The sequence below is a fragment of the Schistocerca cancellata genome, chromosome 3 (assembly GCF_023864275.1).
Source record: "Schistocerca cancellata isolate TAMUIC-IGC-003103 chromosome 3, iqSchCanc2.1, whole genome shotgun sequence".
NCBI classification, from domain to species: Eukaryota; Metazoa; Arthropoda; class Insecta; order Orthoptera; family Acrididae; genus Schistocerca; species Schistocerca cancellata.
In genome coordinates, this window is record NC_064628.1 from 93,186,495 (window position 1) to 93,258,583 (window position 72,089).

Sequence of the window (72,089 nt, forward strand, 5' to 3'; positions counted from 1 at the left end):
GAACATTGTCTCAGGAGATCATCAGTATGAAACCAGAGTGAAACCTACTGTACTTTGACGTGAACCAGGCTGCAATTAAAGTCACTAATCTACGTTTCGGGAGAAACACGAAATGAAAGGTTGGAAATTTTGTCCTCAACTAATATATTCTGAAACTTAGGTGAACAAGTATCACTGCCAAGCCTGTGTTAGTCTTAACACAGTCACTCATAATCCCTTTCACTCACGTTAGCAAGTTTATGGTGTTGCATTTCCCGAAAACGTAATATCTACAAAAATACTGATTGGCTTAGATCGATAACGCTCGCCAAATACACTCCTGGAAATTGAAATAAGAACACCGTGAATTCATTGTCCCAGAAAGGGGAAACTTCATTGACACATTCCTGGGGTCAGATACATCACATGATCACACTGACAGAACCACAGGCACATAGACACAGGCAACAGAGCATGCACAATGTCGGCACTAGTACAGTGTATATCCACCTTTCGCAGCAATGCAGGCTGCTATTCGCCCATGGAGACGATCGTAGAGATGCTGGATGTAGTCCTGTGGAACGGCTTGCCATGCCATTTCCACCTGGCGTCTCAGTTGGACCAGCGTTCGTGCTGGACGTGCAGACCGCGTGAGACGACGCTTCATCCAGTCCCAAACATGCTCAATGGGGGACAGATCCGGAGATCTTGCTGGCCAGGGTAGTTGACTTACACCTTCTAGAGCCCGTTGGGTGGCACGGGATACATGCGGACGTGCATTGTCCTGTTGGAACAGCAAGTTCCCTTGCCGGTCTAGGAATGGTAGAACGATGGGTTCGATGACGGTTTGGATGTACCGTGCACTATTCAGTGTCCCCTCGACGATCACCAGTGGTGTACGGCCAGTGTAGGAGATCGCTCCCCACACCATGATGCCGGGTGTTGGCCCTGTGTGCCTCGGTCGTATGCAGTCCTGATTGTGGTGCTCACCTGCACGGCGCCAAACACGCATACGACCATCATTGGCACCAAGGCAGAAGCGACTCTCATCGCTGAAGACGACACGTCTCCATTCGTCCCTCCATTCACGCCTGTCGCGACACCACTGGAGGCGGGCTGCACGATGTTGGGGCGTGAGCGGAAGACGGCCTAACGGTATGCGGGACCGTAGCCCAGCTTCATGGAGACGGTTGCGAATGGTCCTCGCCGATACCCCAGGAGCAACAGTGTCCCAAATTTGCTGGAAAGTGGCGGTGCGGTCCCCTACGGCACTGCGTAGGATCCTACGGTCTTGGCGTGCATCCGTGCGTCGCTGCGGTCCGGTCCCAGGTCGACGGGCACGTGCACCTTCCGCCGACCACTGGCGACAACATCGATGTACTGTGGAGACCTCACGCCCCACGTGTTGAGCAATTCGGCGGTACGTCCACCCGGCCTCCCGCATGCCCACTATACGCCCTCGCTCAAAGTCCGTCAACTGCACATACGGTTCACGTCCACGCTGTCGCGGCATGCTACCAGTGTTAAAGACTGCGATGGAGCTCCGTATGCCACGGCAAACTGGCTGACACTGACGGCGGCGGTGCACAAATGCTGCGCAGCTAGCGCCATTCGACGGCCAACACCGCGGTTCCTGGTGTGTCCGGTGTGCCGTGCGTGTGATCATTGCTTGTGCAGCCCTCTCGCAGTGTCCGGAGCAAGTATGGTGGGTCTGACACACCGGTGTCAATGTGTTCTTTTTTCCGTTTCCAGGAGTGTATTAAGTCTGTCGGTACTAAATGCAGTCAAAGTTTTTAGCCAGCGACCTGCTCAATACGCCACGCGGAATATAAGTCTTATCTCGTCACAAAATTCACTTAAAAATTCCGAAATTTCTACACACACATAGGAATAATTATGCCGTCACTTTCCAACACTTTTGATGTATGAAACACTGCTAGACCCAGCAACTTATTTCCATCGGAACTACTACTGCACACGTCCGATCTCTTTCATGGATAGGCTTCGACTCCTCTCTAGAATACTCTAAGTCTTCTTTACCAGCAGAGAAAGGCGCGGGAAGAATATTGCTTTACCATTGATCAGTTGACTCAACAGCCAATAGCAAAACAACATTCTCCGGCGTCAGTCCGAGCTTTTCATCAATAACCAATCGCAAAATAGTAAACCTAATGACTGCACCTTTTACCGACGTTATTATGTAATATGCTGAAGTTTTGCTTATGCATAAAGTTATTTACTATTGTTATTTATACCTGAATTAACTTTCCCTTCACCATAAACTTACTTTACAAATCTATTCTAAAAAAAATCACCTTTGTCCATATCCATACTTCTTCGAAATGTTCCCACACTAAATTCCACTACATAACTCGTTAAACAGTTATCTTCATATTAACCTTAAACCACACTCACGCATCATTCATAGTGCTAAACCACATTTATAACATTTTTCATACACAAAAAGACACAATAACACTTTATGAAAATACTAGAACAGTTTATGAAAAACATTCTATTACTTTAATGCACTCTAGTGGGCACAATCGAAACTAAAATCACTGTTCCCCTATCCAATATTGTCCTCTATCGGCCGATACATAAACTACGAGCGCGTCCAGTCTCGCGTCACCATCTGCCACTATCCAGCTCTGAGACACATCTCCCACTTACTTAACCGCCTCCAAGGCAGGATCGTTATACTGCGCTACGCCTCAACGTGAGCAACGATCGACCCCCAAATGTGATGGTGATCTGTGGTCTCTCTGTCGGAAGATCACAATGCTGGTGCTCTTACACCGTTTCGGAGCACACCGTTCATCGTACATTGTTGAACATGGAGCTCCGCAGCAGACTATCCGTACGTGTTCGCACGTTCATCCAATGGCATTGTCAGTTAAGATTGCAGTGGACTCGGGACCATCAGGATTCGACCGTCCAACAATGGAAACGTGTCAGCTCTTCTAGTGCATCACAGTTTTTCTACACTAGGTCGATGATATATCCACAAACCCTGTCATCGAGATGAACGGCAGCTCGTAACGTGCAGCGCACCACGGACGCAGGCTGATGAAGGCAGTATCATGTCATGGGAGACATTCTCGTACTCTTGTATGGGACCTGTGGTAGTAATCGAAGACACTCTGACAGCTGTGAACCACCTGCATTCGTTCATGCTTGGTGTCTTCCACGATGGTGATCACATGCTTCAGCAGTGCAATTATCCGTGTCCCGGAGCCACGACCGTGGTTTGAGGAGCATTACAGTGAAATTAAGTTGATGTCTCGGCGACCGAATTCGTGCGTAGACATCTAATGCCACGTGCCTCCACAAACCTACCAAAAAACTGTCGGATCCTTGCTACGCCGAATCAGTGATGTATTTCGTTCCAAAGACACACAGAAAAAAGCTACTAAGCAGATGGTCATAATGTTTCGGCTCACCAGTGTAGACGCCATGTGTATTAAGATGAACATACAGATACTGCTCATATGGAAAACGGAAAAAGTTATGGACCATAAGTTCTCAGAACGCAGTATGGACTCGTGTCTGCACCTGTCCTACTCAAGTCGTATGTGTGGAAAAGTGCACAGATTGGATATTTGAAAAGAATATTTGTAATTCAGATAAGAGCAGTGAGATTTATAGCAAAAATACCACTCTGACAGTCTTGCAGACGAACTTTGATATATCACAATGTAAATGTACATACATAATTTGTTACCGAAGACAGCCAGATTGCGAACTGGCAACTAGTGCTCCAGATGAAGCTGCCAAGCTATTCAAGTCAGTTAAGGAAAAATAGGAAATTAATTTTTTTAACTTCTCACACCGAGAAAATTCTAACAGTACGAGTGCGTATTTAAAATTTCGGTAGTTACATCGGAACAGAAAATATGTGATAATCTTGTACACGTCTGTTATGTTTAATCTCGCTATCTTTTACTGTGTATACGTTGTAACTAAGCCTTGATGTAATGTAACATGGTAAACGCATCTGTTTGCATACAAAACGCTATGATGCACCCAATACTCTCAGCTGAAAATTATCAGATAGTGTTTACGGGCAAATGAAAATAAACTCATAAACATTTTATCACGGGCAAGAACAAGTTTAAAATGGAAAGAGAATAGATAAACAGACACTTTAAATGACAGTCCAGCTTTCCCTACAAATGCGCATTGGCCTATTTACGTAGGAAAAGACTATGAGGGCTTCAGAAAGGTGCGTGAATAACTGGGAACGAAAAACAGTGTGTTGGTCCTGTAGTGTCTCGGTCGTGTTCACACTTATAAAGTACTTTCTGGGAAGTGTGTAGCCTCTCGGAGATTTTAACGACACGGTGCTAGAAATACCTATTTGACTCACCAGTTTTGTAGGGTAGGATCAGCAGACACCTGGAAGCAGATCGGCAGTGCTCAGCGTGCAAAGAAATATCACCACGAGACCTTGGTGACGTAGTACAAGGTCGACCCAGATTAACCACTCCACAAAAGCACCGATAACTGACCTTAACCGCATGACGAAATCGAACGATACCTGCATAACAACACCAGCAAAAAAATGCACCTATCGGAGCACAAACAATTCGAATGTGTTCCCGTTCGCTTAAAAGACACTGACTGGAAAGTGGGGTACCATCTATCCCATTCTACCTTCCCTTCCCAAAAATTTTGGCGTGCTTTCCTTTAACATGCAACTCATCTCGAAGCCCCACGAGCTCTTGTAACTGCAGCTCACTGACACCCACTAGTCCATCGCTGTAAATCACTCGTACCCATTTATTCAAAGCTGTCTTTTATCATTTACTCATTTAGGCCACCTTATTGTCATTATTACTTCGTGCCTCTCTGTCATTGTCTCCTGCGTCACAGCCAAAGTCCTCTTAGTTGTTCTACTACTACAGTCTCTTCTCACGGTTACTGTTTCCCTTTCACTCTCTCTTACTGTTAATGTCTCACTCCTTCCTGCCTGTTGCTGCTGTCTCTTCTCTCTCACTACCTCTGTTCGTCGTTGTTATTGTCATATATTCTGTCTCTCAGTATCACTGGCTCTCTCGCACTTCCACTTTCTCTTTCTCTTTATTCTCCCTCCTGCCCCCCACGCCCCTTCCTGTGGCTCTGTCTCTTTCACTCTTTACCTAACACAGTTCTGTCACTGCCTACTATGTTCCACTGCCTCTGTGTCCCTCTCGTCCTCTCACACTGCCATTGTCTCCTTCGCTCTTTCGGTGAAACAAACACTGTCTGTTGTCTTCTAGTATTTATTACTTTTCTGTCTCTTTGCCACCGACACTCTCTCTCTCAGCATAAAAGAGCGCAATTATGTTCTCATACCAAAATTTTTGGGAAAATTTTTAAAGTTGCTGAGGACAGTAGAATGAGGCAGCTAGTACCCCACCTTTCAGTCAGTCTTTTAATAAACAGGAACATATTTGCACTTTTTGTGCTTCGATATTATCATTTTGCCACTGGTTTCCTTCTTTCCGCTACTGATGCAGGGCTTGTAACTCATATGAAAAGAAACGTATTGGTTAGTAAAATTTACTCATCTGAAATTGAAATAATGCAAAAATAATTTTATATCTAACAAGGAATTTTTGTATGTAAAAAAAAAAAAAGTAATGCTAGTTCTTCAGTACTTGATCACGCGAATCCCATATGATAACGGAGACGCTTTGCAGCAAATGTCTCTGCGTCTGCGCCAATTTATAAACTACGACTTCTCCTCAAATCGGATTTTACGCGCGTATTTCATGTGTTGAAGTTGGGTAACTTTGAACCTCTGTATCTCGGAAACGTATAAAGATATGAAGCAAATTTTCAGTGTTGCTCGAGATCGTTGTCTTAGGAATAAACCGTAAAAATTAAAGCAGTTTTCTGTGCATAGCAGTGTCGGAATCCGCGGATGGGTTTTAGTATTCAGAAAACAAGTTCCTGAAGTGCTTCATGATAACGGACAAAGATTTTTGAAAACAAGGAGATAACTCTCTAGACAAAGGCCTAGAGGCTGGTTCAAATGGCTCTGAGCACTATGGGACTTAGCATCTATGGTCATCAGTCCCCTAGAACTTAGAACTACTTAAACCTAACTAACCTAAGGACAGCACACAACACCCAGCCATCACGAGGCAGAGAAAATCCCTGACCCCGCCGGGAATCGAACCCGGGAACCCGGGCGTGGGAAGCGAGAACGCTACCGCACGACCACGAGATGCGGGCAAAGGCCTAGAGAACATGCCGTTAAAATCTGAGCAATTTTCTGCGTTTATTTCTTATTTATATTTCGTCTCATGCCGGGTTTTACTTGTATAAGTAGAGCAACTTTATATGTCTGTGTCTTGGAAATGGGTAAAGAGATGAAGAAAATTTTTAACATTGTTCGAAAGCAGGATCTTAGGAACATAAGGTTAAACTTTCAGCTATTTTCTCTGCTTAGCCATTTTGGAATCGAAGGCTGGGTTTTGGTCCGCTGGTAACGGGGAAAATTTACTATAAATCACATTTTTGATATTTTCCTAGGAATTACCCATGAACTAATCCTGCATTTCTAAGTCCCACCAAGCTCACCGTAGACCACATGAAAAGAATCAACTGGTTTGTTCCATTTGCCTGAGCAGGAGGAAGTGTTTAATACTCATACGTTGACCCAGTACTGTCGATAGTGACACAAAGACAATCCTTCTGTTGGTCGGCCAAATAATGCATAGCCCAGGGGCTTGTAACGCCGGAAACGCACATCCTCCTATTTCCATCTATAGCACTATAATTTTTTTCCTTGCTTTGTTACCTCAAGATATGACATTTCTGTGTCTTTATATATTGTAATTGTTTTACTATTTGTATATATATATTTATGCATTTATGTCGATGTATAATTGGTTTGTTTTGTAAATACTATTTGTATTTTTACGCTGGGTCTTGCCTAGGGAAAACTATGCTATCGAACGAATACGTCGATAGGTCGTGTGGAGAATCAAAGTGTTTAGGATCTTTGGTAGTGTGAACTCGGCCGCGTGGAGCGCGGGCAGAGGGGGTCTGGCTGGAGTAGTGCAGTGGAGCAGGTGTGTTGTGTGACGCTCCCGCGAGTTGCCGCGCTTTAGGGGTTTGGCAGCATGTAATTGCGCTCGACTTGCTATGTTAGTTCCTGACATGGTGTCGCGGACGGGAAGCGTTAGCTGGCGAACATCAAGAGCCCGTTTCGCCTGGTGACCGTGTCGAGAAGAAGGCGCGCCACCATCCAGCTTCTGCAACAGCGACGGCCGACAATGAGTGACTGTCGCCACCTCATCGATCGACGACTTCAGACCTTCAACCAACAAGGAAGACTGGAAGCACGTAAAGTTTTAGAACTATATGGCAGACCTCAGCTTTTCAAACTGTTCCATCGCATAACTAAAATTACAGCAACTTAGCATGAACATTTGTTGCTCATTGTCCCAATTGCATTACCAAGCAAGGTCCCTTCCTTTTACCGGAATGAACTCGAGTGTCGTTGAAATTCAAACGCCAGCATTAAAGTAAAATCATTCCATTTCACTGCTTTAATTTCAAAGTTCAGTTAAAGTATTCATAGCTGGCTACAATATTTAGATTACACAAGCACAAATTAAGAGGGCGAGTTTTGTTACCATATTTTAGCTCACCTGTGACTGCAGCTCAGCTTGGTACGTACTACGTTTTACTATTGTTAATTGTTCAGAATCATTTGATTTAAGTTCAAAGTTAAATCTCTTATTTCTAAATTGCGTTGATTCAAGTAGCTTTTGAAATGATTGTTGAGGTAGCCCAAGACTAACCTTATTTTATTGAATTTCGTAGTGCTTCAGAAACAAATCTCACTATAATTTCAGTCACTAAATTAACTTTCAATTTTCCGGTTTTATTAATTCTTTTGCTAAATTAAGTCAGAGTGTAGCAAAATTTATTACTTCTGACAAACATTCAGTTTTCACACAACATGTGTCAACCTTCAGTTGCCACGGTTTCAGTGCTAATTATATGTGCATTAATTTTTCATTTTCAGTTATTATAGTAGTTGTCCATAGGACTGGCGACTGTAATTTTCCCCAAATCTCAAATATCTAATTAACGCCAATTAATTGTTAACGTAACGACCGCACATTTACTTTCTTTATTAATTTTACCCTTTTCTCAAAATTAATTTCCAGCAATTTCATTTGAATTGTTCCTTTCATTTAGATGTAACTCTTTCCTCCCTCTTTACCGACAAATTAACTTCGGTGACGATTGCTTTTCCCAAATTTTCATTAGGTGCACGCGGTTTAATTTTTCACTGTCTTTAATGTCGATAAGTGAGGGTTACAGGCTATCCAGCACACTTTGACCTTACCTTTTTTTTATCACCAACGGAACGCGAGATACGAGCACCGGAAAATCCCGTATATACATGCGGCGTTTTGGAACATACGGTATGTTCTTACTGTAAATAATATGTGTCTGGAGTATTTTAGAGTATCTCATATTTTGCAACGATACATGTAATTAAATTAAAATTGCATATTGTTGAAGTATACTCCTAACAAATTTGGAAGGATGTTAGGACTATAACGCAAGTTTTTTTTCTCTGCGGATGTTTAGTCATCTTTCGATCCCTATCAGTGCTCGCCTCGCAAACCTATCGAAACAATAACAATAGACCGATGCGTTGAATAGCGCTGGCGCGGGGAATTTAGAGCTATTTATCAGGTAATTCCAATCCCGGAAAACATGCGAAAACTTTCATGATACATGCAGGGTGGTTGTAATTAAACTTTCGCTACTTTAGAGGGCTTCCCTGAAAATTTAGTGATGGCAGCATACTGAAACTTTGCGGAAACATTTGTAAGGAAATGCGGAAAATAAATAACGAATAAATACTGAAAGAAACACATTATAATTTCCCGATGAGACGGTAAAATATGTTTGTTGCCTACTACGTTACGCACGTTGCTGAGTATGACGACCATACGCATCCATGACAGCCTGGAACCGCCTAGAGATATCATTTCACAATTTTTCGCAGCACTTTTCGAACGGTGGACCAATGAATTTTCAGCTGTCGCTACAAAACTCGTGCACTGCTCGAAGATCGCGCACTGCGTCCAGCAATATTAGCCGTGTCAACAGTAACTTCTTCAGCAATTGATGGCCCAATTAACCGTCGCCTCTCCCAGAAGAATTATACAAAAAGCCAGTTAGAATTAACTTCCGAATCATGTTCTTGCAACACAGTGCAGAAAGAGGACATCTCCGTATTCCTTTAAGGGGCTCCGGAAAGGCTCAAAATCATGAAAAGTTCAATTTTTACTTTTTTGCGTTTTCTGAATCTGCAGACTATTACCTTTTAATAGATATATAATTTATTCAATTCCGAAGACTACAACTATTTTTAATTTTTTTTTGAAATGTGTTCTACATGGGCGTGACCCACTGTGGCGCTGTGCGATATGTTAATTACCTTGGTGACGGTGATTCTAAAAGTTTCAAACATGTTCAAGGACTGAAGCCCTATGGTGATGATGTTGTAGTGCAGAAATTTGAGTGTATTGGACACGTACAGAAGCGAATGGGAACAAGACTTCGGCGACTAAAGCTTCGTACAAAAACAAAAACTCAGTGATGGTAAAGGGTTGGATGGGAAGGGAAGGTTAACTCACAGTGCAATTGACAAAATACAGAACTATTATGGAATGGCTATTAGGCAAAATACACAAAGTGTCGACGAAATGAAGAAGGCTGTTTGGGCTCTTTTTTTTCATACTTCTTCAACCGATGAAAATCCCCAACATAGCTAGTGTCCCAAAGAAGAAGACAGTTGGTGTAAATATAACAAAGGATTGCTAACTGGTGAAGTGTACACTCATAAGCATAGTCTGCCTCATGCAATAATGGAGGTGATAAAACCTATTTTCAGAGACTTAGCAGCACCTGAACTGTTGAAAAAGAGTATTCACGGAAAAACTCAAAACCCCAATGAAAGTGTAAATAGTGTTATATGGTCGAGAATCCCCAAGACTTTATTTGTTGGAATAGAAACACTTCACTTTGGTGTGTATGACGCTGTTGCGACTTTCAATGATGGCAACATTGTAAGGTGCAAGGTATTTAGAAATATGGGAATGAAGATAGGTTCTAACATGGTACGAGCGATGCTTGCTTTAGACAAGGAACGCCTTCGGGCTGCAGACAGGGCTGTAAAGTGTCTAGAAATATAAGCAAGAGTAAACAGGAGGAGGAACAAGAGGAAGCTGGAGGAGGAGTTTGCAGAGGATGAAGATAATCCATCCTATGGACCTGGAATGCACTAAAAAGTTAATCCAATCTCTGTCGCTCGATTCCCAAAACTTTTATTTTCTCATACTAATTACATGTTTTCTAAGGATCTTCCAAACATATTTGTTTCAAACTTTCAGTAAATGTTACACAGTACCTTCTGCATAATTTAACACAGCCTTTTTCCAAAAAACTGTATATTTTTGAATATATAAATAAAAAATTGCAAAAAAATGTGAATTTTCATTACAATTGAAAAAAAATCATCTTTAATAACTGAACTAAAATTTTGTAAAATCCCTGTGTTAAGTTGTAGCCCATATTCCAATAAATAATCTGTAAAAAGTTCAACTTCCTACCTCAAATACTTTGTGAGGAAAGATGTAATTTATAAGCGTTATTTCAACATTGCAAGTATAGGGCGTTCCGGAGCCCCTTAAGTCGTCATTTCTCTCGAGGAGCAACAGCGCTATTGCTGTTGGTTTGATAAAACAGCTTTGCGTGTAAAGCCCTGCTCACCTTGACCAGACGCATGTTGACTGTATGCAGCTGTGACGCACACTGATGCTTGTGTTTCAAACATCGCTCGCCGTACGAGTAGCGGTGCCTAACGGCAGTCATGACACTAACACTACTAAAAATGCAAATCCTCTGGTCTGAACATTATTCCCTTAAAGTTGGGAAGTTTTCATTCTGTAGTGGCTTAAGCAGCGAAAGCTTATTCACAACCACCCCGTACTTCACTGATGTCCAGTTCGCGAAGGCAGCTAAAATTCCACTATGGAGTTCTATAGAGCTTACCTAGCAGTGGAAAGTGAAGAAAACAGGTTACGACGTACGTTATTGGAAAAACAAACATTTCTCGGCTATGCCGGCCGGGGTGGCCGTGCGGTTCTAGGCGCTACAGTCTGGAGCCGAGCGACCGCTCCGGTCGCAGGTTCTAATCCTGCCTCGGGCATGGATGTGTGTGATGTCCTTAGGTTAGTTAGGTTTAATTAGTTCTAAGTTCTAGGCGACTGATGACCTCAGAAGTTAAGTCGCATAGTGCTCAGAGCCATTTCTCGGCTATAGCACTCAAATTCCTCTCACGAAATACCATTTAGCGTCATATTACGATAAGATTTACTTCAACAGATCAGACATTTTTAGGCGCCAATCTACCAGTGAGTATATTTCAGGAAATGCATGTTAACTTTCCTGTATTGAATTTTACACATTTATTCTGAGGCTTTTCGGTTTTCAGCTATCATCCAGGAACTGTATCACATAGACAGAAACGAACAATGAGTGTTACTGACGAAAAGTACACAGTCCATAGTCATTAAGTACTTAACATTACACATAAAGATAATCGAAAAGTAGGCTGACTTCGTACAAAGCAAAAAAAAATACGATTTTTACATTTCCTGTATCGTGCTACAGACGAATGCCGTACTATAGGGCATATTATGACATACATCAACAGCTATCAGCGAAATAAGGTGCCTTAATAACTGAGATAGAGAGCCTGACCGTCAAGGAGACCTGTAGAACCACAGTAAACGTGTGGTGCCGCAGCAAAGAGTGTGACTATCAAAGATGTTACAAACCAAGAAACAAACTTCACTTGCAGTCGATCATTATGAAAATATGCAACGTATAACATCAGTAGCATCAGACTAATATAAGGAACTACTAGCCTGAGAATTACCCCATATCGATGTGGAAACCCTACTGTATTAAGCACTTGTGATGAAAGTTCAAAAAAATGGTTCAAATGGCTCTAACCACTATGGGACTCAACATCTGATGTCATCAGTCCCCTAGACTTAGAACTATTTAAACCTGACTAACCTAAGGACACCAAATCACCTGCCCCAGGCAGTATTCGAACCTGCAACCGTAGCAGAAGCGCGGTTCCGAACTGAAGCGCATAGAACCACTCGGCCACAGCGGCCGGCTTGTGATGAAAGTCTGATGCTCACAATATTATACATAGGAACTAAGTAACGACAGTTGATTTCGAATAATGAGAGACATTCATAAATAAATATACCAGCAGGTTTATAATTACACCGATTCTCTAACATGTACAACATCTAAGCCCCGTATTCTCAGAAGAGAGAAAGTAACACGTTGTGAATATCGAAGAGTGAAACGTGAAATATTGTCATGTCAAGTAGCTAGACATATTTCCAGGAGTGACCATCATATAGGATAGTCCATCTATAACTCTCATAAGTTCAGAATACCAGGTAAAAAACAGTAATTTCACCTCATTAATAGAAATTATATAAGAAAGTGAATACTGTTTTCATGGGAACATTATAACAATTCCGTGACAAGGTACATCCTCATATACCTAAAAAGTAAAGTGTTATTGTTAGACAAACGTAACTAAATTGTGTGTGAGCCACTTGAGCCACATGGATCTTTAACTGTTATTATATATAGACCAACACATATAAAACAAACATGTAACTAGAGTAAACAGCTTAGAAATCATCAAGAAGACCCACCAGCATAGAGTCAGTAAAGACATCCGTATGCTATGAATCACTACAGTAACTGTCCAACATTAACAAGAGGTTAACAATTATGAAGAGTAAAAAAAAAAATTAATGCACACCAGATTTAGAAGGTTAGATGAATAGATCATATAACTAATGATGAGGTATGAATAGGATTGGGGAGAAGAGAAGTTTGTCGCGTAACTTGACTAGAAGAAGGCATCGGATGGTAGGACATGTTCTGAGGCATCAAGGGATCACCAATTTAGTACTGGAGGGCAGCGTGGAGGGTAAAAATAGTAGAGGGAGACCATGAGATGAATACAAGAAGCAGATTCAGAAGGATATAGGTTGCATTAGGTACTGGGAGATGAAGAAGCTTGCAGAGGATAGATTAGCATGGAGAGCTGCGTCAAACCAGTCTCTGGACTGAAGACCACCACAATAACAACAACAACAATAGCTACGTATGATTAAACTATGGGGAAACATCAGTATCAAAACAATAAAAATAAAGTACGGCCCTACAAGACCCATGGCAGGCCAGAAGCTGCCATAAGCATAAGCGATCTAGAAAACAGTTTTTATATTTCAGACCCGACTCTACTTGAGGTGTAGCAGTTTTATTATTTTTTCAAACTTAAGATATTCAGTTACATCCAGGAGATTCAAAAGACTGGTTTTAAAAATTTTAACAAGCATTACTGTGACTACTAGGAGGGTCGTTATCTCCAAGGACAGTTGTTTTACAAACCATTGAAGTACATTCAAGCCAGATCAGAGTTACCTTTCATGGACCATGGGTCTTTTCTTGTCTTCTATAAATAAGCTGAGGCAAGTAATCATAATGTTAAAAGCAACGATGTTGAAATACACTCCTGGAAATGGAAAAAAGAACACATTGACACCGGTGTGTCAGACCCACCATACTTGCTCCGGACACTGCGAGAGGGCTGTACAAGCAATGATCACACGCACGGCACAGCGGACACACCAGGAACCGCGGTGTTGGCCGTCGAATGGCGCTAGCTGCGCAGCATTTGTGCACCGCCGCCGTCAGTGTCAGCCAGTTTGCCGTGGCCATCGCAGTCTTTAACACTGGTAGCATGCCGCGACAGCGTGGACGTGAACCGTATGTGCAGTTGACGGACTTTGAGCGAGGGCGTATAGTGGGCATGCGGGAGGCCGGGTGGACGTACCGCCGAATTGCTCAACACGTGGGGCGTGAGGTCTCCACAGTACATCGATGTTGTCGCCAGTGGTCGGCGGAAGGTGCACGTGCCCGTCGACCTGGGACCGCACCGCAGCGACGCACGGATGCACGCCAAGACCGTAGGATCCTACGCAGTGCCGTAGGGGACCGCACCGCCACTTCCCAGCAAATTAGGGACACTGTTGCTCCTGGGGTATCGGCGAGGACCATTCGCAACCGTCTCCATGAAGCTGGGCTACGGTCCCGCACACCGTTAGGCCGTCTTCCGCTCACGCCCCAACATCGTGCAGCCCGCCTCCAGTGGTGTCGCGACAGGCGTGAATGGAGGGACGAATGGAGACGTGTCGTCTTCAGCGATGAGAGTCGCTTCTGCCTTGGTGCCAATGATGGTCGTATGCGTGTTTGGCGCCGTGCAGGTGAGCGCCACAATCAGGACTGCATACGACCGAGGCACACAGGGCCAACACCCGGCATCATGGTGTGGGGAGCGATCTCCTACACTGGCCGTACACCACTGGTGATCGTCGAGGGGACACTGAATAGTGCACGGTACATCCAAACCGTCATCGAACCCATCGTTCTACCATTCCTGGACCGGCAAGGGAACTTGCTGTTCCAACAGGACAATGCACGTCCGCATGTATCCCGTGCCACCCAACGTGCTCTGGAAGGTGTAAGTCAACTACCCTGGCCAGCAAGATCTCCGGATCTGTCCCCCATTGAGCATGTTTGGGACTGGATGAAGCGTCGTCTCACGCGGTCTGCACGTCCAGCACGAACGCTGGTCCAACTGAGGTGCCAGGTGGAAATGGCATGGCAAGCCGTTCCACAGGACTACATCCAGCATCTCTACGATCGTCTCCATGGGAATATAGCAGCCTGCATTGCTGCGAAAGGTGGATATACACTGTACTAGTGCCGACATTGTGCATGCTCTGTTGCCTGTGTCTATGTGCCTGTGGTTCTGTCAGTGTGATCATGTGATGTATCTGACCCCAGGAATTTGTCAATAAAGTTTCCCCTTCCTGGGACAATGAATTCACGGTGTTCTTATTTCAATTTCCAGGAGTGTATATTGTACTTAAGAAGACCCAACGTGAAGAAATATCTTCGACAGGTTTACTCTTTGCTGTGGCACCATATGTTTACTGTGGTTCTACAAGTACCCTTGAGGGTCAGTCTCTGTACCTCAGTTGAATGAGTCACAATATTTCGATGACTGCTGTTGATGTGTGTCATGATATGCCCTGTAGTATGGCTTTCGTCTGTAGCATGATATACGAAATGTAAAAGTCGTAATGCTTTTTTATTTTTGGATGTAGGCCCACTTTTTTCGATTCTCTTTATGTATGTAGTCCAGTATTTAATGACTATGAATTGTTCGTTTCTGTTTATTTGGTATAGTCCCTGGATGATAGTTGAAAATAGAAACAGGTCGGAATAAGTATGTTAAATTCAATGCAACAAATTTAACACATATATTTTTTAAGCGAATCAGTTGTGCACTGGGTGGAAGAGAAATCTACATCTACCGTCTTGGAGAACCGGAAGCAATACCTATCAAAACTATCGATAGATACGGGAGGGCTAATTTTTCTGGAATAGGCAGCTGAATCGGCCAATCAAAACGCACCTTACCCCAAGCCTATCACATGTAAGTTCATCTGTACAACCATCACTTCAGAGTATTCCAGTTACACATTCCAGTGGAACAGTGGGAGTAAATATCAAAGATTCCATTTTCTTGTTGTTATCACCACCCTGAAGACTAGTTTGTTGCAACTCACCACGGTACCCCATCTTGTGTGAGTATTTCATCTCCGAAAAACTCCTTCACGCCACATACACTTAAACCTGCTAACTATAGTCAAGCTTTAGTCACCCTCTACCATTTAACATCTCTCCAGCCCCCCTCCTCCCCTTCCCCAAATACTCTTCCCGTCCGTTATCGTGATGCCTGAGGACGTGATTTACAAACTTATAGGGGGTACACAGTTTCTGTCCCAGGGTGAGTGTAGGGGGGGGGGGGAGGGGGGAGGCGTGAGGAATTACGGCATCTGGCCACCAACTGTCGCTAATATTGCCTCAATCCGTGTAACTACGCTGACGTAGATAAACGGAAAGGAGCGAAAGAGGAGGAGGAGGAGAAGAAGAAAGAGAAGAAGGAGAAGAAAAAGAACAACAAGCGGTGCGTTTTCAGACAGCGAGGTGAGGCGGCATGGCTGTAGTCGGCCGCAGAACCCGCTGACCAGCCTACTTCCCGCAGCACAGTGTAGCATAGCAAAGTATGGCGCGTTGGGTCTCCGCCGTCCAGTGCCTGGCAGGTTCGCGGCTCGACCCGATAGCGGCTGCCTCGCCGCACCAGGCCCGCCTATCTTATCAGCCGGTTCAACAAGGCCCACCGGGGTCACGTATCTGGCCCGGTACACTCACGTGCCACGGCCACGTACTCGCACTGGCAGGTGCGGCCAGCCAGTGTTCCCTATCCAGCACCGGCTCCAGCTTGAGGGACGATTAATGACACTGAGGTGGCAAAAGTCATGGGATAGCGAAATTCACGTACACATATAGCGATAGTGTCGCGTACACATGATATAAAAGGGCAGTGCACTGGCTGAGTTGACATTTATACTCTGGTGATTCATGCGAAAAGGTTTCCAACGTGATTATGGTCGCACAACGTGGGTTAACAGACTTTGAACGCGAAATGTTAGTTGGAGATGGGTATGGAATATTCCATTTCGGAAATCGTTAGAGAATTCAGTATTCCGAGATCCACAGTGTCATACAACATTTCGAGCATTACCTCTCGCTACGGACACCACAGTGGCCGGCAGCTTTCACTTCAAGCCAGAGAGCAGCGTCGTTCACAGAGAGAAGTCCATACTAACAGACAAGTAAGACTGCATCAGATAGCCACAGACATCAATGTGGGACATATGACGTACGTCTCCGTTAGGACAATGTGGCGAAAATGGCGTTAATTCGCTATGGCAGCAGGCGACTGACAGACCAGCGGGAGTGCCTTTGCTAAGAGCATGACATCGCCTGCAGCACCTCTGCTGGGCTCGTGAATGTAGCGGTTAGATCCTTGATGACTGGAAAGCTGGGGCCTGGTCAGATGAGTCCAGATTTCAGTTGCTAAGAGCTGATGGTATGGTCTGAGTCTGGTGCACAGCTCATGGGTCCGTGCAAGTTGCCGACTTGGGTCCGTGCAAGTTGCCGACTTGGGTCCGTGCAAGTTGCCGACTTGGTCCCGTGCAAGTTGCCGACTTGGTCCCGTGCAAGTTGCCGACTTGGGCCCGTGTAAGTTGCCGACTTGGGCCCGTGCAAGTTGCCGACTTGGGCCCGTGCAAGTTGCCGACTTGGGCCCGTGCAAGTTGCCGACTTGGGCCCATGCAAGTTGCCGACTTGGGCCCGTGCAAGTTGCCGACTTGGTCTGGGCTGTGTTTAAATGGAATGCATTGGATCCTCTGGTTATTCGGCTACTTGGAGACCATTTGCAGAGTTTCATGGAACTCATGTCCTCAAAAAATGATGGAATTTTTGTGGATGACAATGTGCCTTGTTACCAGGCCACATATGTTCACTATTGATTTGAAGGACATTCTGGAAAAATCAGCTGAATTGTTTGGCCTCCCAGGTCGCCTGACATGAATCCCATCCAACATTTATGATACATGTTCGAGGGTTCAGTTTGAACACAAAATCATGCATCGGCAACACTTTCGCTATTAATGACTGCTATAGCGACAGCATGTCACAATATTTCTGCAGGGGACCTGCAACGACTTTTTTTAGTCTATATCACCTCGACTTGCTGAACTAAGATGGGAAAAAAAGGCACGACTCTATATTAGCAGGTATCCCATGACTTTTGCACCTCAGTGTACTGTACTATGTAAATTAATTGGGACAAGTTCATATTTTACAAGGAGTTGAAGCAACTAGTTTTATCCACCAAATTGTTGGAGTCTTGACAAACAGTTGTTACGTTCACTATGAGTGTCGTTGAGAGTTGGAGATGCAACTGCATATAGAGCACGTCCGTTTACTTCCAGCTGCGTCCTGAAGTAGTGGTTCCTTTCATGTAGTACAGCGAACCAAGTACTATAAGAAATCCCCCTAGAACAGGTTGCGTTGTTGCAGTGGAATAACATCGTTAATCGTAGATACGCCTGCTGGCTGCTCAATACAGATAAAGTCAAGTTGATCTTTAGCTCTCCATCTTAAATCTGACTACTCAGACCAATTAAAGACACAGCAGGTTTTAAAAACCAGGGATTTTATAAAATACCCTGCATGTGCAGAGATTATTACGTCAGAAAAAACATTCCACACTGTAGAACAACGCAGGAAGGAACATGTGGCTTTTCAGCACCCAAAAAAACTGGTTTAACCGAACACGCTCTAGATATAAAACGGCAGTTGGTTCAAATCTATTGACATCTCTGTTATGGCTTACTCTAACGGCCACTGAGACAGTGTAATTAAAAAGTCATTGGAATTAAATCACTGAGAACACCTTAAATAGGGACGGCGACCCACAGCTCAGTGCAGTGAGGAATTCAGGGATCGGACAGTTGTAAAAGTTCCATCCAAAGCGGAGTCAAAGTGTGCGTAAACAGGTGGTAGACAAAAACAGGGAAACACTACAAACATAACACAGTACTATTCCTAATACGGAGTAGCAAAAACTGTTGGCACTCAAAACAGCTTCCAGTCGTCACAGAACGGATAAATACAGGTTCTGTATGGTTTTCAAGGGAATCTTCTACCACTCTTCATGCAAAACAGTGGCAATTTCAGACAACGGCGACGGAGTTGGATAGCGATCACCCACCCTTCGCTCAAAAGGAAACCACACCACTCAATAACATTGAGATCTAATTACTGTGGTGGCTTCGTGCTTATAAAACCAGTTCTGGACGATACGAGCTGTGTGAACAGGGACCCTGTCTTCTTGGAACACAGAACTACCATTGAGGAACAAACATTGTACCATGGGATGGACATGATCAGACTCAACGAAACATCATCGATATGGGCTTTCAGAGCCGAAGGCCCACTCGTGTACCCTCGATGACTGCACGACACAAAGCTTTACGCCTCGCCTGGGCCCGTCAACACCGACACTGGACTGTTGATGACTGGAAACATGTTGCCTGGTCGGACGAGTCTCGTTTCAAATTGTATCGAGCGGACCGGCGTGTGCGGTGTATGGAGAAAACCTCATGGATCCATGGACCCTGCATATCAGCAGTGGACTTTTCAACCTAGTGGAGGCTTTGTAATGATACGGGTTGGTGCAGTTGGAGTGATATGGGACCCTGATACGTCTAGATACGGTCCTGACAGGTGACACGTACGTAAGCACCCTTTCTGATAACCTGCTTCCGCACATGTCCATTGTGCATTCCGACGGACTTGGGCAATACCAGCAGGACAGTGCGACACTCCACACGTCCAGAAGTGCTACAGAGTGTCTCCATAAACAGTCTTCTGCGTTTAAACACTTTCGCTGGCCACAAGAATCCCCAGGCGTGAACATTATTGAGCATTTTTGGGATGCCTTGGAACGAGCTGTTCGGAAGTGATCTCCATCTCCTCTTACTCTTACGGATTTATGGACATGATTCATGCTGTCGGTTTCCTTTATCACTACTTCAGACATTAGTCGAGTCCGTGCCACGTCGTGTTGCGGCATTTGTGCGTGCTCGCGGGCGCCATACGCGGTATTAGGTAGGTGTACAAGTTTCTTTGGCTCTTCAGTGTAGATGGAAGGCCAGTTGCCTGGGTTTGCTAATTTTCACATCTGAAATGCGTAATGGTATAGTGTTTTCAGTAATTTGACGTTGTCAGACCAGAAGACGGGTGATCAGTTATGTTGAAATGAGTGGAGGAAAACGTAGGTACAGATGGCTAAAATTCCTTTATTGGTTACTAGTTTCAGCTCACTGAGGTGTTACCTTCAGATCAATATAAATTGTTACTTAATTCAGTGTATATCAGACACCAAGCATTACACATAATGATAATCTGTTGAGCTGAATCGCTCTTGTTGTCATGTACACACTAAACTACGTAGACGTGGTTACATAGTGAAACTAGTAAGCAATAAGGGAACTGTAGCGATCTTGACCTAGGATTTTTATCCGCACATTTCAATCCTCAGGTAGCTCTCCCATGCTGAAGCAATGACCTTTAGGTCAATGACCGCATTTCGTTAGATAACACTTACAGCGCGAGTCACACTCGCTGTTGTCTTAGATGCCTCGTGCAATAAGTTGATTATCAGAATTTAGCTATGTGTACACATGTCAAGCGCAGTAACTCTGGGTGGCTTTAACCTGTTTTCTCAGCTCTACACACTGAAAAACTAATTAGGACATACTGCTGAAGCTACAAGGATCTTCTGAAAATGGCATCTGAAGTATTTCCAAGCTTCAATTATTTGTTTTGTATTTTACAACTGTATTGAAAGGCAAAAGAAAGTAAATAGAGATGAGAATGGAGATATATATAGCGAGATGAATCTGCCACACAACTGAAGGATGTAATTTGAAACAAGGCACCTGAAATAGACAAAATTCCCTCAAAATACTTGAGTTACTTGAGAGAACACAAAATGGTACCTCTATTCCAACCAATAAGCAATATGTATAACAAAGGCGATATCACTTCAGGATTCAGGAACAATACTATAATAACAATATGAATGAAGGCAGAGGTTCTCAAACGTGAATAACACCAAATAATCAGTTTAATACGTTATGGTTGCAAAATAGTAATACGAATCATTTACAGAAGAATGTGAATTTGATAAATTATTTTGGGTTTCAGAGAAATGTTGGAACACGCGAGGCATTGCTGACCTTACACCATACCTTAAAAGGCAGGTTGTAAGAAAAAGACGAACGCCCATTTTGCAATGACATGTATGGATATAGTTTTGAAACTGTCGACTGCAATACTTTCATTGATGTTATGATGATAGTATAGGTAAAATACAGAGAGAAAAGTATTGTCTATAACCTGCACGTTAGACAGAATGCGCTATGTGAATCAAAGGACATGGCAGAGAAGCATTAGTTAAAGAAAGGAATTAAACAGGGTGGTGGCCTGTACCCGATGTTATTCCACGTGTACATCGAACAAGCTGGAATGGAAACCAACGAGAAATATGGGAAGGGAATTAACTTCAGGAAGAAGAAATAAAAACATTGTAATTGTAAAACAGTTCTTCAGTCTTATGTGCACATCTTTAAATACATATTATGTTTCTCTCTCTGGATAATATTCATGTCTACAACAAAGTAAAACTAAATATGTACTGCGTATCATTTTACAAGAAGTAGAAAAAAATCCATACATATTATAAAAATATACGTATGTATGTGTATATGTATGTTCCACATCTCCCCCTAAAACACTGGACCGATTTCAACCAAACTTGGTACATATAGCCCATTGTATTGTATTGTATTGTATGGTATTGAACTGGGGTCCTAGAAACGACGGAGAGGCTTCGTCTCCGTCGTAGCCCCCAGTAGTTCACAACCCCAGAACAGGCTACAGCAGTCCACTCACCCCACCGCCGCCCCACACGGAACCCAGCGTTACTGTGCGGTTCGGCCCCCAGTGGAGACGAGTGTAGCCCCAAATGTTTGAGTGGTAGAGTAATTATGGTGTACGCGTAAGTGGAGACAGTGTTTGCTGAGCAATCGCCGACACAGTGTAACTGAGGTTGAATAAGGGAACCAGCCCGCATTCGCCGAGGCAGATGGAAAACCGCCTAAAAACCATCCACAGGCTGGCCGGCACACCGGACCTCGACACTGATCCGCCGGGCGGATTCGTGCCGGGGAACGGCGCTACTTCCCTCCCGGAAAGCAGTGCGTTAGACCGCACAGCTAACTGAGCGGGCTACATATATCCCTTACTGTCAGACAGGAATCGCTGTGGGATTAAGAATCATCTGTCTTTCACATTTAAGGAGATGTAACGTCACATACAACAAGCTTTGTGAAGAACTGCCAAATCATGTATGTAGTTAAAATATATTGCTTCTGTGCTACTAACTATATTCGCAATAAATTTCGCAGGCAGTACCCAAATACGCAGCTAAATGTATATACAAAAGCATCACACATATTTCATGAGATATGTCCTTGCAAACACTGAGATACACGAAAAATGTCGCCTCATGGATGTAGCTTGAATACATTCATTCATTCCTTACTACTAAGACACTGCTATGGCCAAGCCCACTGAAGGAAATCCGTGACACCTGGTTGCGATTTTGACAGCATTCGGCAAAAATGCAAACGGCTATAAGCAAAAACGATAGCCGTCTATAGAGCTACGAATAGGCATTGCTATAGAGACGTTTACAAAATCGCGATGTAGACAAATGGTTCAAATGGCTCTGAGCACTATGCGACTTAACTTCTGAGGTCATCAGTCGCCTAGAACTTAGAAATAATGAAACCTAACTAACATAAGGACATCACACACATCAATGCCCGAGGCAGGATTCGAACCTGCGACCGTAGCGGTCGCTCGGCTCCAGACTGTAGCACCTAGAACCGCACGGCCACCACGGCTGGCGCGATGTAGACACACAAAGCAGATGCGCCCAGCGTACAGAATCTTCCCAGGATCATGTTTCTTCATTTGGATACTGTATTTAAAGATTTCTACATTACTCCTATTTCTTTGCACGATTGTTTCATAATTTCAAAGGTGTTTCACAAATAAATGGAAATGAAATATTTACGATACTAAAAAAGCACAGTCAATTTAATGTTCTAGTTTCTAATAGAAAATTGGCAAAACGAATACCTGGGCAATGTCGGGTTTGTCAGCCAGTTGCAAATAAATGTAGAATTTCAGTACGTTGTTGCGTCATCTGCCCCTCGTGCCTGTGTCAGAATGTCGTATCAATGGTTCAAATGGCTCTGAGCACTATGGGACTTGACTTTTAACGTCATCAGTCCCCTAGAACTTAGAACTACTTAAACCTAACTAACCTAAGGACATCACACACATCCATGCCCCAGGCAGGATTAGAAGCTGCGACCGTAGCGGTCGCGCGGTTCCAAACTTTAGCGCCTAGAACCGCTCGGCCACCCCGACCGGCTGTCGTATCACAATTCTGTGTTTTCAGCTGGGGTCGAAATTTTAAATTGATATTTGGTGCGGATAGGGAAGAGGAGAGGGAGAAATGACATGGGAAAAGGGGAAAAATGGAGCGGGGGTGATTGGGAGAGGGAAAAGGGGGCAGGTAGGGGGAGTGGTAATGACGGCATGGGTTTAATAAGACACGATCTCAAGTTAAAACTATTAAAAAAGTATATGATTATGTAAACATTGTCACCAAAATATTAAACTTGTAAAAAAATGGGTGTGTAAACTGTAGAAGGCACAAAATAGTAAAATTGTAAAATGGAACTAGGGGCATGAGAGAGGGACAGAAGGCAAAGAGGAGATGAATGATGGGGATGTTACGAGTGTCTTACACTAAAAGTGGAAAAAATAAATTAAATGCAAAACGTTTTGCATTAAAACGTTAATTGTGTTGATTTAAGGATATGTAATTCTGTAAGAAGTAGCATATAGCGTGGAAGATCAGTTGAACCCAGTGAATAGTGCCTTTTAAAGAGGTTATAAGATTAATATCAACAAAAGTAAAACAAAGGCAGTGGAATGTGTTTTACATAAGGCGTTAATGACTGAAATAGATTAGAATGTCATACAGTGAAAGTAGGTCATCGTTTTTGCTACTTGCTCAACAAAATGACCTACTATGGGAGAGGTCAAGAGGATAGATTCCGCAGATCGGCAATAGCATTAAAATGTTACTGAATACGAGAAATATGTTAGAGTGTAACAGAAACTTACATGTTACAGACAGCTAATGAAAAGATACTGAATCCAAATGGGAAGGAAAAAAAAATATGGCGCAATTTGAATAAAGAAAAGCATCAACTGATAGGACACATCAAGGAATAGTTAATTTGAAAAATGGAGGGAATTTAAGTGGTTGGGGTGAGTCGGAGTGGAGGTAGGGAGGATTTTGTATTGAAGAGGGAGGCTTGACTATGGGAAGTAATTGCAGGTGTATGTAGGCTGTAATTTATACAAATATGAAAAGAATTAACAAGATAGACTAGCAAGGAGAGCTACTTCAAAAGTGTCTTCAGACTGAAGAGTACAAGAACAAAATTAAACAAAATAATAATTGTATAAATATACTGATCACGGGCTTTTAGACGCTGCTATGCTTGAGCAAGATCCTGATTAATCTCACAAATTATGTAAAAGTGAGATCATTTTTGATGATGGTCGTTAACTTCCGATTGGCTTCAGAGACAAAGTTTATAAGCAATAACTCCAACATGCTGTAATTGTTCATTGCTTTGTACCACTCCGATAACACTTTAATTAATTCCAAGATTCGGCCTCTGAACAGAAAACTTACAACGCTAACAATCTCATTATTGTTAGATTTTAAAGCTCTAGCAGCAGTCGTAGTTAGAGACTAAATTATGGGAATTAAGGTCTACTTACTATGTAGACAATTAATGTTCTACTGACCAAACATATTTTCGCACATTCGTGTCATTATTACTGGTTCATATTTTCAACTATGGAAAGTGCAACATTAATATGTAACAATTAAGTAAACGAAAATTAGGTACGGAATTCTTTAAATGTATTGTGATATTTCCCTTGTTTTCTAGAATACAAGGTTCTGTAGGACCTTTTTTTTAATCATCATATACACTGAGGTTGAAACGTCCCCTTAGAGCAATTTTTTCAAGACTATCCTTAAACTGACACACAATATTTTTTAGCGCAACGCAATCTGACTTTCAAAAATCCCTACAAAAGAATGGCCCTGACTAACATTAACTTATACCTTTCACAAATCACTTACCTCACCAAAAATCTTCGTTACTCGAACTACTGCAAAACAGCGAGCGCCACTACTGCCAGCTAAATAAAAGATTCAAACTACGGAAGTCACTAACTACTGATAGGGATAGTTAGCAAATGAAAGATTTTAATAGAGAACAAACAATGTATTTACCTTAATAGTGCTGAAAAAGCATAATATACATAGCAGTTCATAATATCCATTCTGTACTCAAAATATCTTCCCACATCCACCACTGCTGGCGGTTCACCTCCAACTGCGCAACGCTACGCGCTGTTCACATCCAGCTGCCGCTGCCAAACACTACAATGGCAGACAACAATGCAAACTAGCCACAGACTGCACACAGCACAGCCAGTGATTTTCGTACAGAGCGCTACGTAACGTTGCCAATAAGAAAACATAAACAGCCTACTTACATAGCCCCCATGCTTCCCACAAAAAATTTTACAAATTGTTTTGGGCAGTGGCCAATAATGATTTGATAAAATTTTTCATAATTACAATAACAAAGATATCCAATGCACACACTTATTTATACAATGTTGGTCAAAAGCTAAAATTTTCTCACACTCCATAAAGACAGTCCAGATTGTTTATCACAGTAAAATAGCAGTGTTTTTCTTAAAGTCTGAGCAGTAAAAGAAAATGCACACGGAAATAGTGGATTTCCATGCAGTCTTGAAGAAGTAGTGTTGTCCTTCCAACGGAAAGACAGTGCTGACTTTCGACATGCACACAGGTAATGGGTCACAATAGAGCAAACCCACAACAGAGTTAGTCGAAGTTTTGAAGAATATTGGTAGATAGGTCATCACAGAGCAGACCCACTGTAGTCCTGGTAGAGATTAGCAAATGAAAGATTTTAATAGAGAACAAACAATGTATTTACCTTAATATTGTTGAAAAAGCATAATATTCATAGCAGTTCATAATAACCATTCTGTACTCAAAAAATCCGCCATCTCATTTCCCACATCCACAACTGCTGGCGGCTCACCTCCAACTGCGCAACGCTACGCGCTGTTCACATCCAGCTGCTGCTGCCAAACACTACAATGGCAGACAACAATGCAAACTAGCCACAAACTGCACACAGCACAGCCAGTGATTTTCGTACAGAGCGCTACGTAACGTTGCCAATAAGAAAACATAAACAGCCTACTTACAAGGTGAGGAACGTCATGGGATAGCAACTAAGCCCATATACAGAAGGCGGTAGTATAGCGTACAGAAGGTATAAAGGGACAGTGCACCGACCGGACTGTCATTTGTCGTCAGGTGATTCGGATAAAAGGGTTTCCGGAGTGATTATGGCCTCACGAAAGGAATTAAAAGACTTTGAACGAGGAACAGTAGTTGGAGCTAGTGGCATGGCACACTCCATTTCAAAAATCGTTAGGGAATTCAATATTCCCCTATCCACCGTGTCGAGAATATGTCGAGAATACCACATTTCAGGCATTATCTCTCACCACGTCAACGCAGTGGCCGACGACCTATACTGGACTGGGAGCAGCGACGTTTTCTTAGAGCTGTACATGGCAACAGACAAACCTTACTGCGTGAAATAACCGCAGAAATCAATATGGGACATACGTCGAACATATAAGTTAGGGGAGTGTAGCGAAATTTGGCATTAATGTATTACTGCAGCAGACGACCGACGCAAGTGCCTTTGCTGACCGCACGACTACGTCTCCAGCGTCCCTCTTGGCCTCGTGACTATATGGATTGGACCCTAGACGACTGGAAAACTGTCACCTCAACAGATGAATTCATTTGGTGAGAGCTGATAGTAGGTCACGGATCCAAGTTATCGACGTGGCACTGTGCAAGCTGGTGCTAGCTGTGTTTACATGTAATAGACAGGGTCCTCTGGATATTCGGCTACTTGGAGCCCATTAGCAGCCGTTATCGGACGTCATGTCCCCAAACAATCACGGAATTCTTGTGGATGACAGTGCGATATGTCACCGCGCCACAGTTGTTCGCGATTGGTTTGAAGAACATTCTGGACAGTTCGAGAGAACTTCGCAATTATGGACGGCTGTAGAGGCAGTATGGCTCAGCATTTCTGCATGGGACTTACAACAAGTTGATGAGGCCATGGAACGTCGAGATGCGGGACTACGCCGATGATAGTAGGAGGTATTCCATGACTTGTTACTTCAGTGTAGTTTATCGTCTGAAACAAAATGATGTTTTTGTGACGTTGGGTTAACAAGTTAACAAGTCACTTCATCTTCGAAATAACTTAAATGCTTAATGACTATATTTTGTGAGTATTTCTCTCTTGACTTGTAAGTAAAATTCTATGTACCGACTTCACAGAAAATCCTAAGAAGTTCTGGTCTTACGTTAAATCAGTAAGTGGATCGAAACAGCATATCCAGACACTCTGGGATGATAATGGCATTGAAACAGAGGATGACACACGTAAAGCTGAAATACTAAACACCTTTTTCCAAAGCTGTTTCACAGAGGAAGACCGCACTGCAGCTCCTTCTCTAAATCCTCGCACGAACGAAAAAATGGCTGACATCGAAATAAGTGTCCAAGGAGTAGAAAAGCATCTGAAATCACTCAACAGAGGAAAGTCCACTGGAATGATCATACCAATTAGATTCTTCACAGAGTACACGAAAGAACTTCGCTCCTTTCTAACAGCCGTGTACCGCAAGTCTCTAGAAAATCCTAAGAAGTTCTGGTCTTACGTTAAATCAGTAAGTGGATCGAAACAGCATATCCAGACACTCTGGGATGATAATGGCATTGAAACAGAGGATGACACACGTAAAGCTGAAATACTAAACACCTTTTTCCAAAGCTGTTTCACACAGGAAGACCGCACTGCAGCTCCTTCTCTAAATCCTCGCACGAACGAAAAAATGGCTGACCTCGAAATAAGTGTCCAAGGAGTAGAAAAGCATCTGAAATCACTCAACAGAGGAAAGTCCACTGGACCTGACGGGATACCAATTCGATTCTTCACAGAGTACACGAAAGAACTTCGCCCCTTTCTAACAGCCGTGTACCGCAAGTCTCTAGAAAATCCTAAGAAGTTCTGGTCTTACGTTAAATCAGTAAGTGGATCGAAACAGCATATCCAGACACTCTGGGATGATAATGGTATTGAAACAGACGATGACACACGTAAAGCTGAAATACTAAACACCTTTTTCCAAAGCTGTTTCACACAGGAAGACCGCACTGCAGCTCCTTCTCTAAATTCTCGCACGAACGAAAAAATGGCTGACATCGAAATAAGTGTCCAAGGAGTAGAAAAGCATCTGAAATCACTCAACAGAGGAAAGTCCACTGGACCTGACGGGATACCAATTCGATTCTTCACAGAGTACACGAAAGAACTTCGCCCCTTTCTAACAGCCGTGTACCGCAAGTCTCTAGAGGAACGGAAGGTTCCAAATGATTGGAAAAGAGTACAGGTAGTTCCAATTTTCAAAAAGGGTCGTCGAGCAGATGCGCAAAACTATAGGCGTATATCTCTGACATCGATCTGTTGTAGAATTTTAGAACATGATTTTTGCTCGCGTTTCATGTCATTTCTGGAAACCCACAATCTACTCTGTAGGAATTAACATGGATTCCAGAAACAGCGATCGTGTGAGACCCAACTCGCTTTATTTGTCCATGAGACCAAGAAAATATTAGATGCAGGTAGATTCCATTTTCCTTGATTTCCGGAAGGCGTTCGATACAGTTCCGCTCTGTCGCCTGATAAACAAAGTAAGAGCCTACGGAATATCAGACCAGCTGAGTGGCTGGATTGAAGAGTTTCTGGCAAACAGAACACAGCATGTTGTTCTCAATGGAGAGACGTCTACAGACGTTAAAGTAACCTCTGGCGTGCCACAGGGAGTGTTATGACACCATTGCTTTTCATAATATATATAAATTACCTAATAGATAGTATCGGAAGTTCCATGCGGTTTTCACGGATGATGCTGTAGTATACAGAGAAGTTGCAGCATTGGAAAATTGCAGCGAAATGCAGGAAGATCTGCAGCGGATTGGCACTTGGTGCAGGGAGTGGCAACTGACCCTTAACATAGACAAATGTAATGTGTCGGGAATACATATAAAGAAGGATCCTTTATTGTATGATTATGTGATATCGGAACAAACACTGGTAGCAGTTACTTCTGTAAAATATCTGGGAGTATGCGAACGGAACGATTTGAAGTGGAATGATCATATAAAATTAATTGTTGGTGAGGCGGGTGCCAGATTGAGATTCATTGGGAGAGTCCTTAGAAAATGTAGTCCATCAATAAAGGAGGTGGCTTACAAAACACTCGTTCGACCTTTACCTGAGTATTGCTCATCAGTGTGGGATCCGTACCAGGTCGGGTTGACAGAGGAGATAGAGAAGATCCAAAAAAGAGCGGCGCGTTTCGTGACAGGGTTATTTCGTAAGCGTGATAGCGTTGCGGAGATGTTTATCAAACTCAAGTGGCAGACTCTGCAAGAGAGACGCTCTGCATCGCGGTGTAGCTTGCTCGCCAGGTTTCGAGAGGGTACGTTTCTGGATGAGGTATCGAATGTATTGCTTCCCCCTACTTATACCTCCCGAGGAGATCACGAATGTAAAATTAGAGAGATTCGAGCGCGCACGGAGGCTTTCCGGCAGTCGTTCTTCCCGCGAACCATACGCGAGTGGAACAGGAAAGAGAGGTAATGACAGTGACACTTTAAGTGCCCTCCGCCACACACCTTTGGGTGGCTTGCGGAGTATAAATGTAGATGTAGACTCTTCCCGTCGTCTCTTGCAGAAATAGACTCAGAAGCACGATATATGCTTTTGAAGAAATACGTTTGCAAGTTAGTATCATACAACACGAAACACAATGTTTACTCACTTATTGTATGATTTGCGACTGTTCTGGCTACAAACGATTGGTCCTGGACGTGAAAACCACTTGGGACTCTACTGGTGTCTGCTACTCCCTTGCATCAACAATGGTTAATCTGAAGAGAACACCAATTGCAACGTGGAAGAATTGATGATACAGTCCCTAAGCACGCACACGCGCGCGCGCACACACATACATACATACACACACACACACACACACACACACACACACACACACACAGTTGGGCAAATACAAGACTACATTGGAAATAATGGATCGATATCGTCATGGCGTGGAGTTGTGCACTGTCTGCTTTTACGCCCAGCAGCTAACCTCTGCAAAAATAGTGATTCTTTAGTCTAACGTATTCAAGAATCGTCAAACTACGCGAATTTAAATAAAAATACAAGTTGGACAAGCATTAAAAATTAACAAAAATGATAAGAAGTTTTATATTCTTCAAAATTATTGATGAAGCCATCACCAAAGGACTAGTATTAACCAATGATTTATTCACTCAATTCAAAAGACCAAACATTTAAAATGGTGGTCCTACAAATATGTGTATATGCATGAAATAAAATAATAGTAACAAAAATGAAAAGCAAATGCAGCGAAGCTTGCTTGACTGCATAGCGGTAGTAGTTTTCCCCAAATATTAATTACAAATCACTGGTTGATGATAAATCAGTCCCATTTCATTAAAGTATTCACAAATAATGTGTCAGCTCATAAATTAGTAACGTTCAATATGGCGATCAACATATCAGAACTCATGAATAGATTCTAAATGACTAATCAGTAATAATTCAGAAATGCAGCAGAAATGAATCAAAGCTCATAGCAGTCCATCACCTAACATCCAGGAAATGTTAAAGAACCTATTGGCTCATAGATTAAAAGTGCAATTTAGCTAGGAAATCTTTTAAGCACGAAGAAAAGTACAAGAAACTTTACACAGCTGCTAGCCACCCGAAACCTATTATTTCACAAGTGCTAACCCCACGCTAGCAGCTCCTCAATACAAGTGTTACTTTCAAGACCAATCTGTACATTATGAATGGCCAATGCGGAATGACAGGGAATGGCTGTTCGCGCATGCTTATAAGCCCTCAGCCCCCCCCCCCCCCTTTCGTCACAGATCTTACACTGAACATAAAATACTTGTAATGGACCTCCATTAAAAAGTACATGTCATAATTATTAATTATACGTACCACATTTCTCTCCCCGTCCCCCTGAAATCAAAAAAGTACCCTATGTGTAATAGTTTATGTCTAATTAATTAAAACATGAAACTGGCACTGGTGTGCTTAAGATACATAACAAAGCAATTGTTGCCCAAATACGATAAACAATTAAAGGCGGCCTGCTCAATAGAAGCTCTCTTTGTGCTCTATTCAATGATAGTATCAGACATTACATTCGAAGAACTACTTTAAAGTGACAAGTAGCAAGCAAGTGATAAATTACCATGCCGACTCCGTGAACATACGGGATAAAAGATAGGAGGAGGAAGAAGAAGAAGAAGAAAAAGAAGGAAAAGAAGGTTTAGGTCCATAAACTTCATCAATATTCTAAAGTAGGACCTGCAAATGTTTTGTAAAGAGTCTTCTTCGTAAAATGAGTGCATATACCCGACATCCTGCGAATGAATTGAAGTCAGATGCCCACTCTGCGCACTTTGCTCTTATGTCATCATTCCATTTCACTTTCCTTCAAATACTTAGCTGGCCGGTGTGGCCATGCGGTTCAAGGCGCTTCAGTCTCGAACCGCGAGACCGCTATGGTCGCAGGTTCGAATCCTGCCTCGGGCATGGATGTGTGTGATGTCCTTAGGTTAGTTAGGTTTAAGTTGTTCTAAGTTCTAGGGGACTGATGACCGCTGGCCGATGTGGCCGTGCGGTTCTAGGCGCTTCAGTCTGGAACCGCGTGACCGCTACGGTCGCAGGTTCGAATCCTGCCTCGGGCATGGATGTGTGTGATGTCCTTAGGTTAGTTAGGTTTAAGTAGTTCTAAGTTCTAGGGGACTGATGACCTTAGAAGTTAAGTCCCATAGTGCTCAGAGCCATTTGAACCATTTTTTGGGCTGATGACCTTAGATGTTAAGTTCCGTAGTGCTCAGAGCCTTTTGAACCATTTCAAATACTTAACACAAGGTATTTTGAAAGGGTACAGTACCGCCCGACATTGAAAATAGGTGCAACATACTTCATTATTTTTGTCAGAACAACAAATTTTTTTTGTAAAATAACTCAATTTCAATTAATACAGCGAAGCCGTATACCAGTGTGGGAAAGAATGATAATTTATTTATTTAATTGATCACATGTGCACTCCCACAAAATAAATCCCTACGTCCAGTTTGGTGAGATCTTTTGAAATAGCTAACCGCAGATAGTGAATGTGAATATATGATCATCTTTGAGTCGATCCTTTGGCCACCTTTGGTGGGACCAAAGAGATGAAACTTACTTGAGCTTTGAGCACCTTAAATGTGGCTGACCAATACGGTAGCAAGGTGCTCCCTCACTTCAGCAGAGGTGCGAGAGGACCTCGAGAACGGCCATGTTTCAGCACTCTGCTGCTGGATCTTGTGCTGTTATGACCTGTTTTAGTTGTGCTCCGTAATGACGAAAGAGTGGAGACATGGTATGCATGTGGAATATTTAAGAGTAGTTTGAAATAATAATTTCTCTATTTCAGGAACTTTTGTGGGGAGAATTAAATGTCAGGCAGGTAATATTAATGGGATTGTAGTAATCTTCGGAAGTGACCAATGGTCACAATGAAACCACGTGTAGCAATAAGTTGAAATACATCCGTGTGCTTACGTTAAGCTGAATTACTAGCGTGTGTACAATAAGTTGAAATATTTAAGAAATAGCGTGTGTACCGTAAGTTGAAATATTTAAGAAATGGCGTGTGCAGGACTTGAAATTAGAGACGAGTACTTCCACGTGGTGAGTAACACAGTACTCACCAAACTGTGTATGAGACAAAAGATAAAGAGAAGTACTCGTCCATGGTATCAGTTGAGGACTCGCGTGTGTGATGAATATGTTCTTAATATTACTTTGCGTGATATGATTCCGTGTGACGCTAGATTCAAACTCTGAGAGAGAAGCAAGGTGAGTCGGCCCTCTATCCAGCAACGCCACTTGGCTTGCATTGCACAGGAAGATGTGCATATATCTCCAAAGTTCATAGTAGGAAAGTAGAATTACGAAGTGGAGCAGTGTCGTGTGAAACTGGGATAAATATTAATTGAAGTGGGAAGGCTGAAAGTGATAATGTTGTGACTATTACCTGTGTAGTATTTCATATTGTAGTGTGGTGTATGTCATGTAATTTGGGTATGTGTGGTTTGCATGGGAGAGTAGCGAGGTAGTTTCAAAAGATTAGTGGGTTATGCTTGTTCCTTCTGTACCGCTCAGTCTGGAGGAAAGTTTCGTGATGATGATTGTGAGAGTCGAAGTGTGAGAAATAATAAAAGATCCACCATCCGATCCAGAAAGAACACTGTAGCGTTAAATAATTACGAGACCATAATATAGAGATTCACCAATGTAAAGCCATGCCCACTGGGCGGAATTTCTCATGTGTTATTGTTGTAGGTTATAGAATTTGTGTGTTTAGGTTATAGAATTTATCGGAATAAATAAGATAGTGAAAAGAAAAAGATTGGTGGACTTTTCCTTCGAATTGTATGCTGTCATGATGTCCCGAATTTAAAATGTGTGCGCCATTCATATTCAGTGCGGTGGCCACGTGTTGATAAAAGCCGTTAAATAAAAGACATAAAGAAAATGTGGTATTGCCAGTGCATAGTGAACAGTCTGAGTTCTGTAAATCACTGATAGTGAGATGTGCGTTTCCGTTGCGTATTATTCATACAGGAGGATAATTTGTAACTTAATTGTGAATACGAGAGTTCATGTTACTCGATAAATAAGAATGAATCCACTCGCTTGGCAGACCACTCATCTTGCAGGCCTGACTGCTTGACGCCACAGTATGAGCAAGGCATGTGGGTGCCCCTCAATTAATACCAGTTGACAGGCTCCAATTGTGAGTAACTAATATTGTAGTCATAGTATACCTCATCCCTAATTTTGTGAAATGTACAGTTTTACATATTTGGACATTTAACAAGTTGCAATGTTTGCACTACATTGATAACCTATCAAGATCTAACTGAATACTTGCACTGTTATTTCAGATAGTAAGTCATTAGAATAACTACATTATCTTAGGTAAAGTGTGAGGCTTCTGTAAATGTTGTCCGACAGATCATTGCTATACAAAATGAACGCCAAGAAGGCGATATATTTCCTTGGGATACACTTGAAATTACTTCTGTCGATGTAAAAGAACGTGCTGCGTGCTCCCAACTAAGAAATCCTCCGTCCAGTCAGAAATTTTATTTGATAACCCACGTATGCTAGTTTCGTTGTTAAACGTTGATATGTTACTGTGAGAAACACTTTTCGGACGTTCAGTTCCGTGTGACCGATCTTTCCAGAATCCATACTCGTTGCGATGCAGGAGATCATTGTGCTCGATATATCTAATTGTTTTTTAGTTCAGAATATTATCTAGTATTCTGCAACAGATTAGCTTCAATGAGGTTGGACGGTAGTTTGTGGGTGCCGTATGCCATCCATGCTAACGCGTGTGACTTATGCCTTTTTCCAACACTGGGCCTAGTTTTTTGTTCGGTGGATCTACGGCATATTTCTGCTAAAACGAGAGTTAAGTCAGTGTCAAATATATACTAGCATCGAATCTGGCATGGATTCCATCAGGACTTGCAGCCTGTTCCTTTCTAAATTTTATCTGTTTCAGCTATTTCTAAGTGCCATCTGACATTATCCTTGCAGTGGTGCCAACTTTTAAACTAGAGTAATACTTATGTATCTTTCTTGGTAGACGAACGTTCCTAAACGGAGCTCATCGCATCTGTTTCATGTTTGCTAGTCACAATTTCCTCTGGCATCCGTGAGTGTCTGGACGATAATTTTGGCACTACAGCCTTTACACATAACTAAAACTAGCGTAGAAACTCGGCGTCGCCCACGTATTTATTCACAGTTGTGTGTACATTCCCGTACCGTGCAGTATCTGACATTGAGCTTAATGTTTATCAGGTCCTATCGCCTGAACTGTGTGTCGTAAAATCATATAATTTTGTAGGTACATCCATTACTGTATGTGGATACTGTATGTAAAATATGTTGCAAATGGAGTTACTAGCAACGAAGTAATAAATTTAAACGTCATACACAATGAGAATAGGTTGTCACGCATCTCATTATTTATGACGTCATGTCTTCTGAACTATGTGTAGTACAATGATATAATACTGTAGGCACATTCAGGGGCCTATGTCTGCGAAGTTTATTGCGAATAGTGTTAGAAGCAAAGAAGTAATCAATTTAAACATCATGCATGATGCGACAGTTTTTCATGCACCCCATTTTTTACGAGGTCATATTTCCTGAGCTATCTGTCGTACAATGATATAATTTTGCACTTACGTTTATTTAAATATGTGCATACTGTCTGTAAAATGTGTCGCGAATGACGTTCGTAGTAAAGATGTAATAAGTTATAAAGTCACGGGGTAGTTTTAGTACACGAACAGCGAAAAAGTAGTAAGCGGTAAACAGTTTTCCTTTCATCATTTTCTAGGGGCTGTCAGCGAGAAAACATTCGTAAAGGTTCCAAGTCACTAAGTGTTCTCCTTCTCAAATACTGGAGGAGTAAAACATGGGAATTCAAATGTCGCTGGCTGCAATTCTTTCTCAGCCCCACCACTTTGTTAGATAGGTGCTTGTAAGCCCCAGAGCGGTTGCCACCTGACAGTAAGATATACAGGGTGTTTCAAAAATGACCGGTATATTTGAAACGGCAATAAAAACTAAACGAGCAGCGATAGAAATACACCGTTTGTTGCAATATGCTTGGGACAACAGTACATTTTCAGGCGGACAAACTTTCGAAATTACACTAGTTACAATATTCAACAACAGATGGCGCTGCGGTCTGGGAAACTCTATAGTACGATATTTTCCACATATCCACCATGCGTAGCAATAATATGGCGTAGTCTCTGAATGAAATTACCCGAAACCTTTGACAACGTGTCTGGCGGAATGGCTTCACATGCAGATGAGATGTACTGCTTCAGCTGTTCAATTGTTTCTGGATTCTGGCGGTATATCTAGTCTTTCAAGTGTCCCACAGAAAGAAGTCACAGGGGTTCATGTCTGGCGAATAGGGAGGCCAATCCACGCCGCCTCCTGTATGTTTCGGATAGCCCAAAGCAATCACACGATCATCGAAATATTCATTCAGGAAATTAAAGACGTCGGCCGTGCGATGTGGCCGGGCACCATCTTGCATAAACCACGAGGTGTTCGCAGTGTCGTCTAAGGCAGTTTGTACCGCCACAAATTCACGAAGAATGTCCAGATAGCGTGATGCAGTAATCGTTTCAGATCTGAAAAATGGGCCAATGATTCCTTTGGAAGAAATGGCGGCCCAGACCAGTACTTTTTGAAGATGCAGGGACGATGGGACTGCAACATGGGGCTTTTCAGTTCCCCATATGCACCAGTTCTGTTTATTGACGAAGCCGTCCAGGTAAAAAAAAAGCTTCGTCAGTAAAGCAAATGCTGCCCACATGCATATCGCCGTCATCAATCCTGTGCACTATATCTATAGCGAATGTCTCTCGTGCAGCAATGGTAGCGGCGCTGAGGGGTTGCCGCGTTTGAATTTTGTATGGATAGAGGTGTAAACTCTGGTGCATGAGACGATACGTGGACGTTGGCGTCATTTGGACTGCAGCTGCAACACAGCGAACGGAAACCCGAGGCCGCTGTTGGATCACCTGCTGCACTAGCTGCGCGTTTCCCTCTGTGGTTGCCGTACGCGGTCGCCCTACCTTTCCAGCACGTTCATCCCTCACGTTCCCAGTCCGTTGAAATTTTTCAAACAGATCCTTTATTGTATCGCTTTTCGGTCCTTTTGTTACATTAAACCTCCATTGAAAACTTCGTCTTGTTGCAACAACACTGTGTTCTAGGCGGTGGAATTCCAACACCAGAAAAATCCTCTGTTCTAAGGAATAAACCATGTTGTCTACAGCACACTTGCACGTTGTGAACAGCACACGCTTACAGCAGAAAGACGACGTACAGAATGGCGCACCCACAGACTGCGTTGTCTTCTATATCTTTCACATCACTTGCAGCGCCATCTGTTGTTGAAAATTGTAACTACTGTAATTTCGAAAGTTTGTCCGCCTGAAAATGTACTGTTGTCCCAAGCATATTGTAACAAACGGTGTATTTCTAGCGCTGCTCGTTTAGTTTTTATTGCCGTTTCAAATATACCGGTCATTTTTGAAACACCCTGTATGTGTACCTAGTTTGGCTTAAATCGGTCCATTGGTTCAGGAAGAAACGTGGAATACAGACACACACACACACACACACACACACACACACACACGCGCGCACACACACATACATACATACATACATACCCGCGCGCATTGTGTAACTGATCTTGGTAAATTATATATAATGTATTCTATTAGTACATCTACATTATACAACGCAGTCGACAATGAGGCAAAAGTCACAACTTGGACAGTGAAATATTGCAAAATGTTTTCCCGGATGAGACACAAGTTGAAAATATGATCACTATTTTTTATTTACTTAAATTTGCCATATTTCGTGACAGTACCTTTTCCATTAGACGTTTACACGGCGATATAGTCTTGGCTTCAGTGGTCTAAGTATGATTCCACAATGCGTTTTTGTTGGTTGCTGAATTGACGTGGTTCAACGTGTTTCTCTCATTTTGGTGTTTCAAATACAGTTTCTTCAAATGTAGTTTCTTCTTTTTTAGTTAATACAAAAATAATAGTAACATACTTCAAAATTATTTTTGACGGCGACCTTCACATTGTTCTTCCGACAACACCATGGTCAACACACACCAACAGTTAGCTGCCGACTTACTATAGTCAAAGATGACTCCAACGTCAAAGATGTTTTACACCACACACAATCTTCCAGTTGTAATCAGTCTCTTTGCTATTCTTCGATACATTTTCTAATAGTAATCAATATGCTTTTACTCTCAAAAACAGAAGTAAATTAACATATAATAAGACAAATTATAATAAATCCTGACAAAAATATAAGAAAACATTTAAATTCGGTATTGACAACTACGGTAAAAAAATAACATCTCCCAGATCCATTACAACTGCTCCCCAGGGCTTTTGTTGTTATGGACATATACAACAAAATCCCGACCACACTCAGTAATGGATCTGTATTACACAATTAGTACATTAATGATGCAGTCTGATAACCTCTTCCAAATTTGGGCTCTTTGAATCTGTGGACTTGTTACTGGCTGTTGTTGCAATGATACTTCCCCATCAATCTCATATACAAAAATTCAAGTAAAGAAATTATTTGACATGACAAATATACATGGTATAAATCATACATGAGAAATATTCTAACATACAGCATACAGATTGAAAATAAGAGAAACGCAAAACTCATTTCCCAGAATAAGATTTAAATTTTTTTTATAAATATTAATGTTAATTTCATTATGCTTACATATTGTACAGTAAAAACGATACTGGACATATATAGTGTAATGTGTTTTTCTCTATATTTGCCGTTTATATATATATATCTTTTTTAACTTCGGATTTTTTTTAATTTTTATTTTTTTTATTAGTCATGGTTTTTTTGTATTTTTTTGCTTATGATTTTCTTTTTTAAATTTTTTTTAACTCATGTTTTTTTTTATTTTATTTTTTTGTGATTTTCTTCTTTTAGTACAGTTAAAGATACATCAGTATTATCTAATTTTTTTTTTTGCAATTATTTATGTACACTTTCCTCTACTACAACATTACTATAAGTCACATTCTTGTGAAGAGTACTTTTGCTCCCCACAACATCAGTATAAACAACAATAAACTGCTCATATATCATGAGGCTTTATCTAAAATTGGTTTTGAAACTTATACCTTTGCATGCATGTCCTCACATGCATGCCTTCACCCACAGGGAAGACTTAGCTTCCAAAAATTAGAAAAATTCAGAAATGCTCACTATGGAGACTTTTTTTGTGTAAAAAAGTAAAAATAAATCTTTCTCTCATTTTTTGTTACAACAGTGTTTTTTTTTCATCAGTTTCAATTAACATGTGACTTCAAATTATTACTTTATACATACAAATATACATACTTGGTTGTACAGGCAGTTTTGTTCTAACAAGTGTATTCCAGTGGAGGACTTTTGTTTTAGATGATAATAAGTTATTTAAATTTTGAATTTTTTTTTTTTTTTGAAACCACTACTAGAGGATTATTATATGCACTGATACTCCTTTCTATTATATTACATCCTTCCATCTTTTTCAGCTCTTTCTCAACAGCAGGTCTTTTTGATATTGCAATACTGTATGGTTTTATGAAAAATGGTTCATGAGATTTTACCTGAAGCTCACACTGATAACCCTTTACCCTACCAGGTATGTCACTGAAAACATCACTGTATTCCCACAGCAGATTTTCTAACTGTTGTTTTTGCTCCCCAGATAAATTCTGTGTTTCTGAAATTTTCAAATTTACTAAATTCCCAAATTCAACTTCATCAGTATCAAATCTATGAGTTTCATTAGTCTCCAATCTATTTTCTTTTAGTAAATTGATACTGTCAAAATTTCCATTACTCTGATCACCACGCGTGTTCACAAAATTTGTCTGAATGTATTCTCTTTCACTAGTTTCTATCAAAAGTTTTCTTCCAACCCAATCAAATGCTGTATTTACTTTTACTATCCAATTCATATCCATAAGAAAATCCTCATTAAATTCCTGAATTACAAAACATCCATGTGTGAACAACTTGCCTTCAATTAAAAATGTCACTAAAGCCTGGCTTTTTACCAATTTACTGCTCTTCCCAGTAGCACCTTTTATCTTTACCCCAACAACTGGCATTTCAACAAAATCTTTCCCCACTTTCAATTTCTTGCTTAACCTTTCAGATATTCCCGAGATCTCACTTCCTGTATCAATTGAACATTTACCAATCCATGACCCAATTTGAACTTTTATATAAGGACTGCAAAATTGATCACTTTTCTCAGAACCTGTATCCTCATGTAATAAATCACTTTCAATTTCCCCAAACCTATACTTATCAGAATCATATGGTATATCATTACATGTATTATTTGTCACAGTTATAAAATTTGCACAAGATACAAAATTGTCATTAGTACTCTCTATTATCTCAAATAGCCAAGAATTTTCATCCAAATCACATTGTATACTATTGAAGTACTTATCCTTCAGCTTTTCAAAAATAAAATATCTCATCTTTTTCCACCACTCAGGACATACAGTTTCACATACATTAATAAGCATCTTTCTAAAGTTCTTGTCAAAACAAATAGTTTCACTGTTCAGCCATAGATTCATAAGAAATGTGTGTGTGTCATTAGTATCTGTAAAAGTTTCACTTACGCTAGAAGTTATACATGTGTCATCGTTATTTGTGTAGTCAGATTCTTTACCAACAACATCAAAATTCACACTTTCACATACATCCAACTTGTGAGCTTTATTCATCCTGGTAACATCCCTGGGAATTTCTATAATATTCTCACTATTTAATCCATTTTCAACCATGTGTATACCCAACTCCCTATTTAAACTAATGAAACACCTTTCCTCAACATCATCATCATCAATACCATTACTATCATTATCAACTTTATCATCAACATCATTATCATTATACATATTCAAATCATACACATTCAAATTATCCCCCAAAATATTATTTCCCCTTTCTAAAGTTACCAGATCCCTTTCACCAATATTTTCATTCTCACAGCACGCATTCTCTCTTTCATTCACACACATCTCTGAACTACTACAAATTACATCATCTGACAAAGTGTTGTTCTTTTCTGCCCAAGTGTAAAACTCTGTTAAATTAAATGGATCACAATTACTTTTATCTACTGTATGTTCTTGTGTACTGAAAATTTTATTTTTATCAATATTATTTTCGTCTTGAAATTTCTTCAATAAGTAACAACTAATGACCTCATGTGATTGCTTAGGTTTGGAACTGTCATGTTTGGGTTTATGATACTCACATCCATTGGTCCTTTCATCATGCTCACCTTCTGCCTCAACCTTGCGGACCTTCAAGGGGGCATCTACTCGTTTTTTGTTTCCTGAATTACAACTGGTTCCTGTTTGAACTGCTGATTGTGGTTCTGCCAATGTCTCTGATCAACATTTCTGTTCCCATTCCTATGCCAAACATTACCTGATTGTTGGTAGTTTCTATTGTACTGACCTCTATCAAAATTTCTGTGATTTTGATCCCTAAAGTGTTCTCTATTTTGTTGATTATTAACGCGAAAATGTTGTTCTTGTTTTGGATAAAAATTATGGTCCTTCTTCTGAAAATTGTTATATCCCGCTGAATTTTGACTAACACCATGATAATTGTTTTGTTCCCTTTTTTGAAAGTTATCATTTCCCCAATTTTGACCGTTACCTTTCTGAGTAAACCCACTGTGTGTTCTTGTTGTTACCCTATCCAACTTTTCAATATAATTGAGAAACTGCTCTACATTACTATCAGGACATTGAACTTAACTCAACTGCATTGCTGATGGCAATCTTCTCTTTAAGGTATCAATTTTGATCAACTCATCCAAAGGTTTTGTTAAATGAATAAGTTTTTGAAGTTCACTTTTGCAAAATTGTTTCATGCTCCCATCTGATTCTCTATAGTTTCTCCCATTCAAAAATTCACTTTTGATTCTAGTTTGTTCAAGATCATCCCAAAAATTTTCCAGAAATTTTGATTCAAATTCTGAAAATGTCATCCCCAAATTTACAATCTGGTTTGCCCAAGTCAAAGCTTCCCCTTCCAAGAATTTTTTCACAAATTTAATTTTTATTTCATCTGGTGAGTGAGGTAAAAAGCAATCCTTACAATACTGCATAAAATCAACGGGATGTAAGGGTCCATCTACCGAAAAGTGCTTCACTGGAATATTAGATACAAGATTACATGTGTTGACATTGTAATTTTTGCTTTGAAATTCAATGTTAAAACTTTCAATTTTTTCGCTAAGTTCTTTAACAGATTTTTTGTTTTCTAAATCATTGCACTCAACTTTTTCTTCTAAAGTAACCAAACGATTGTCAGTTTTTTGTTCTACATTTTTTACTAAAACTTTCGTGTTCTCATCCAAATTTTTAATTTCCCCTTTAATGTCATTAAAATCAATTAAATTTATTTCCCTATCTGCCAGTAACTCATTTTTTATAGTATTAATTTCACCGCTCAATTTAGCATCAATTTCATTTACTTTTGCTTCCACAGATTCAATTTTTTCCTCGGCATTACCAACTCTGTTCGAAAGATCACCCACTTGGGTATTGACTGCTTGGACTTGCAACAAAATGTTATCAATTTTTTCATCCCAGTAAGTCTTATTGTCGTCAAGTGTTTGTTTAATTTCTTTCGTGAAATTTACAAGAAAACTTTTTTAATCAAACTTATCGGTTATTTGACTTTCATTTGACCTGTCCTGATGTTCGAAGTCTATTAAATTACTACTTTCTACTTTAGGTACAATACTCTCGAAAATCTCATAAGTCATTGTGAAGAACAAAAATTTATACACAACAATACAAAACAAGATAAAAATATTGTTTTAACAAAATACGATGGTTTCGTGACTTATCTGGAACACTCTTCTACTGTTGCAAAACCACGTTTTCCATCTATGTGATTGTTGACCAAAATTCTTGCAATTACTTCTTCTGTCGAAAATTATATTTTTCGCCGAAACATTTCTTCTCCAAAACTTTTACTTCCCGATGAACACAAACACTGTAACACACATTCTGAAGAAACTGGTATTAACACACAAAAGTTTTCTTCCTCGTAGCACTGTTGAAAATCTCGTGAACACGACATCCCGGCTGCTGAGCCCCCAGTTGAAATATTGCAATTGTTTATCCCGGACGAGACACAGTTGAAATGCGGCAAATGATATCCCGGCTGAGCCCCCAGTTGAAATATTGCAAAATGTTTTCCCATACGAGACACAAGTTGAAAATATGATCACTATTTTTTATTTACTTAAATTTGCCATATTTCGTGACAGTACCTTTTCCATTAGACGTTTACACGGCGATATAGTCTTGGCTTCAGTGGTCTAAGTATGATTCCACAATGCGTTTTTGTTGGTTGCTGAATTGACGTGGTTCAACGTGTTTCTCTCATTTTGGTGTTTCAAATACAGTTTCTTCAAATGTAGTTTCTTCTTTTTTAGTTAATACAAAAATAATAGTAACATACTTCAAAATTATTTTTGACGGCGACCTTCACATTGTTCTTCCGACAACACCATGGTCAACACACACCAACAGTTAGCTGCCGACTTACTATAGTCAAAGATGACTCCAACGTCAAAGATGTTTTACACCACACACAATCTTCCAGTTGTAATCAGTCTCTTTGCTATTCTTCGATACATTTTCTAATAGTAATCAATATGCTTTTACTCTCAAAAACAGAAGTAAATTAACATATAATAAGACAAATTATAATAAATCCTGACAAAAATATAAGAAAACATTTAAATTCGGTATTGACAAATACGGTAAAAAAATAACATCTCCCACATCCATTACAACAGGATATTAATTTTAACAAATATCTCATTTTGTTAGCACTTCTGTGAAATGCTCTTACTCCATTAACAGCAACAATGTACTTTCTCGTGAGTGCCGAGTTGAGGAACCAATGATACATCTTGCGGTTTCTCCCTCTTTCTGTCTGGTGTCTCTCCCTCTTTTAGTCAATCCGTCCCTTTCCCTCTCCTCCCTCTCTCCATCAATAACCAGCAGCAGACGAATGCATTGTTGACAGATGACGCTGCTACTACCTTGCAAAACTGCAAAATCAACTGCACATCTCCAGTCCCATAGCACGACTTTATGACGTGCTTGTACTGGAAATTCGCTGCTGTTGGCACGTTCAGGGCATTGCAGTATTTGCTATGTTGGCTCATATCATATAATAAAATCTAAAACGATATTAATAAAATCGTCAATTATACAAGGTGTCTCTCCTAAGAGTCATCAAGTGCATTTTCTTCAGTGTTTCAGCATATATTTGCAGCCGGCCGGAGAGGCCGAGCGGTTAAAGGCGCTACAGTCCGGAACCGCACGACCGCTACGGTCGCAGGTTCGAATCCTGCCTCGGGCATGGATGTGTGTGATGTCCTTAGGTTAGTTAGGTTTAAGTAGTTCTAAGTTCTAGGGGATTTATGACCACAGCAGTTGAGTCCCATAGTGCTCAGAGCCATTTGAGCCATATATTTGCAGTTTCGTTATTGCATTGTCTAGCTGGAATGAGCACAAACAAAAGGTGTTCATCACACCCTTCAGCTGACGGCCAGTATGGACGGAAAGCGTCGGTTTGTTTCCCATTGCAAACAAATGATTTTTAAATCGATATTTTACGTGCACGTTTGACAGTGCGCTCTCAGTTTAATCTAGCCTAAACTCGAAGGATAACTAGTACCCTAGCAGCGCCGGCACTATCATTGTCGGCGTTAATCAATACTGGATTGCATTACAGTCCCTATTAATACGTATCGAGAAAAACGAATATTAAACTAGACTAATTTGAGGGAGCACATTCGAAAGGGCAGTAAATTTTCCTCTGTTTGCTATCGGGATGCACAGGGTGACAATTATTGAACTATATGAAATAAAATGTTCATAGCTTCTCAACGGTTTGCCTTAAGGGGCTCCGGAAAGGCTCAAAATCATGAAAAGTTCAATTTTTACTTTTTTGCGTTTTCTGAATCTGCAGATCTTTTAATAGATATATAATTTATTCAATTCCGAAGACTACAACTAATTTTAAATTTTTTTTGAAATGTGTTCTACATGGGCGTGACCCACTGTGGCGCTGTTAAACTGCTGTCAAATGATGTTATTATTAACGTCCGTGTTCATCAGGTACATTTTAGTGATGTGAGATAAAGTATGTGTTGTGGCTAACCTGTGATGGTTCAATGGAGACTTAGCAGCACCTGAACTGTTGAAAAAGTGTATTCACGGAAAAACTCAAAACCCCAATGAAAGTGCAAATAGTGTTATATGGTCGAGAATCCCCAAGACTGTATTTGTTGGAATAGAAACACTTCACTTTGGTGTGTATGATGCTGTAGCGACTTTCAATGATGGCAACATTGTAAGGTGCAAGGTATTTAGAAATATGGGAATCAAGATAGGTTCTAACATGGTACGAGCGATGCTTGCTTTAGACAAGGAACGCCTTCGGGCTGCAGACAGGGCTGTAAAGAGTCTAGAAATACAAGCAAGAGTAAACAGGAGGAGGAACAAAAGGAAGCTGGAGGAGGACTTTGCAGAGGATGAAGATAATCCATCCAATGGACCTGGAATGCACTAAAAAGTTAATCCAATCTTTGTCGCTCGATTCCCAAAACTTTTATTTTCTCATACTAATTACATGTTTTCTAAGGATCTTCCAAACATATTTGTTTCAAACTTTCAGTAAATGTTACACAGTACCTTCTGCATAATTTAACACAGCCTTTTTCCAAAAAACTGTATATTTTTGAATATATAAATAAAAAATTGCAAAAAAATTTGATTTTTCATTACAATTGAAAAGAAATCATCTTTAATAACTGAACTAAAATTTTGTAAAATCCCTGTGTTAAGTTGTAGCCCATATTCCAATAAATAATCTGTAAAAAGTTCAACTTCCTACCTCAAATACTTTGAGAGGAAAGATGTAATTTATAAGCGTTATTTTAACATTGCAAGTAAAGGGCATTCCGGAGCCCCTTAATACGTTCAAACTGCACCGTTGGCCGCGAGGTATGATGGGAATTAATATGCGCTGTATGATTTTTGTTTAGCGACAAAGCCCACTTCACTTGGATGGTTTCGTCGACAAGGAAAATTGGCGCATTTTGGGGACTGAGAATCCGCATTTCGCGATCGAGAAGTCTTTTCACCTGCAACGTGTGATTGTGTGGTGTGCAATGTCCAGTTACGGAACAATTGGCGCGATATTCCTTGATGGCACGGTGACTACCGAACGGTACGTGCAGGCCCCTATTAATCAAAGTGTTCCTGATTTCGACAAGATGTGGTTCAAGCAAGACGGAAATCGGCCCCATCGAAGCAAGAGAGTGTTTGATGTCCTAGAAGAGCACTTTGGGAACCGCGTTCTGACTCTGGGATGACCAGAGGCCACTGGCATGGGACATGATTGGCCGCCATCTGAACACGTACTGCTCCTTTTTGTGGGACTGTATTGAAGGCATGGTGTACAAAAATAACCCCAAAACCATTGCTGAGCTGAAAACAGCCATTCAGGAGGTCATCGACAGCATCGATTTTCTGACACTTCAGCGGTGAAGCAGAATTTCGCTATTCCTCTGTGCCACATCATCGCTAATGATGGCAGGCATATCGAACATATCATAACCTAAATCCGACTATTTGAGTGGCGTTTATATGTTGAATAATGTGTGTGCACGCCATAGTTTGTAACTAGTGTACGTTTTTTTTTCATATAGTTCGATAACTGTCACTCTGCATGTATTCCACGACAGGTTATCAGAGAACTACTGCATGATACTGCCGTGTATCAATCTTCCAATTGTAATGGAAAGCCTGCTAATTGTTAGCAGATTTCGTATAGTTACAGACTTGTAGGCTGTGATGCCCTTAAGTTGCGTTGTTACCTTTCGTCTCCTCATTGTCACATCGAATTAGTTCACGTCTGTAGATAGGCGACCCAATTATCAGATTCGCAAAGAAGGCTGCCTGCGCACCTTCCTGGTAATATTGTGTCAACGAGTTGCATCCACACTCTGACGCTTGCCACATCACACGCGAAGCTCATATTGGGCTCCTGTAGTGTGAGCTACAAACTTGGTTCAATATGGTTCAAATGGCTCTGAGCACTATGGGACTCAACATCTTAGGTCATAAGTCCCCTAGAACTTAGAACTACTTAAACCTAACTAACCTAAGGACATCACACACGCCCATGCCCGAGGCAGGATTCGAACCTGCGACCGTAGCAGTCCCGCGGTTCCGGACTGCAGCGCCAGAACCGCACGGCCACCGCGGCCGGCAGTTACAAACTTGGAGAGATGGTTTGTCTTCTGATGTGTGCGCATTTTGAGTATGTCTTGTAGTTTTTGCACAATCGTCTTCTGAAACGCTGGAAGTATTTATGAATAATTTTGTAATATTGCATGTGCTACCATCCAGCCCCCTTGGGAAACTAAATTGCGGGGAACGTTCTTTAGATGTAGATGCGTCTGACCAAGACATTAATTAAAATAAAATTGGTAGTCAATGGCTTAAAACTCGTTTTGTTTGTAGCGGGAAACAAACAGACACTTGTCACTGACACAGAGCGTCCCATAACAGAGATGATGAGCACTGTTTGTCTGAGGCGTTCGCAGATGCAAAAACGAAATTTCAAATACCTGCTGAAGTACCAGAGAAAATGAGGCTGACGACTCTTTGGATAGACACCCTGAATTCCCTTACTTTCTTGTCTAAAATACACTGTGTGATTAAAAGTATACGGACACCCCGAAAAAGATACGTTCGTCGTATTAGGTGCATTGTGCTGCCACCTACTGCCAGGTACTCCATATCAGCGACCTCAGTAGTCATTAGACACCGTGAGAGAGCAGAATGGGGCGTTCCGCGGAACTCAGGGACTCTGAAAGTGGTCAGGTGATTGGGTGTCACTTGAGTCATACGTCAGTATGCCAGCTTTCCACACTCATAAACATCTCTAGGTCCACCGTTTTCGATGTGATAGTGACGAGTAAACGTGAAGGGACACGTACAGCAAAAAGCGTACATGCCGACCTGGTATGTTGAATGACAGAGACCACCGACGGTTGTAATGTGTAATAGACAGTCATCTATCCAGACCATCACACAGGGATTCCAAACTGCATCAGGATACACTGCAAGTACTATGACAGTTAGGCAAGAGGTGAGAAAACTTGGATTTCATGGTCGAGCGGCTGTTCAGAAACCACACACCACGCCAGTAAATGCCAAACGACGACACGCCTGGTGTAGGGAACGTAAACATTGGACGATTAAACAGTGGAAAAACGTTGTGTGGAATGACGAATCACGGTACACAATCTGGCAATCCGATGGCGGGGTGTGGGTATGGCGAATGCCCGGTGAACGTAATCTGCCTGCGTGTGTAGTGCCAACAGTAAAATTCGGAGGCGGTGGTGTTATGGGTGTGGTTGTGTTTTTCATGGAGGGGCTTGCACCCCTTGTTGTTTTGCGTCGCACTGTCACAATACAGGCCTACATTAATATTTTAATCGCCTTCTTGCTTCCCACTGTTGAAAAGCACTGCGGGGATGGCGATTTCATCTTTCAACACGATCGAGCACCTGTTCATAGCCGGCCGGGGTGGCCGAGCGTTTCTATGCGCTACAGTCTGGAACCGCGCGACCGCTACGGTCGCAGGTTCTAATCCTGTCTGGGGCATGGATGTGTGTGATGTCCTTAGGTTAGTTAGGTTTAAGTAGTTCTAAGTCTAGGGGACTGATGACCTCAGAAGTTCAGTCCCATAGTGCTCAGAGCCATTTGAACCATTTGTCGATCGTTAAGGTCTACCAAAGCATTCAGGTTTTAGCATTGAGGTTGTAAACTCCCAACAAAAAAATAATATGAATAATATTCACATTTAGTGTAACCTCTCAACAGTAAAATATAACCATAACATTGACATTTAGCGTAACCTACCAACAGATAAATTCCGTAACCTACCAATAATACAATGTGACTAATCTCTCAATAATAAAAAATGTGACTCACTTACAACCATTCAATAATTGACTGTGAATTTAAACTGGTAAATTTAGAACGTCAGTAGTGCTGCGTCATGGCCCTGAAAATTCATTCTGAATAAATTGAAAAATCTTACCTCAATTAGGTCACCGGATAACGCGTATATATCTGCTCCTATAACAAATTTTTCTGGCGCAGCTCTGTGCAATGCTGCCCGATAGATTTGTCATGTATAAAAAGAAACAACTGATTTTTCTTTTACAATTAATCGGGATGACCATAGATTGGAGAAATTAGCGAATTCTTTAAATTGAGATGAATGTCAAAAGTTACTTTTCATGAGAAAGATTATTATTAACAGAGTTTGTTTTAAAAACATTTACATGGGACTTGATATAACAATAGTATATATGCGCGACGCTGCTCATACCACAACGCTCAGGCTCCGCCATCGCTCCAGACGACCGGCCCAGCCAACAGGATACACCAGACTGCTAGCAAGCAACTACTTACTGCTACTGCCACACAGTTCCTACTGCATACAACACTGCTCTTTGGTCTGAGATTCTCTTATAGCTTACATATCGCAGGCAGCGCGTGAGCAATCCATCGAAATTACATCTGCTCGAGTGCGCTAACAACAAATTCCTTAATCATGGACCTCTTACATAACCCTCCAGTGGGGGGGGGGGGGCAAAAATTTGGCAGCGATGGTGAGTCAATTGGACTTGCCATGAGCAACAAATTTTTCTATAATCTATTTAGTTTACTAAGGCTACAGCACAGAGTATATACATTATTGATAAGTGCAGAACATATTAAGAAAGACAAAATGTATACGCAATGAGTACAAAATATATTAACAAATATCATAAAGTGCACACGTACTGTATAACTCTTTAGCATTTTTACATGAATTAGTCATATGAAGGAGTGAAATAAAGTGCACACGCACTGAGTACAAAATATATTAACAAATGACATCAAGTGCACACGCACTGTATATGTCTTTATCATTTTACAAGAATTTAAACGCGCTGTATAAGTCTTTACCATTTTACAAGAACTAGGAAAGGAATGGGAAGGATTGCATCATGGTTGTAGCACAGTAGGTTGCACGTAGCTACACTGAAAGTCCATATCTTTCAACAGAAACACAACACCAAGTAAGACAATCTGAAGTTCTCTTCCCTGAAGTATTTATCAGTGTAGCCAAGACACTGAAATGTTGCATTAATATTGTATGTTATCATTTTGGTAGTACATTAGGTAAACCAAACAGTAGGACGATAATAACATCTCCATCGTTCAAGGTGGTGGACAGCTTGATATGTCGACACCACATTCTTGTAGAATCCATACTCTTATATCAACGTAGAATTAGTGCAAAAACCAAATATAGTGCTCCATGATCATGAGGATGGACAGGACATGCGGATATTGCAGTAATTAGGTCAGAAGGTGAAGGATACATTATGTCTTATGCTAGTCATCATAGAATTACGCTAGTGTAACAACCGATTTGAATAATTATTGCCGGCCGGTGTGGCCGTGCGGTTCTAAGCGCGTCAGTTTGGAACCGCGTGACTGCTACGGTCGCAGGTTCGAATCCTGCCTCGGGCATGGATGTGTATGATGTCCTTAGGTTAGTTAGGTTTAAGTAGTTCTAAGTTCTAGGGGACTGATGACCTCAGTAGTTAAGTCCCATAGTGCTCAGAGCCATTTGAACCATTTTTTTAAAATAATTATTGGCACTCATTGGCTAGTTACTAAACATTTCTGTGTATGTATGGAGTGTTACAGAACATTATTTATAAGTCATATAATTACGCTAATTAGTGGCATCATCAGTCTTTTCATTACAGTAATCATTAGCATCATAAGACATCTCATTACAGTAATCAGCGGCATTCATTGGCCAGTTACTAAACATGTAACAAGTATTGAGTATTACAAAACAATATTTATAACTCATCTGATTGCAGTAATTATTGGCGCTCATTGGTCAGTTACAAAGTATTCATATAGTTTTACAAAACATTATTCAGTATTATTCACAAGTCATCATTCAAAACAGTAGTTATTGAGTGTATCATCCATGCACAGGTCATCATATTACAGTAATCATTGGTATAGAATTTATGCAGTGTTACAAAACATCATTCATAATACATCTCATTACAGTAATCATTGGCATGGCATTTATGCATTATTACAAAACATCATTCAGTATTACTCAGAACTCATCATTCAAGTGACATAGGACATATTTAAAATGTAACACACTGTAACTATTACTCAAGGTCTGTAGTCCAATAATACATAGATATAATGGATTCAATACATATGAGAAATTTGCATTATATCTAGGACTAGAAATATATCTTCAACTGGTAGCATTATTTAGTTGTATACTGGTAATAGTTGGGACTGTTTTTTTTTTTTTTTTTTTTTTTTTTGCTGGGTCATGAAAATATTTGCTTTTGACTTATTGCTGGAAATAAGGATTAATAATGTCATTCGTCATGAGTCAGCTGTAGCAAGGTTATGAAACAAGTAGAGTATATGTGATCACATTTATGAATGATACACACAAATGGGTAAAAAAATGCAAGTATTAGAACAGGTTTCATAACTAAGTGTTTATAGCATATGAATATCATGAAAAGCTTCTCCTGGAAAAAATACAAAATGGATTATTGAGCTGAAAGAAGAAATGCATATTATGCTGAAAAGTAGTGAACTTCGAATTAACAGGTAATGAAACGTGTACTCAATATGTATGTACTCTAGCTGTCTTTTCCAAAACATTCAGTGTTGTGACATAAGACATGCTGTCAAAGGTACTGCAACAAATACTTAAATAACTACATAGCATTTCTTAACTAACAATAAATATATAAACGTCATCATTATTATCATCTGCAAAGAAAAACTTCATTATTCATATTGCCATAACTTCATCACTATCATCACCTGCAAAGAAAAACTTCATTATTCATATAAGCATATTCTTCATATAACTATTCATCATCATTTATTATCATCTGCAAAAAATAGACACTTCATTATTCACATTCATATTACCATTTACTTCATACAACTATTCATAGTATAGCGTTTCTTATTTCTAGCATATTTCATCACTAAAATTAACATGTGTAGTTCTGTCTGACAGCTTGCATCAATCGCCTCATATTCTGAAAGAAAAATAATTAGTTAAGACTGCTATCATACGATGTGTGTAGTATATTCTGGTTAATGCTTGTTAATTCTGATCCATTTACTCTTCATGACAGGTATTGCATTTTCTTTCGTTCATTCCGAAGGTGAAATTTCCATTTCATAGTAAACCACTGTGGTTGTATAATTTATTTCTTTTACACGTTATTGCTTTCTGAAAATGATGAATAAGGATTAATATCTTGCATTTTAATCACATACTCATTAAATGACAACTTGTTTCTAGTGATATAATTAAGCATACAGCATAGCATGACAGAAAACGTATTAGGTCAAAAACATAGACAGATGTCAAGTGAAAAAATGCACACAAATTATCATAATGTAGTAGCAAAAAATGTAGAATAGTCTGCTTATTGAGATATCACAAGGCAAAAATGTTAGTCAACTGGTGTTCGTTATATCTTAAAGATTTCATAGTGCACACAGACAAAAATTCTACTTTCGATAGCAAAACAATCATACATACACAAAAAATAGAAAATGTGCACTGTCTGATGTCTAAAAACAAGAAAAGCGACCTGCTAACCTTACCTTGCCGAGCACTTGCCAAGAAAAAAAAAATATTACCATCATCAGTAAGTGTTCATATGAATATAATTGCTTGAGTGGTCATATAAATATCAGGAAATGGCATTTCAGTGTGATAAATCGTAAAGTATGTTCATTCAATAAAGGGTTTAATATTGGAAATATGGTGATTGCGTTTGCTTTTTCTGGTTCTCAAAGTTTCAACATGTACTACATTGGGGTGAGGAATGCTGCGAATTCTATATGGACCTGCGTATAGAAGCTCAAATTTACTGCATCTACTTTTTCCTCTGTTGGATAAATAATGCGTGCGTACTAATATCTTCTGTCCAATGTGAAAGTCACGGCTTGTACAAACCTGTTTTTGCTGTGTCCTCCGACGCTCTGCGGCACGTTTGATGTTGTTCAGCGCAATGTCAATTATTCCATGGTGGCGTAGTCGACGAGATGTAGGAAACGATACTAATTCTTTAATTTTGTTAGGTGGTTCAACATTTTTCAATATAACAGTCGGAGATAGCATAGTAGATTCATTTGGTATGGAGTTCACTACATCCTGGAATGAGAGTATGTGTGTATCCCAATCAATATGTTTTTTATGGCATTATATTCTACATAGTTTACCAATTTCTTTCCTTAGTCGTTCACAAGGGTTCGAAAAAGCAACAGTTGCTCAAGAATCAGATTATGTTCTGACCAGTTAGCTTCTGCAATAAGAATCTCGTCTACATACGTTGTGATTCTGTCTTTAAGTTCCGTCGAAAGTATAGTATTTAAACCGTGAATAAATGCTGCTGAAGATATTGTTAATACGAACGGTAATTTGAAAAATTGATAACAATCACCAAAACAGAGAAAAGCTGTGTACTTTTTGCAGTTCGGATGGAGCTAAATTTGCCAAAATCCCGATTTCAAATCTAATGTGGAATAAATAGCAGTACCATGAAATTTCTGTAAAAGTTCTTCTAGTGTTTGTGGGCGATCTGTTTCATTAATAATAATGTCATTGATGTGACGCGAATCAAGTACGAGGCGAAGTGAGCCATCCTTTTTCTTAACAATATGGAGCGGATTTATGTACGGACTAACTGCCGGTTCAATAATACCTTGGTCAAGCATAGCTTGCAATTCTTTCATAACTTGTTCTCTGTGGATATAAGGAATGGGATAATGTTTAGCTTTAAATGTGTCGTGCTGTTTAATTTGAAATTCATACTACAACCGGACATAGTACCAGGGACGTTGTCAAAAACTGGAGCTTGCTGTAAAAGAATATTGCGTAGTTGAGTACGTTCGTCGTCTGTATTTGCACTGCTTTGTTTTACTTTATCAGAAATCATTTGCATAACGTCATAGTCGGCTTCGTCTGGTGTATTATAGTTGTGAACATACGTATCTGTGAACAATGTGGAATGACAGTTTACGTTACGTAATGCAGAAATGACCTCTGTCCGATTAATTGTTTGTTCTTCTGCAGATAAAGAGTGCTGAAATTCTAATGCCAGTTGTACATGTTCATCCTTTAACATTAAATAGGAATTTTGAAAGTCAATAATTGCGTCATGTTGTACCAGAAAATTCGTACCTAAAATAACGTCTGTTGTCAATAAGGGAACAATCCAAAAATTTGAGTGGAACGTATGACCTGCAATACAAAATGATAAGTATGTCTGTAACTTTACATCTACTCCTCTACTAGATACTGCTTCTTTTACTTTAGTTTTGCCTAATGGTAACGTAGGATAAATATTCTCTTTGTTACATTCGTTGAAGGTTTCTTCATTTATAACTGACATAGGTGATCCAGAATGGATTACTGCTAAAAATGTGTATGGTCCAATCTTTACTTCAAAGAAAGGGTGGGAAATGGTTTTTTGAATAACAGGTTTTCATGCAAAAGTGTGTCTCGAATGTCGTCAAAAGTAATAACATTTTCGTGAACAAGAGTCTGTGTATCAAAAGTATTGCTTACGTTGCTGGAAGATTCATTCTGCACTGTATCTAGTCAACTTCTTTCTGACGTGCTGTTATTTGCGGGAGGATGCTGTGCCATCTCGATTATTTGTACTGTTCTGTTATTTCTTCCTGACATATTAGGTTCGGGATGATATCTACTGTCTGGTTCATTCATGATAATCTGTTGTTGCGGATGATTCTGCTATTGGTAAGACCGACTGTTACGCTGAAAACTGTGTTCATTACTCTTACGTCTGTCATAATAATCATTGCTATACGGCGCGTTGCGATACGAGTTGAAATGGTGTGTTTTCTGTACGTAGTGATTTCCTTGTTGCTGTGCGTTAATATTTGGCGGAGCCGACGCTATACGTGTAGGCGGCGAAACATTAAAGCTTGGTTGAACTTCCAGACTACATTGTTGGTTAGGTATGCTAACCGACTGGTTTTGTTGATGTTGTGGGGAAAAGACTCTATTGTTGCATAAATGTGTCTGCGATTGCTGAAAATTTTGTACATACTGATGATTAAAATTTTGTCTATTATTAAAATTATGCTGGTAGTTCTGGAGTGTCTAATGAAAATTGTCACTTTCGGTAAAACTTGTCATATCAGGTTTTCTTTACACATCCTTAATCCTGAATAGATCTATAGTTGAAGAGCTGTTTTGATAGATATAAAGGATAGTAGAAGAGAAGGCAGCAGTGCAGAAAACTAAAGATGAAATAGCACTACTACGGCTCGGGGCCCTGTGCACGCTACAGCACATATTCATCGAAGCGCAATGAATCCCCTGAGGTCCCTTACGCGCTGCAAATAAATTTTAGTTTCTGCATTACAGGCAATGCCGGTGAAAATTCAAAAGCAAAAGGTCGTATCCAGTCAAAGGCGTGCACCTGTGCTCTGTCATTTTTAAATACCTTAAATTTTCTCACGGATAGAAAGTGCTTATAATCAAAATTATCGTCTCTGTAGGTCTGAGCAGGTTCAGGATTGTATGATAATCCGTTTGTCTGTGACTGTTCGGAATCTAAGTCACGTGCACTCTGTAAATTTACTAAATTACACTGGATGTGCGAATGTGACAAATGTTCGGAATGTGGCGTATGCTGTGCTGCGTTAGAGGCTGGAACATTTTTCATCTCTGTCACTTCTTGCTGTAAAGATGACAATTTTCTACGCAATGTATTATTGGACGAACCTATCTCACTGATTGTCTGCTGTAAGTTTTGGAATTCGGGTGTTTGACTGAACGAAATTGGTGACGTATCGTCTGATTTAGTGTCGTTGTTATTTTCGATAACCTCAATACGACTGGCCAATTCATCAAATTTTTCAGTCAATGCTTTAACCTGATCAACATTTTTAGTGTCACAAGCATTAATTTGTTTTTTGATTTTACGTGTGGTTTTGTTTAATTTCTTAACGTCTGCTTTTACGCCATCGGGATCCTGTATTAATTCTAATTGTTCAAGTCTGTTGGTCACTGTCTGAAAGTCTACTGTGTGTGTATCTGTTTTTGTTTTAAGATCGGAGACTTCATCATGCAATTCGGTGTTCAACTGTTTGATTTCGTCTGATACTGTAGCAATGTTGTTGTCTACGTATGTTTTTGCTTTCGTAAATAACTTACGCTTATCTTTCTGTCTCTGTGCCGTAATTGTGTCCATGACTTGTTTCTTTACTTTATTCTGTTCCTGTATAAATTTACGGTAACGCGTTTCACTGTTTTGTAGGTGGTGATTAAAACGTTCGTCAATTTGGCTATTCTGTTGGTCAAAGTTCGTGTCTACTTTCGCATCCAGTGAGCGTGAAAGTTCTGATGACATTAATTTAAACTCGTCGCGTAACTGTGTTGCGTTTTCAGAACATTGTTTAGAAACTGCACTAATTTCATCTCTAAGTAATTTTGTTGTGGCTGCTTCCGTATTACTTAACTCTTGTGCAACAGATCTAATTTCTTCACTACTGTTCCTAGCACAAGACTTAATTTCCTCGCGTAATTGTTCTTTAGTATCATGACATTGCACGGCAACGGCTGCAATCTGTTCACTAAGCTGTTTGAAATTGTCGTCTTGTTTTTTATTACGTTGTTTGTTCGATTCATTAATTTGTAGCAATAATGCCATAACTTGATCCATGCCAAAATTAGCTACTCTATTCTCTGTGCTGTGTGATGGTGTATCTGTTTGCGTCACGTTTTGTGTAACCATTTGATCATTGTCTGATTCTAGAAAAGGTTTGCCAGTTGGATGTGCACTGTTGGTCACTACACCGGAATCAAATAAATCTGACATATTTTGAGTACATTGTTCACCTTCGTTAGAAACAATTATCTGTTCGCTACGTAAATTTTGCAAATCAGGCGTGTCAAACTGGACAGCGTTCATTGTAACGGAAAGTGCCGCGTCATCAGTTGTCGTTAAATTTACGGTGGACACAATTGAATTTGTTTGCTCATCATTTAGATTAAAATCATTACTAGTAATCGGCACGCACTGATTATCTGTAATTAGAGGATTATCACTATTACACTGACTGTCGCTAGTATTATCGGTCAAATTATTCGAGTCAGCTTTTTCACTCATTGCACATCGCGATGTACCGTTAGCAGTTTTGCCCGGCATTTTCACAAATCAAAGTTAAGCACAAAATGAAACAAAGACAAAGCAAAAATGGAACAAATACAATTACAACAAATAGCAATAAATTGCCGATTATCTGTGAAAGAAAGAATGACAAGTTAGCAAATGCGTTGCGCCAGATGCAAACTACCTTTAACAATAGTGTAAATAAGAGCAGATATACACTCCTGGAAATTGAAATAAGAACACCGTGAATTCATTGTCCCAGGAAGGGGAAACTTTATTGACACATTCCTGGGGTCAGATACATCACATGATCACACTGACAGAACCACAGGCACATAGACACAGGCAACAGAGCATGCACAATGTCGGCACTAGTACAGTGTATATCCACCTTTCGCAGCAATGCAGGCTGCTATTCTCCCATGGAGACGATCGTAGAGATGCTGGATGTAGTCCTGTGGAACGGCTTGCCATGCCATTTCCACCTGGCGCCTCAGTTGGACCAGCGTTCGTGCTGGACGTGCAGACCGCGTGAGACGACGCTTCATCCAGTCCCAAACATGCTCAATGGGGGACAGATCGGGAGATCTTGCGGGCCAGGGTAGTTGACTTACACCTTCCAGAGCACGTTGGGTGGCACGGGATACATGCGGACGTGCATTGTCCTGTTGGAACAGCAAGTTCCCTTGCCGGTCTAGGAATGGTAGAACGATGGGTTCTATGACGGTTTGGATGTACCGTGCACTATTCAGTGTCCCCTCGACGATCACCAGTGGTGTACGGCCAGTGTAGGAGATCGCTCCCCACACCATGATGCAGGGTGTTGGCCCTGTGTGCCTCGGTCGTATGCAGTCCTGATTGTGGCGCTCACCTGCACGGCGCCAAACACGCATACGACCATCATTGGCACCAAGGCAGGAGCGACTCTCCTCGCTGAAGACGACACGTCTCCATTCGTCCCTCCATTCACGCCTGTCGCGACACCACTGGAGACGGGCTCCACGATGTTGGGGCGTGAGCGGAAGACGGCCTAACGGTGTGCGGGACCGTAGCCCAGCTTCATGGAGACGGTTGCGAATGGTCCTCGCCGATACCCCAGGAGCAACAGTGTCCCTAATTTGCTGGGAAGTGGCGGTGCGGTCCCCTACGGCACTGCGTAGGATCCTACGGTCTTGGCGTGCATCCATGCGTCGCTGCGGTCCGGTCCCAGGTCGACGGGCACGTGCATCTTCCGCCGACCACTGGCGACAACATCGATGTACTGTGGAGACCTCACGCCCCACGTGTTGAGCAATTCGGCGGTACGTCCACCCGGCCTCCCGCATGCCCACTATACGCCCTCGCTCAAAGTCCGTCAACTGCACATACTGTTCACGTCCACGCTGTCGCGGCATGCTACCAGTGTTAAAGACTGCGATGGAGCTCCGTATGCCACGGCAAACTGGCTGACACTGACGGCGGCGGTGCACAAATGCTGCGCAGCTACCGCCATTCGACGGCCAACACCGCGGTTCCTGGTGTGTCCGCTGTGCCGTGCGTGTGATCATTGCTTGTACAGCCCTCTCGCAGTGTCCGGAGCAAGTATGGTGGGTCTGACACACCGGTGTCAATGTGTTCTTTTTTCCATTTCCAGGAGTGTATATAACTGACTACTTCTCATAAATTCACAAAAATACGATCCTGGCCGGTTGTCGACAAGTGTAACCTCCCAACAGAAACATAATAATAATAATATTCACATTTAGTGTAGCTTCTCAACAGTAAAATATAACCATAACATTGACATTTAGCGTAACCTACCAACAGATAAATTCCGTAACCTACCAATAGTACAATGTGACTAATCTCTCAATAATAAAAAATGTGGCTCACTTATAACCATTCAATAATTGACTGTGAATTTAAACTGGTAAATTTAGAACGTCAGCAGTGCTGCGTCATGGCCCTGACAATTCATTCTGAATAAATTGAAAAATCTTACCTCAATTAGGTCGCCGGATAACGCGTATATATCTGCTCCTATAAGAAATTTTTCTGGCGCAACTCTGTGCAATGCTGCCCGATAGATTTGTCATGTATAAAAAGAAACAACTGATTTTTCTTTACAATAATCGGGATGACCATGGATTGGAGAAATTAGTGAATTCTTTAAATTGAGATGAATATCAAAAGTTACTTTTTATGAGAGATTATTACTAACAGATTTTTTTAAAAACATTTACATGGGACTTGATTAACAATACTACATATGCGCGACGCTGCTTTTACCTCATACTACAACGCTCAGGCTCCGCCATCGCTCCACACGACCGGCCCAGCCAACAGGATACACCAGACTGCAGCAAGCAACAACTTACTGCTACTGCCACACAGTTCCTACTGCATACAACACTGTTCTTTGGTCTGAGATTCTCTTATAGCTTACATATCGCAGGCAGCCCGTGAGCAATCCATCGAAATAACATCTGCTCGAGTGCGCTAACAAAAAAATTCCTTAATCATGGACCTCTTACAAGGTATTTGTTACAGAACTTAATTTCTCTTTAACAGCAAATCATAAACTATTATAGATATGATCCTTATTCAAGTTTTATTGGAATCACCATGAAAATTTACGGAGGATGGCAGATTAAAATTACTGTGGCTTCAATCCCTGCACTACTACAGAATTGAACAAAATGTTTCCCTTTATGGACGATTTTAGGTCTGTCATATTTAACACTGCTACGTCTACTTGACCACAACGCCTTCTGCTGGGTTTATCTATGACGTAGGTTGTCGTCTGTCTCACTCGCACGCTACAGCGCTTAGGCCTCAATAGACAACAGACGCCTGTGAGTTCCCCCATCTCGTGGTGAATCTGCGCCCTTTGTGGCATCCGGTCCTGGGCGACAGGGTTCGTTTCACAATTCCTGAAGGCTGACTCTTTCGGCCATATATTTAAATGAGGGCGAAATCCTCTGCACCTGACTGAACGTATGCCTACGAGAGTGGAAGCTATCATCAAGACTAATGGTGGGCCAACACAATATTGAATTCCAGCATTACCGGTGGAGGGCGCCACGAACTTGTAAGTCATTTCCAGCGAGGTGCACGGATACTTTTGATCACATAGGGGGTATAAATATTATGATCTTTTAGTAATTTTCATATGTAATAACTTTAAAACCCTTTCTTACTCCAAGCATTACTCAGAAGTCTCTCCCTGATTTCTCCAAAACCCAGATCCAACAAAATCTGACACAGGTCTCTGATACCTCAAGGTGATCCCATGTTGGAAACCGATATTTATTAGAGATTTATTTCACAAGTAGCTCTTGACGGTGTTCAAATACGACTTTTTTTAAAAAAATTACTATTTAAGGAGTACACTTGTATAAATACTGGAGATGCCTGAGCTTGGTTAACTGTCATCCGAAGATTTAACATCGGCTTTCCAAACAGGAACGGATTCTTCTACTCCATCTTGCCGCCAAATGTGCTGGTGAGATTGGCGGTTGTCCATTTACTTCCTCCCATGGAAGCCGATTCGCGAATAAATCAGTCAAACACGTAAATATGCTGCAGACAGACTGAAACGAGCACGTCTTCGACGTTCCCACCCTCGGTGTCTGTTTCATTCCTGTCGTGCGTACAGCGGTAGGTCCCGCTAACAATGAGCCATTAGTCGGGCGCTACGAGCGAACTTCTGGTTTTGCACCACCATAGTTAGACTATCAGGTACGGCCATGCTGTCTGTATCATAAACTCGCTTCGTAGGCATGCCAGGAGTAATGACGAAATTAGTTTCAGAAGAGAAGCAAGTTCAAGGTTTTAGTGCGACACTCAAGCAGTGACACGAGGGTAAGTAGTGAGTACTTGCTCATGCCACCCGGCACTTAACGGTAATGGCTACGCCGGCCATTATTGCAGATGCAGTTTATAACCTCTGCGCCGTCCCTAAGACTCATCTTATGCAATCTGCAGAACGCCTCACATTCGGACGTGAGTCCACAGCTGTCCTCTGTTAAGCTTTGGCTCCCACATCGCTTCCCGGCCACCGAGGTTGTGCGAACACTAGTCCTCAATTTTCAGACGTCTTTTTTCTTGGTTCTCCTCCTATGTGAATATTTCATTTTATCGTCTGTGAGATGTTGTCAGCGAGAGGTAACGTCCCACGTCACGACAGTGATAACTAAAAAAAAAAAAAAATGCCGGCCGCGGTGGTCTAGCGGTTCTGGCGCTGCAGTCCGGAACCGCGGGACTGCTACGGTCGCAGGTTCGAATCCTGCCTCGGGCATGGGTGTGTGTGATGTCCTTACGTTAATTAGGTTTAAGTAGTTCTAAGCTCTAGGGGACTTATGACCTAAGATGTTGAGTCCCATAGTGCTCAGAGCCATTTGAACCATTTTTTGAAAAACAAAAATACACTCCTGGAAATGGAAAAAAGAACACATTGACACCGGTGTGTCAGACCCACCATACTTGCTCCGGACACTGCGAGAGTGCGGGCCGTCATTCCGCTGCCGGACTCGCTGCGACGCACATCGTCTCCGCGCACGCACCGCCATGACTGGGAAGCAGATTGCCGCCGCATTAGAAGACCTGATCAAGGCGTTGGGTTTCACCGGCGGCCGCCAACGGCAGTCAAGGCGCAAAAGATCGCAGCGGAACGAGACGTTGCTCCAGTGCTACAATTGCCAGCAGCTGGGGCACACCGCGCGCGGGTGTAAGAACGCCGTCGTGTGCTTAAAGTGCGCGGCGGCCCACGACACCCGCAGCTGCACGAAACCTCGTGGGGTGGCTTGCAGCTGCGCGAACTGCGGCGGACCACACGCCGCCAACTCGCGTAGCTGCCGCTACCTCCTCGAGTCACGCCGACCACTCGCCGCACCACGCCCTGCGGTGACGCCAAGCGCCTCAACGGCTGCCCCGCCCCCCCGCTCCGGCGTGGGGTGCGATCCGCGCCGACGGGAGGCTGCCACCGACGAAGCTCTGGCCGGCTTCCAAGCCGCCTTTGCGGCCGAGAGGGCCACACTGAAGGAGGAGCTCGCAGCGGTCCATCGCCAGCTCCAACAGCTGCGCGAGGAGCTGCGGGCTATCAAGAAGAAGCCGCCAGTTCCCGCCGCCGCCCCCGCCGTGAGCCGTCCGGTGAGGGTCGACGCGACCACGCAAACATCCGCCGCTCCCCCTCCCGCAGCAATGCAGGAGGTGGCGCCCATGGCAACAGAGGATGTGCCGCCAGCGCTGCCCCCCTCCAGGGAGACAGCCGCAAGGAAGGGCGCCAAGACGCCTCCTGACTCCACGCTAGTCGGGAAGCCAGCGCAGAAGAGGAGGATTAGCCTCCCATTCCCCGACAGGTACAATGTTCAGGTCATCCTGAAGGACTTAGCCGCGGCTCTGAAGAACGGGTCCTACCTCTATACCGACCAACCCTACCCCTTCACCCCGCCAGACCAACCCATACCACCCCTGCCCCATCGACCGCTCCACCTTCGCACGTACAGGTACCGCTGCGTATTTACGGAAGTGATCACAAAGAAGGAACTAACCTTGATAAACTCACACCCCATCTTCACGCCTTCCCAGTGGGATGAATTAGTGGACGTTATAGACTTGTTCATAAAGGAAGAGTACCGGTCTGGTAGGAGGAAGCCGACCCCTGAAGACCTGGAAGCCTATGCAGAAATCGAACGTAACCAGCGACAGTTCCAGTAATGTAATGCGAGGCCATCACCAGTGTAGCGGGACCCCTACAAACCCCACCGGCCCGTCATTTCGGCCGTTCGTTTTCCACTTCTCTTACTATCCCTCTCACTATCCTTTAATCTTTCTTTTATTTAAAAAAAAAAAAAAAAAAAAAAAAACCAGCACAAGTCAAGCAGAAGAAACACCCGCCATGTTATCCCTTAGCATCACCCCACCATTTCAGAAGGAGAAGCGCGTAAGCGCTAGAACTTCGTTTCCTGAAGAGGGTCCATCCCTCAGTAATGTGCGAAGTGAAGGACACTGCGAGAGGGCTGTACAAGCAATGATCACACGCACGGCACAGCGGACACACCAGGAACCGCGGTGTTGGCCGTCGAATGGCGCTAGCTGCGCAGCATTTGTGCACCGCCGCCGTCAGTGTCAGCCAGTTTGCCGTGGCATACGGAGCTCCATCGCAGTCTTTAACACTGGTAACATGCCGCGACAGCGTGGACGTGAACCGTATGTGCAGTTGACGGACTTTGAGCGAGGGCGTATAGTGGGCATGCGGGAGGCCGGGTGGACGTACCGCCGAAGTGCTCAACACGTGGGGCGTGAGGTCTGCACAGTACATCGATGTTGTCACCAGTGGTCGGCGGAAGGTGCACGTGCCCGTCGACCTGGGACCGGACCGCAGCGACGCACGGATGCACGCCAAGACCGTAGGATCCTGCGCAGTGCCGTAGGGGACCGCACCGCCACTTCCCAGCAAATTAGGGAAACTGTTGCTCCTGGGGTATCGGCGAGGACCATTCGCAACCGTCTCCATGAAGCTGGGCTACGGTCCCGCACACCGTTAGGCCGTCTTCCGCTCACGCCCCAACATCGTGCAGCCCGCCTCCAGTGGTGTCGCGACGGGCGTGAATGGAGGGACGAATGGAGACGTGTCGTCTTCAGCGAGGAGAGTCGCTTCTGCCTTGGTGCCAATGATGGTCATATGCGTGTTTGGCGCCGTGCAGGTGAGCGCCACAATCAGGACTGCATACGACCGAGGCACACAGGGCCAACACCCGGCATCATGGTGTGGGGAGCGATCTCCTACACTGGCCGTTCACCACTGGTGATCGTCGAGGGGACACTGAATAGTGAACGGTACATCCAAACCGTCATCGAACCCATCGTTCTACCATTCCTAGACCGGCAAGGGAACTTGCTGTTCCAACAGGACAATGCACGTCTGCATGTATCCCGTGCCACCCAACGTGCTCTAGAAGGTGTAAGTCAACTACCCTGACCAGCAAGATCTCCGGATCTGTCCCCCATTGAGCATGTTTGGGACTGGATGAAGCGTCGTCTCACGCGGTCTGCACGTCCAGCACGAACGCTGGTCCAACTGAGGCGCCAGGTGGAAATGGCATGGCAAGCCGTTCCACAGGACTACATCCAGCATCTCTACGATCGTCTCCATGGGAGAATAGCAGCCTGCATTGCTGCGAAAGGTGGATATACACTGTACTAGTGCCGACATTGTGCATGCTCTGTTGCCTGTGTCTATGTGCCTGTGGTTCTGTCAGTGTGATCATGTGATGTATCTGACCCCAGGAATGTGTCAATAAAGTTTCCCCTTCCTGGGACAATGAATTCACGGTGTTCTTATTTCAATTTCCAGGAGTGTATTTAAGAATCACAAACTAATTACCGTATTATGAAGTTTATTAATAATATTAAAAACTGTATGGTGCCACTGTTCCTATTAAATATTGCCGATAAGCTAGTGAAAATGATAGTCTGTGTACTATATGAACATACATTATGTGATCAAAAGTATCGGGACACCCCCAAAAACATACCTTTTTCGTATTAGGTGCATTGTGCTGCCACCTACTGCCAGGTACTCCATATCAGCGATCTTAGTAGTCATTAGACATCGTGAGAGAGCAGAATTGGGCGCTCCGCGGAACTCACGGACTTCGAACATGGTCAGGTTACTGGCTATCATTTGTATCATACATCTGTACGCGAGATTTCCACACTCCTAAACATCTCTAGGCCCACTGTTTCCGATGTGATAGCGAAGTGGAAACGTGAAAGGACACGTACAGCACAAAAGCGTACAGGCCGACATCATCTGTTGACTGACAGAGACCGCCGACAGTCGCAGAGGGTTATAACGTGTAATAGATACACATCTATCCTGACCACCACACAGGAATTCCAGACTGCAACAGGATCCGCTGCAAGTACTATGACAGTTAGGCGGGAGATGAGAAAACTTGGATTTTACGGTCGAGCGGCTGCTCATAAGCCACATCGCCTCGCTTGGTGTAAGGGGCGTAAACATTGGACGGCTGAACGGTGGAAGAACGTTTTGTGGAGTGACAAATCTTGGTACACAATGTGGCGATCCGATGGCAGGGTGTGGGTATGGCGAATGCCCAGTGAACGTCATCTGCCAGCGTGTTTAGTGCCAACAGTAAAATTCGGAGGCGGTGGTGTTATGGTGTGGTCGTGTTTTTCATGGAGGGGGATTGCACTCCTTGTTTTTTTTTTGCGTGGCACTATCATAGCACAGGCCTACATTGCTGTTTTAAGCAAATTCTTGCTTCCCACCGTTGAAGAACAATTCGGGGATGGCGATTGCATCTTTCAACACAATCGAGCACCTGTTCATAATGCACGGCCTTTGGCGGAGTGGTTACACGACAATAACATCCCTGTAATGGACTAGCCTGCACAGAGTCCTGATCTGAATCCTACAGAACACGTTTGGGATGTTTTGGAACGTCGACTTCGTGCCAGGCCTCATCGACAGATATCGATACCACTCCTCAGTGCAGCACTCCATGAAGGATAGGCTGCCATACCCCAAGAAACCTTCCAGCACCTGATTGAACGTATGCCTGCGAGAGTGGAAGCTGTCATCAAGGCTAAGGGTGGGTCAACAGCATATTTAATTCTAGCATTACCGATGGAGATCGCCACGAACTTTTAAGTCATTTTCAGCCAGGTGTCCGGATACTTTTGATCACATAGTGTATGTGCTGGCACTATGGAAGAATGCTCGTGTTGTTTTAAACGAAAGGCAAGTTAAAGTTTTATTGGGGTAGTAATGCATTGACGATGAGCATGATTATGGGAATGGGAGGGGGTGGAGAGAGGGGGGGGGGGATTGGGCAGGCGGCGACGGAGGAGGGTCAGGTATCTACGCCGTGTTGCTTCCTTGAGAACCACGGTGTCTGATTTTAGTGTGTGCGAGCGTAAATTAAAACATATTGACCTGGCTATGAAGCACTATGTGTTACGTGACAGAGGAAGTTTTCTTACTGACGTATTCCTCTTTTACTTCAATGCACTTTGCCCAGCGTTTATCACGATGGTAGATTATTTTCTAGAGTGCATTTCTGAATAGTGTACGACTCAGTATATATATATTAGAATTGACTATAGGCGTATACCATCGAGTGCCAAACCAAGTTTGTAGGGTTGCCATTTTGACAAATTTTAAGTTTTTTTTTTCTTTTTGTAGATAAAACATGTATATGGGTAGAAGCATTTTTACGATAAAAGTAACTTTTTTATGTATCATGCAACCTAGATCTCACTTCACGTGTTTCTCAGCCAATTGGTTCAGAATACCAGCGTAGTACATGAAGCCAATTGTTTTGCCCCTTGCAAGGTGGTAATCAACACAAAAAGAATCTCCTTGCATCTTTCATCTACCATAAAAAACGAGCCACAAATTTCCCCGAAAAAAATCAACTTCTCTACTATTAGTACAGGAGGTGCTAAGAAATTCTTACTCACTTTTTCTTTAGGTCAGCATTCGATCAATGCCACTGAGCAAGACGTTGCAATGTTAAGATACGTTGTTAACACATTCGTTATATCCGTTGTGGATGATGAATAGCAACTTATTTTGTGTCAGACACTGCCCGTCCTGAACACTGTTGGAGATACAATTGACAGCTGTTCGGTGTTACACATTTCTGACAAAGGTTACTCGTGGATCTCCTTCGAAATTTAGACATCTACATTCAAAACCAAATATCGGGTCACAAAATCCAGTACCTACAAACTGATTCAATACAAAAAGGTTTTCTTCCAGAATTTTTAAGATATTGTGGCACCAAAACATCTTAAGAACAGACAGTAATAGGATATATTAATCCTGCTGAATAACTTATTATTCTACCAATAAACATTCAATAATTTAAATCTTGTACACATCTGCAGGATCCAGTGTTCATATGTATGTTGTCACGTATGTTTGTAAGGCTGAAACTTCCCCTTAGAAAAATTATACAAGACGGTGCTTAACCTGACACAATATTTTTAGCGCAACGCAATCTGACTTTCAGAAATCCCTACAAAAGAATGGCCCTGACTAACATTAACCTATGCGTTTCACAAATCGCTTACCTCACAAAAATCTTGGTTACTCGAACTACTGCAATACAGCGAGCGCCACTACTGCCAGCTAAATAAAAGATTCAAACTACGGAAGGCACTAACTACTGATAGGCATAGTTAGCAAATGAAAGATTTTAATAGAGAACAAACAATGTATTTACCTTAATAGTCATAATTGACATCCAATCTTACAAATTTCAAAACTCCGCCATCTCTCTTCCCACATCCACCACTGCTGGCGGCTCTCCTGCAACTGCGCAACGCTACGCGCTGTTCACATCCAGCTGCCGCTGCCCAACACTACAATGGCAGACAACAATGCAAACTAGTCACAGACTGCACACAGCACAGCCAGTGATTTTCATACAGAGCGCTACGTAACGTTGCCAATAAGAAAACATAAACAGCCTACTTACATAAAGAAAACATAAACAGCCTACTTACAAGGCTTTCACTCCTTTATTCGTGTGATAATTATTTCACTCTGTTGGTTTAGCTTTAACTGTTTTTTACTTCATGTACACACCTACAGCTTTTCATTGTCTTCTATGTCTGACTTATATTCTTTTGACTCAGTGACTCTTTAATTATGTAACACGTATTCCACTTTTTCCTGGTACGTAAGTTTTTATACATATTACATGTATTATGTTCAAATGGTTCAAATTGCTCTGAGCACTATGGGACTTAACTTCCGAGGTCATCAGTCCCCTAGAACTTAGAACTACTTAAACCTAACTAACCTAAGGACACCACACACATCCATGCCCGAGGCAGGATTCGAACCTGCGACCGTAGCGATCGCGCGGTTCCAGACTGTAGCGCCTAGAACCGCTCGGCCACTGAGGCCGGCACCTGTATTTTGTGAACATGCAAATACACCTGCAGCTTGAAATGTCCACTCGCATCCATTATTAACGTCCGTAAATACTTTATTTTGTAATTTAATGCATCTCGTGTCAATGTTCGCGATTTGAAAAAGTATGATATCTAGCATCTTCATCCTCTCTATGTACTTACGTTCACCGTTTTTTTTTTATTGTGAAAGCTAAAGCATATATAAATATTGTGTGTGCGTGTGCGTGTGCGTGTGTGCGTGTGTGCGTGTGTGTGTGTGTGTGTGTGTGTGTGTGAGAGAGAGAGAGAGAGAGAGAGAGAGAGAGAGAGCTGGCTGAAGTGTACACTATCGCAATAATTAGTTTGTCACAGAAACCGCAAGGCAGTGCAATGTGAGTATCCTAAAAGAAAAAATTTCGGTAACTTAAGCCACAGGTTTCGCTATTTTCACCAGCACCGTGACCCTAGCTTGTAGCTGCACGTGGGATGGAATATAACGTTCCTGTAACATCTATATCTGATGATGAGCGTGCAGTTGAGAGTACAATAAATTAAATCAAATTGAAAAAGCGGCTAGTTGCATATAAACTACACAAACCGCCAGTGTAAAATTCGTTTCCCTCCTTTTAATACATGATAATCTACCACAGACGTTTTCAAAACGGGGTATATACAAAATCTAAAAGGCTAGCTACAGCACACAAACAGGAAGGAATTTTAAAACGCGACACAGGGAACCCTCAGAAATAAAAAGTTGAAACGTAGGAAGTAAATCCAGCCCACCGCATACAACATAGTCATAGGGTGCATAGAAACAAGCTAGTAATTATTTATAAAATAAAGAAGTGATATTTTATGGCCCTGTATGAAGGATAGAAGTTTATGTTACCCGAAAAAGAATATCCAGATAAAGGAGGCTCAACAAGGATTGGGCACTAAGGAAAACCCTTTTCTTAGATGTATGCCCGGTCTTTATTTGTAGTTTCCTTCAAAATTTCACAGCTGTGTTCACTTGATGGTAAAAGCATTCTTATCTAGTGACCAGTCCATATTGTATCCACGACACCACAGCAGCCTCTACCGTTCACGAAGTTCAGACTATCGCCCGCTCGCGTTAGAGCGCTATCGTGACGGCTTGAACTCTCTTGGGGACAATTTTAATGAGTTGTCTGAATGTCTGTGGAGAAATGGCAGCCCATTCTTCAGCCGAAACCGGAGTAGCGAAGACGACGTCCTAACTTATACCAGACGTGCTCCACTGGGCTCAGTTCGTGACTCTGGACAGGAGAGTCCATTTCAGGAGTGTCCAGAAAACATTGTCTCATATTGAAACGTCCCCTTACAACATTTATACAAGACTGTGCTTAAACTGACACACAATGTTTTTAGCGCAACGCAATCTGACTTTCAATAATCCCTACAAAACAATGGCCCTTACTAACATTAATCTATACGTTTCACAAATCACTTACCTCACAAAAATCTTCGTTACTCGAACTACTGCAATACAGCGAGCGCCACTACTGCCAGCTAAATAAAAGATTCAAACTACAGAAGGCACTAACTACTGATGGGCATAGTTAGCAAATGAAAGATTTTAATAGAGAACAAACAATGTATTTACCTTAATAATCATAATATATATAGCAGTTCATGACATCCATTTTTACAAATTTCAAAACTGCTCCATTTCTCTCCCCACATCCACCACTGCTGGCGGCTCACCTCCAACTGCGCAACGCTACGCGCTGTTCACATTCAGCTGCCGCTGCCTAACACTACAATGGCAGACAACAATGCAAACTAGCCACAGACTGCACACAGCACAGCCAGTGATTTTCATACAGAGTGCTACGTAACGTTGCCAATAAGAAAACCTAAACAGCCTACTTACAATATATACAGCTCTATGGCAGGGTGGAGTCTGATGCTGATAAACCTATCATCCTCTCAGAAGCAGTCCTCTACTATACGCAGTACACAGCGTTGAAAATGTGGCCATATTCTTCCGCATTTAGCGTTTTCTTAAGCGAGGTAAGTGGGCCAAACACTAAGCACATAACACACACATACCATAATACTACCTCCCTAGTGCTTCACTGTTGGCAATATACAGGGTTATTACAAATGATTGAAGCGATTTCACAGCTCTACAATAACTTTATTATTTGAGATATTTTCGCAATGCTTTGCACACACATACAAAAACTCAAAAAGTTTTTTTAGGCATTCACATATGTTCGATATGTGCCCCTTTAGTGATTCGGCAGACATCAAGCCGATAATCAAGTTCCTCCCACACTCGGCGCAGCATGTCCCCATCAATGAGTTCGAAAGCATCGTTGCTGCGAGCTCGCAGTTCTGGCACGTTTCTTGGTAGAGGAGGTTTAAACACTGAATCTTTCACATAACCCCACAGAAAGAAATCGCATGGGGTTCAGTCGGGAGAGCGTGGAGGCCACGACATGAATTGCTGATCGTGATCTCCACCGCGACCGATCCATCGGTTTTCAAATCTCCTGTTTAAGAAATGCCGAACATCATGATGGAAGTGCGGTGGAGCACCATCCTGTTGAAAGATGAAGTCGGCGCTGTCGGTCTCCAGTTGTGGCATGAGCCAATTTTCCAGCATGTCCAGATACACGTGTCCTGTAACGTTTTTTTCGCAGAAGAAAAAGGGGCCGTAAACTTTAAACCGTGAGATTGCACAAAACACGTTAACTTTTGGTGAATTGCGAATTTGCTGCACGAATGCGTGAGGATTCTCTACCGCCCAGATTCGCACATTGTGTCTGTTCACTTCACCATCAAGAAAAAATGTTGCTTCATCACTGAAAACAAGTTTCGCACTGAACGCATCCTCTTCCATGAGCTGTTGCAACCGCGCCGAAAATTCAAAGCGTTTGACTTTGTCATCTAGTGTCAGGGCTTGTAGCAACCGTAAACGGTAAGGCTTCTGCTTTAGCCTTTTCCGTAAGATTTTCCAAACCGTCGGCTGTCGTACGTTTAGCTCCCTGCTTGCTTTATTCGTCGACTTCCGCGGGCTACGCGTGAAACTTGCCCGCACGCGTTCAACCGTTTCTTCGCTCACTGCAGGCCGACCCGTTGATTTCCCCTTACAGAGGCATCCAGAAGCCTTAAACTGCGCATACCATCGCCGAATGGAGTTAGCAGTTGGTGGATCTTTGTTAAACTTCGGCCTGAAGTGTCGTTGCACTGTTATGACTGACTGATGTGAGTGCATTTCAAGCCCGACATACGATTTCTCGGCTCCTGTCGCCATTTTGTCTCACTGCGCTCTCGAGCGCTCTGGCGGTAGAAACCTGAAGTCCGGCTACAGCCGAACAAAACTTTATGAGTTTTTCTACGTTTCTGTAGTGTGTCGTGACCATATGTCAATGAATGGAGCTACAGTGAATTTATGAAATCGCTTCAATAATTTGTAATAGCCCTGTACATGATGACAAGTAACGTTCGGCAAAACCCAAACCTAATCCGCTGCCACAGTGGCTTATTGCTCCAAACCACTCATACTCAATCCACGGTTCAGTGGCGTTGCTCTTTTCTCCACTTCGAACATCGCGCAGCATTGACTACATATATATGTAGCTTGTGAGGAGCTGTTAACGTATTACACTCCCTCCTTTTCAACTCCCTACGCATAGTCATTGTGCTAACTAGACTGCTGGTAACATTTTCGACTCACGAGGCCCTCCTTCCGCTGATTTCATGCAATTTTTACAACCGCACTTCCGTCATGCACGACTGTTCCTGTCCATCAGTACACGAAGTCTGCCTATTGTTCATTCATCTGTAATTTTTTCTTCGCGGTCCCACTTCAAAATCAATTCATATAACCCTACCACTACTATTGCAATTTAGTATGCTTTTACCTAAGTAACACAAAACCCTGTCTCTATGTTGCCACGTATAACCCTCTTACTAAATTTAGTTTCCAAATAAAGTACACAATGGGAGGATATTCCTGTTAATAGGAAGAGCTAATCAATAGAGTTACCCCTTTTTAGAGGATTTGACCGTGTGTTGTGTCTAATGGATAAGTAAATCAGACTATTCTTTTCCTA